Raw genomic sequence first — 58,604 nt, 5'->3', positions numbered from 1 at the left:
AGAGAGAGAGAGTGCAAGTGAGGGAGGGGCAGAGAGAGAGGGAGACACAGAATCTGAAGCAGGCTCCAGGCTCTGAGCTGTCAGCACAGAGCCCGACGCGGGGCTCGAACTCACGGGCCCCGAGATCATGACCTGAGCCGAAGTCAGACGCTCAACCGACTGAGCCATCCAGGCGCCCCTATTTCACTTCATTCTTAAAGGATATTTTTGCTACATGTAGATCTCTAATCTGGCTGTTATTTCCCTTCAGTGCTTTAAAGATTAATCATTCTTTAGTCGTCAGGCTTCCAATGTTTCTGCTGAGAAAGCTAAGAGTCTGAGGACTACATTTTTGAAGACAATGTGTCTCTTTTCTCCAGCTACTTTTATTTATTTATTATTATTATTATTATTATTATTATTATTATTATTATTTTAACATGTATTTATTTTTGAAAGACAGAGAGAGACAGAGCATGAGTGGGGGAGGGGCCAAGAGAGAGACAGGGAGACACAGAACACAAAGCAGGCTCCAGGCTCCAAGCTGTCAGCACGGAGTCCGATGCGGGGCTTGAACACATGAACCGTGAGATCATGACCTGAGCCGAAGCTGGTCGCTTAACCGACTGAGCCATCAAGGTGCCCGTCTCTGGCTACTTGTGAAATCTTCTCCTTGAATTTGGTTTTCAGAGGTTGTACTTGGTTCATGCCAACGTACAGTTTTCTTTTTGATTTATCCTGCTTGGATGTTAGGCGGGCTTCTTTAATCTGTGGCTTCATGTCTTCCATCAGTTTTAGAAAAATCTCAGCCATGAGCTCTTCAAATATACCTCTGCCCATTCTTTCTCCCCTCTCCTTCTGAGGCTCCAACTAAAAGGATGTCACAGCCTTTCACTGAATCCTCCGTATTTTTATCCTCTCTTCTGGTTTCTCCATAGTTTTTTTCTCTCTGTGCTTCAGTCTGGATACTTTTCTCTGACCCATCTCCTTTGTCACTAATTCTCTCTTTAGCCTTTCCAATTTACTGTTAAACTCATTTTTAACCTTTGTTTTTCTATTTGTTTCAGTTCTAGAATGTCTACGTGTTTTCTTTATCCATGAGTATACATAAATACAAAGATATAATTGTTTAGTTTCGGGTTTTCTGCTAAACTGTTCACTCTTACTTTGATCTCATTTAATCTTCCGATTTTTTAAAATATTTATTTATTTTTGAAAGACAGAGAGAGAGACAGAGTGCGAGTGGGCAAGAGGCAGAGAGAGAGGGAGGCACAGAATCCGAAGCAGGCTCCAGGCTCCGAGCCATCAGCACAGAGCCCAATGAGGGGCTTGAATCCATGAACACCAAGATCACGACCTGAGCCGAAGCTGGACGCTTAATGAACTGAGCCACCCAGGCATCCCAATTTTACTTAAATCCTATTTTTTACTTAAAAACTCTAATGTTTTATTTCCTAGTCTAAACATAGAAAATCTGTATCTGATAATTCAATAATCTGAGCTCCTTCTTGGTATGTCTCTATTATTTGTTGCTTATGGTTTTGCTTTCCGTGTCACTTTGTCGTTCATGTGTCTGAGTATCTTTATTACGTGCTGGACATGGTAAGCCCAAAACTGTATAAATAATTCATGGCCCAGGGTGATGTATCTTCCTCCAGAAAGGATCTCTGTTTCCTTCTCCCAGGTACCTGGGACACTAGCACTTCTGGGTCACCTTCACATAAACACAAGTATTATGACGATCTGAAGCCAAGCCAACATCCCTGTCTGGACCCGCCTACTCCCACTTTGTCCTAATCCTGGGGTTGACCCCCAAATGGGGGGAGGTTCATCAGTGCCCCATTTCACCTGGTAGAACTTAGCCTTCATTCCATGGCCGCAAGTCCCAGGAAGTTCTATTGTTCAGCCTTTCAGCTGCTTGGCTGTCCCCTCTGAAATAGGTAAACACAGTGAGGGGAAGTCCAGCCCCAAACATGGGGCTCATCTCCATGGGCCTTCATCCTCCTCTGATCCTGGGAATTCTTCACTAGTCTGTTCTTTCCCTGGTATCTTCAGGCAAATGATTTTCTATTTTTTGAGCTTTTTAATTTATTCCACAGTGAAAGAAACAGTATCCAAAGCATCTAGACTGCCTTTACAGGAAGGCACAAAGTACCTTGTAATCAATCAATACATTTAAGATGGCAGGGATTTCTTTAGGAAAGCTATCGTTAAGTGGATGGTGTTTTAGAATCAGCATCTCAGAGTCACCTCTTGCCACAGGCAGCCTCTAAGATGGCCCCAGATGATACACACATCTTGGTATTCATGCCCTTACATAATTCCTTCCATTCGAGTGTGGGCTGGACCTAGTGACTTGCTTCTAAAGAACAGAATACAGCAAAGGTGATGGGCTATCAGTTATAGGCTTAGGTTACAAAGAGACCGTGGCTTCCCCCTTGCTCACCCTCTCTTGTTCTCTCGCTCACTCTCAGAGAAGCCAGCTGCCGTATTACAAGCCACCCCGTGGAGAGGCCCACATAACAGGTAAGGGAGGGAGGTCTCTGGCCAATAGCCGACAAGGAATTGAGGCTCTCGGACCAACAGTCCACGGGCACTGGATCGTGCCAATAGCCAAATAGTTGATCTTGGAAGTAAATCTCTACCCACACCCCTGTCAAGCCTTGAGGAGGCTGCGGCCCTGGCCACCATCTTGAATGAAGCCCAGTGAGAAATCCCAAGACAGAGGCACTACTGGGTCAGGCCCAGATTTGGACCCACAGAAACTGTGAGATGTAAATGTTTATTATTTTAAGCCACTACGTTTTGGAGGAAATTGTTACATCATGATGATAACCATTGGACATCCAATTCTCTTTCTAACCTACGCCAGTCCTATTTTCTTCCTCATCACTCCACTGGGACCATTTGTCAAGATTACCAACTCTCATGGGGCGCCTGGGTGGCTCAGTCGGTTAAGCGGCCGACTTCGGCTCAGGTCACGATCTCGCGGTCCGTGAGTTCGAGCCCCGCGTCGGGCTCTGTGCTGACCGCTCAGAGCCTGGAGCCTGTTTCGGATTCTGTGTCTCCCTCTCTCTGACCCTCCCCCGTTCATGCTCTGTCTCTCTCTGTCTCAAAAATAAATAAACGTTAAAAAAAATTAAAAAAAAAAAAGATTACCAACTCTCATGACAATACATATTATTGACAAAAATGAGTGCTGTTGGAACATTAAGCACTAAACCAACCAAGTGGCCAGGTAATCTGGCAAGAGCTATTACTATTTAAAATACACATATCCTGGGGAGCCTAGGTGGCTCAGTCAGTTAAGCATCCGACTCTTGATTTCAGCTCAGGCCATGATCTCACGGTTCATAGGTTTGAGTCCCATGTCTGGCTTCTCCAATCCAACCAGTGGAGCCTGCTTGGGATTCTCACTCTCTGCCCCTCCCCCACAATATAAGTAAATAAACGTTTAAAAGAAATAAATTAAATTAAATTAAAAAATAAAATAAAGTACACATATCTGGGGCGCCTGGGTGGCTCAGTTGGCGGAGCATCCAACTTTGATTTCAGCTCAGCTCATGATCCCAGGGTCGTCTCTCTGTCTCACTCTCTCTCTCTCTCCCTCTCTCTCTCAATAAATAAATAAATAAACAAATACACATATCCTTTAACCCTGCAATCCTTTCTGTTCCATAGATTCCATAGAAGTGAGAGTACCAGTCTGTAAGGCCATACATTCAAAATCATTATTGCAGCAATGTTTTCAGTGTCCTTAAACTGGAACCATGTTGAATGTCCATCATTAAGAAAACATCTGAATAACTGATAAATTCAGGCCATGAAACAGCCTACAACCTTTAAAAATAGAACTACAACAAATGACTTTGAGCAATTTCTGCACGGTATTGTTGAATGAAGAAAATAAAATACGGAATACTACTGAGGATGTGATCCCATTTTTGTAAAACAATGCCCTCCCAAATACTGTGTGTGTGTGTGCGTGTGTGTGTGTTCATCAAATGAACTGAACTTGATATGCTTATTTATTCAAACAACTTTATTCTTTTTCACAGTTGTTTCCTTCAAACCCTCTCCTTAGACGAGTTAATTCTTCCCATCCCCTTAGATGAAATCTCAGGCACTTCCCAGAACTTTTAGGTCAATCCCAGATAACAACAGTAAGATATAATCCAGCGTGGGTGCCCTCTGGAAGTAGCAGGTGCCTCATGCTAATGTGTGTCCCACTGGAGAGTTTTGGGGGGTTCCTGGGACATGACCAGTCTGACTGTGTCTTCCCTCCAGACATCCAGTAGTCCACCTCCCAGGTGGTTCTCACAGGCAAGATCCAAAATGACTCAAGGTCAACTCTTTCCCACCTCAGGTCCCTAGGAAAGTCTCCTGTCTCCTTTGCAAGTCCCGATGCATCCTCTTTCTTTCCCTACCCTCTTGCCTTGGACCAGATCTTTCCATGGCTCCTCACACCCTGATTCCAGGGGACACAGGTTCTGTGAAGTCCCATCTGTCACTTGACCAAGGTGAACAAACGGCATGCTCTCCGAAGAAATTTTCCCTCCCTCCGTCTCTCTTTCTCTCTCTCTCTCTCTCTCTCTCTCTCTCTCTCTTTCTCAGCTCTTCGATAATCTCCAGGTGATGTGCTAGGTTCTATAGAAATGGACGAAAATCCGGAGCACACTTAACACCTATTGTCAGCCTTTACGGCCTCGGCCAAAATTGGGATAGCCATGTTTTAGCAACCTGTTATAGACCAATAGGCAGATAGAGCTATGCTGAATGGGATTTTAAAAATGCGTGAAGAAAAATATCGAAGGATGCACTCCAGGTTGTTATCAAGGAGTAAACTCCTTGCTGGGAGGTTACTCATTATCTCTGCACTGGAACAAAGACTACAAGTGATAAAGAGGGAAGAGGAGAGGTCAAGGGTGAGGTGAGGGTGCCAAGCCAAAGGAAAAAAAGAGAGAGAGATTGCACCAAAAGACAGCAAGTGCGTGATCATATTTAGCCATTTTTACAAAAGTACATATACGTGTGGACATATGTTTAAAGACTAATCGTCCAACTCTTGATCTCGGCTCAGGTCATGGTCTCGCAGTTTATGAGACCCAGCCCCACGATGAGCTCCGTGCCGACAGTGCAGAGCCTGCTGGGGATTCTGTGTCTCCCTCTCTCTCTGCCCCTCCCCTGCTCGCACTCCCTCTCTCAAAACAAAGAAACATTCGGGGTGCCCGGGTGGCGCAGTCGGTTAAGCGTCCGACTTCAGCCAGGTCACGATCTCGCGGTCCGTGAGTTCGAGCCCCGCGTCGGGCTCTGGGCTGACAGCTCAGAGCCTGGAGCCTGTTCCCGATTCTGTGTCTCCCTCTCTCTCTGCCCCTCCCCCGTTCATGCTCTGTCTCTCTCTGTCCCAAAAATAAATAAACGTTGGGAAAAAAAATTTTTTTTCAAAATAAAGAAACATTAAAAAATAAATAAATAAATCAGGGGCACCTGGGTGGCTCAGTCAGTTACGTGTCCGACTCTTGATTTCAGCTCAGGTCACAATCTCATGCTTCATGAGTTCGAGCCCTACGACGGGCTCTGTGCTGACAGCATGGAGCTTGCCTTGGATTCTCTCTCTCTCTCTGCCCCTCCTCTCCTCTCTCTCTCAAAATAAATAACTTAAAAAAATCCTATTCAAAGATAGTAAGTTGTAAGTATTTTTTTTGAAAGTGATCAATGACCTCCACTTTACCTAAAATATCTGATGGTCGATCCTGTCTTCTCCTTACTTGACCTCACTGGATCTCGTAGAAGTGTGTGACCCAAACGGTCACCTGCTCTCTTGCAACACTGTCCTCGGTCGGCTTGCATGATCCCATACTCTGCTAGTTTTCCTCACACTTCTCTGGCTGTTGGCAGCCTTCTTCGCCAGATTCTCCTCTAAATAGCAGTGTCCCAAGACACTCTCTGTCTGCCCTTATCTTCTCTGCCTATAGTTATCCTTACTCGTTCCCATCTAGTCCGTGCCTGCAACGCCACCTCATACAGCTGACTGATATCTTCTCCAGTTTATAGTCCTGACCTCCCCCATCAGGTACAGAATCTTATCCCATTTCACCCTTAACGTCAGACAAGCATCTCATCGCTAACATAAGCAAAACAGGATTCTTTTTTTTTTTTTTTAATTTTTTTTTTCAACGTTTATTTATTTTTGGGACAGAGAGAGACAGAGCATGAACGGGGGAGGGGCAGAGAGAGAGGGAGACACAGAATCGGAAACAGGCTCCAGGCTCCGAGCCATCAGCCCAGAGCCTGACGCGGGGCTCGAACTCAGGGACCGCGAGATCGTGACCTGGCCGAAGTCGGACGCTCAACCGACTGCGCCACCCAGGCGCCCCAGGATTCTTTATCTTCCACCCCTAACCCTGCTCCTCCCCCAGCCTTCTCAAGTCTGGAAATGGCAAAACGTTCACAAAACCATATAAGTCAACGTCCTGGGAGTCATCCTTACCTCCTCTTTCCCTCACACGGGGCACGTGATTGATTCATCAGCCACTCCTATGGGCTCCACCTTCACAATGAGTCCCTGATCTAGCCTCAACTGCTGCCACCAGCATCCCTCTCTCAAGCTGCACGATACCCTCCAAGCTGGCATCTGTAGGTCCACTTTTGTCCCCTTTGTTCCAGCTGTTCAGCAGCGGCTGATCACTTTTAAAATCATAAATCAGGGGCGCCTGGGTGGCGCAGTCGGTTAAGCGTCCGACTTCAGCCGGGTCACGATCTCGCGGTCCGTGAGTTCGAGCCCCTGCGGTCCGTGAGTTCGAGCCCCGCGTCGGGCTCTGGGCTGACGGCTCAGAGCCTGGAGCCTGCTTCCGGTTCTGTGTCTCCCTCTCTCTCTGCCCCTCCCCCGTTCATGCTCTGTCTCTCTCTGTCCCAAAAATAAATAAACGTTGAAAAAAAAATTAAAATCATAAATCAGATCAGGCCAATCCCCTGCTCAAAACCCTCCATACTGACTTTTCAACTAGCCCGTTTCCTAGCCACTGTCAACCTTCCCTTCCTCTACCCCTGCTTCTTGGAGAAAGTAATGGGCGAGGCTAGAAATCTACATTTCCCAGATTCCCTTGCAGTTAGGGAGGCCATGTGATTCAGTTCTAACCAATGAGACTTGATAGGGATTCTAAGAAAGCCACTGTTTCCCTGAGAAAAAGGGAGAGTGTAATGCCATACATCTTTTGACCCTGTTTTCCTTTGTTTCTGCCTGGAAAGCGAGTACCCAAAGATAGAGCAGCCATGTCAAAGATGTCAGGACAGGAAGGGAAAAGGGATCTTGCTCCTTGAACCGCGGCATCAGCCTTTGAATGGCCATCCCTAGATTTGTTACATGGGAAAAAATACATAAATCCATGACTTGATCAAATTGCTGTGATAGAGTTTCTATTGCATGTAGCCAGATACAGTTTCTGGCACAAGCTTCTCATCACTTGTTTTTAAAAGAAATTCCCAAGGCCTTACATGATCTCTCCAACGCATACCCTACCATTCTCTATTATTCTTCCTGCACCAGCCTCATAGACCCTCTGGGCTGTTCTTGGTACATGCCAAGTTCATTTCTGCCTCAGCGTCTTTGCCTTTGCTGTTGTGATGGCATGCTCTTCCCTGAGACCTTTCGCATGGTTGGCTTGAGTCCCCCCCCCCCCCCCTTCACTCAGCTTTCTGCTTTAATGTCAGCTCTGGACCAAGATCTTGCCTCGACTACTCCATCCAAAATTGGTTCCTTCACAGTCTTTAACTCTTTAGTGATTTATTTTTATTCAGTTATCACTAACTAAAATTGTCTCTGCCTGAGAGTATGTAATTTATTATCTCGCTTCTTCAATGTCCGTCTATTCCACTGGAATGAAAGCTTCAAGGGGTACAGGCACATCCCCAGTACCTGGAAGAGTGCCTGGTATGAAGTAGGCATTCAAAAGTTATTTGTTTAATCAACGAAACAATCAATTCACGGCATCCTGCAACTGAGATGCAGTCGACCTTACACCACTCAGCAGTTCTTTGTAATAAAAACACTGTGTACTATCCTACTGTAAGTTAAAGAGGCGGTGTTGGGTTTATTTTTGGTATTTTTGTCATGCCAGCCCTTTTTCGGGCTACCAAATTTGGAATCGGCACTCTGGACACATAGACACTTAATTTCATGGCCTCACCTGAAATTCTGGACCGGCTCCGCAATTTAAGGCTCATCTAATGACAGAACTTTGCAGCAGGGCGTCCAGACATCTGCACTGACACTGAACAACGCCCGCCATGGTCCTGCTTTCTCCCACATCACCCAAAGGACGGTGAGTTGGTGAATCCGTTCAGAGACCAGAGACTCGTTTTTTCTCGGACCTTTTCTAGATTGGGCCAGGGCCGTGATCACAATGTGGGCAGTATCATGCCAGAGTGATAAAGGCGTCGGAAGGCCTGGTCCCAACCCCAGCTCACCAGCTACATGGCCAGCCTGAGTTCGCGGGGTCCCAGGGAGGAACACACATCAGGACGTGCAGTCAGTTCCCTCCCTATAAAGAGAGAGGCGGGACGTGCGAGCTCTGCAGTCCTCCCGGCTCAGAAGCGAATCTGGATGCGAGTCTTTCGCTTCCCTTCCACCTCCTGGTAGCCTTGCACGCCCACCTGTGGTCCGAAGACGCAGCCGCCAGGCCGGAGGCGGGAGCCCATCAACTAGCCCCTCGCGCGACCGGCCCCGAGCGCCGCGGCCCCGCCCACTCCCGTCGGCCCCCGCGGGCCGCTCCCGTCGCCGTGGAAACGAAGGCAGCCAAGCGGCGCGGCGGCTTCCGCTCCTCCGCGTCGGGGAGGGCTCCGGCCGACCGCGATGCTGAAGGCCAAGATCCTGTTCGTGGGGCCCTGCGAGGTGAGGCCCGGCCGGCGGGGGCGGCGGGCGGGGCCCGGGCGGGCGCGGGGGCGACCCGGGGCTGTGCCTGGCGCCAGGAGCCCCCCCAGGAGGCGGGAACCTCGTCCCCCCGCGCCCACCCGGTGTGCGCCGCTGGCCTCAGCGGGAAGTTGGCGCCCCCAGACCTTGACCCGGTTTTCGTGAGCCCTGAACGTCGTGAGTGGCGTTTTGGAAGCCGGGTCTAGGTTCCACGACTCTCCTTTGCCCGTGAGGTTGGCCCTAATGAACATGCCTGTGGGACAAGAAAAGCAGACTGTGTTCGCTCTCAGTGTGTGTATGGTGGTGGTAGTGGGAATTAAATCTACGTGTGGACGTCATACACAGGAATAGAGTCCCTTGGACTAAGGCTAAGTGTGGAAAACAACAACAACGTGGAAATAGCCAGTGAATAGTCTCCATCTCCTGCACGCATCGCGATTGGCCTGGAGGGCTTGTGAAAAACAACGTGCCAGTCCTGCCCTAGGGTTTTGATTCAGTGGGTGTGGGAGGGGTCTCAGAATCTGCCTTTTACTGACGCTGTTCGTCCAGGGACCCCGCGTTGAGAGTCACTGTAGTATGTGCATACACGGAGAGATGTGTTACTCATCTTGAGACGGGGAAAGTCGCCTCAAGCACAACACAAAACTGAGGAAGCCTTAAAAGAAATGACAGCGAAGTTAAGCCTGGGGAAAGCATCTGCAAAATACATTACAAAGAAAGAATAGGTAGCAAGCACGAGGGAAGTCTCCAAATCAGTAAAGAGAACTCAACAGAAAACCGAGCAGAGTCTGTGCACATGAGTACAACTGGCCAGTAAGTATAAGAAGCTATTCAGCCTACAGTTAACAAGAACACAAATTAAAACAAGAAGGTGACCCTAATTTGCCCGTCAGAGTGGATGCAAAAAGGTTAGAACACTGGGAACATGAAGCATGAGGATACTTGTAAGGAAATGAGTACTTTAGGATTCGTTGGTGGGGCATTGATAACAGCTTCTTTGGCAGTCCAATGATTAACTTTAAAATGTGCAATAGCTTGCAGGGCACCTGGGTGGATCAATCGGGTAAGCATTGGACTTCTGCTCAGGTCATGATCGCCGGGTCTCGTCAGGCTCTGAGCTGTCAGCTGGAGCCTGGAGCCTGCTTCAGATTCTGTCTCCCTCTCTCTCTGCCTCTCCCCTACTCACACTCTCTCATCCTCTCAAAAATAAACAAAAAAACATGTTTTTTTAATGTGCGTAGCTTGAGGCACCTGGGTGGCTCAATTGGTTAAGCGTCCAACTTAAGCTCAGGTCATGATCTCACGGTCCGTGAGTTCGAGCCCCGCGTCGGGCTATGTGCTGACAGCTCAGAGCCTGGAGCCTGCTTCAGATTCTGTGTCTCCCTCTCATTCTGCCCACACACACACACACTCTCTCTCTCTCTCTCTCTCACTCAAAAAAGAGAGTCCGCCTTCCCTGACCACCCAAAGTCCCTATGATGTTATCTTGTTTGATTTTTTAATTTTTTTTTTTAGTGTTTATTTACTTTTGAGAGAGAGAGACGACCTGAGCAGAGGAGGGGCAGAGAGAGAGAGAGAGAGAGAGAGAGAGAATCCAAAACAGGCTCCAGGCTCTGAGCTGTCAACACAGAGCCCAATGCGGGGCTCAAACTTGGAAACAGTGAGATCATGACCTGAGCTGAAGTCGGACGCTCAACCGACTGAGCCACCCAGATGCCCCGCTTTTTTAATTTTTTTTCAAATTGAGAGAGCGAGCAGGGTGGGGCAGAGAGAGTGAGGGAGTGAGAGAGAATCCTAGGCAGGCCAGGGCTCAAACCCACGAACCTCAAGATCATGCCCTGAACTGAAACCAAGAGTCGGACACCTAATTGAGCCACTCAGGTGCACCATCCTGTTTGATTTTTTTTTTAATTTTTTTTTTCAACGTTTATTTATTTTTGGGACAGAGAGAGACAAAGCATGAACGGGGGAGGGTCAGAGAGAGAGGGAGACACAGAATCGGAAACAGGCTCCAGGCTCTGAGCCATCAGCCCAGAGCCCGACGCGGGGCTCGAACTCACGGACCACGAGATCGTGACCTGGCTGAAGTCGGACGCTCAACCGACTGCGCCACCCAGGCGCCTGATTTTTATTCTAGTACTTAGGACTATTTTATCGTATGTGTTACAACAGCACCTGGCGGGATAGACACTTAAAAATACCTTACATACCAAACAGGCAGCTTCTTCATTTTCCCAGAAGAATCCTTCCTCTCAATCAGTTGGTTTTGGCTAACGTGTATATACACTTTAAGGACATAGACGAAATATATCAATTCACCTTTATAATGTTTTATGTATACATTTAAAGGAACATTAAGATATATATTAATTTGGAAATGCTGTTTTATTCCATACTTGCATTTCATGATAGCTTTTTTTTTTAAGTTTTATTTATTCATTTTGAGAGAGAGAGAGAGAGAGAGCATTCACATGAGCAGGGAAGGGGCAGAGAGAGAGAAAGAATCCCAAGCACAGAGCCCCACTTGGGGCTCGAACTCATGAACCATGAGATAGAGCTGAGCCGAAACCAAGAGTTGGATGCTTAACCAACTGAGACACCCAGGTGCCCCTTGTGCCTCACGACACAGTTTTAAAATTCAAGCCCTTCTCCTGCACCTTGGACACCCAAGTTAATTTTATGAGTCGAGCCACTTTTAAAACACATCACAAAGCCCATCATCTGAGTAGTTTAGGGTATAAGGACTTTTTGAATCTGTATATGACCCTGTTCCTGGAAATGTACTCCAGCCCAAAGAGCCACTCCTACAACATCGGGCCATTTGCTTTATGTGTTCATCCTATAGATAAACGTTCGTGATCCCCCCAAACATAACCACTCAACTGTGTTATTTTTAAGTGACATTTAATTTGTGAGGCCGCATGCTCGGGAAAAATTACTAGCACCGTATTAAGCCCTCATCCCCCCCCTCTTTTTCTGATTCTTTCAAGTGACTTCTACAAGCCCCCCAAACTGGCATTGATTGAAATTGTTCTAGCCAAGCAATTGTTCAAAATAAAACAACCGAGAGAGCAGGGCCTAATTTCAGAGATTTTTACAAGGACTCAAGTGTAAGGGATTCCCTTCTGAGGAATAATTTGGGGGGAAGAAAAACCCCTTGTCTTATATCCGAGCATATACAATATTTGTGAAACGAATGGCACAAATGTACAGAAAATACCTGAAAACGGATCATAGTCATTACCTTTGGGGAGGGAGTGGAGCGGACAGACGGATGGGTGTTTGGGGCGGAGGGCCCCAGAGGGCTGTTTTGTTACTAGCCATGTGTGGGACTTGTATTATCTAGAAGGAGGAACGGAGGAACGGCCCTGTGTGACGGTGTGGCACGGCCAGCCACTGAGGGACCCAGCTCTGCCTTGGAACTTCTCTGTGACCTTGAGGAACTCCCTTCCCCTTTCTGGGCCTCAGGGGAGGTTTCTTGATGCGGAGAGGAGCGTGGCAGCAGACAGACTCACGCTAACAATTCCTTTCTGTTCTCAGACAAGTTAACGGAGAGCCAGCCAGGGAAGTCAGCGTGGGTAAGGTCACCCAGCTGCAGAGACAGCATTAGAACCCCATGCACCCCGGGTCCCAGGGCAGGCCGTGCCCACCACGTACAGTAAGGCAGCGAGCTCCTGCCAAGCGGAGAGAGCCCTCTGCCGTGGCAATCCCGTGGTGGCCACCACGCCCGGTTCCAAGCCGGCTACTGGAGGCTCACTTGTGGTTACTTTCCTGCCCTTCAGCACAGCCCTTTTATCATTTTCACTTCCACAGAGTGGAAAAACCGTTTTGGCCAACTTCCTGACAGAATCTTCTGACATCACCGAATACAATCCGACCCAGGGAGTAAGGTGAGCCCCGACAAATCTGTCTCCCCGAGGGCCCCCTGCTTCTCTGGGTGACGGTGGCATCCCACGAGTATAACGTGCCCGAAGTAGAGGTGCTGCCTCTGTTTTTATTTCTTAGGATCCTGGAATTTGAGAACCCGCACGTCACCAGCGACGACAAAGGCACGGCATGTGAATTTGAGCTGTGGGATTGTGGCGGTGACCCCAAGTACGTACGTTTCCTTTAAAGAGGGTTTGCTTCATCAAATGGCTCACAACCCAGCTGCCCGCCAAGCACCCTGGACCCGGGTCCAGCACACTCCCTAGCATGTATTAGGGGCTTGATCGATTATTTGGTGATGGGCACCGCTCTTGAGAACTTTAAGGATCGGGTTATGACACAATGAGAAGTCATCTGTCAACACGAAGACGTTATTTTTATAAATTGTTTTGATGTTTACTTATTTTTGAGAGAGAGAGAGAGAGAGCATGAGCAGGGGAGGGGCAGAGAGAGAGGGAGACACGGAATCCGAAGCAGGCTCCAGGCTCTGAGCTGTCAGCACAGAGCCCCACGTGGGGCTCAGACTCATGAACCGCGAGATCGTGACCTGATCCAAAGTGGGGCGCTTAACCGACTGAGCCACCCAGGCGCCCCAAGACATTATTTCTAAAGTGCCACAGGTAGAAAACAGAAGCACCTAACATCCGCTCTGAATCCAGTGCTGCCTTGCAGGTTCGAGTCTTGCTGGCCAGCCCTGATGAAGGATTCCCACGGGGTGGTGATCGTCTTCAATGCCGACACCCCAAGCCACCTGAAGGAAATTGACATGTGGTATTCCTGCTTCGTCCAGCAGCAGCTCCTACAGGACACTCAGTGTCTGTTGATCGCACACCACAAACCAGGCTCCGGAAGTGATAAAGGAAACCTGTCTTTGTGTAAGGAGCCTGGAATTCTCTTTCCCGCTCTTGTCTTGAATGTTCTGGTCACTTGTATATTGTTCTGGGTCTTTGAAACCAGCTGCTATGTGCAATTATGGAGCACCTAATGTGTCCTAGGCATTTGTTTTTCCTACCATGTAAATTGGCATCCCCAGCTTAGAAGATCTGTCCGTCATAGCATCCAGGCCAGGAAAGAGACTCTTTAAAAGCAGGCAGACACCAAGAGGGGGGAAACCTGGTTTTAGCCACTCATCAGTACTATTAGGGACATTCTTTCCTGACTGGTCTTTTCTCCAGAAAAACTCCCATTAGCATGTAACACACACCATTACAGAGGTGACAGAGTGCTCTTGGAAAACGCCTCGCAATATTCAGAAATCTTTTCCTTTCTGGTGTAAGAACAAAGAGGACCTGGAAGTGGACGCCAGGTGGCAGTGTGGTGGCATTATTTATTGAGCACCTGTTATATGCCAAGCACTATGGTGAGTGCATCGGTAGAACCTTCATCTGTTAAATCATGGCAGGCAAGACCCACCTTTATTTTTTGACCCTAGAAAGTTAAACAAATTGGCTTCTGTTAAGACTCGGGTCAGCGGGAGCTAGAAATGGCCCCTGATTCAAAGCTCATGCCTAATTACATTGTTTCCTCCTTAAGCACCCCCCTTGAACAAGCTGAAGCTGGTGCACTCGAACCTGGAGGATGACCCTGAAGAGATCAGGGTGGAGTTCATAAAGTATTTAAAGAGCATAGTCAATTCAGTGTCTGAAAGCAGAGACCGGGAGGAGATGTCGATTATCACGTGACCAGCCTTCATCCGGACTCTTCCGCGTTGCAGATGGAGTCAGCTCATTTCCCAGTGCACATCTAGAATCTCGTCCAGCTATTGATGTGTCCTCCCCGTGGCCGTAGAAGAGCTTTTCCTTGTCTGCTCTAAGGTACCAGTCTACCAGGGAGTTGACTCCTACCGTTCGTTCTCCATCCTTCGTTCAGTTGAGAAAATCCTATTGTCGAATTCTGATTCCTTTGCCCCGGATCTCTCCAAGAGCTGGAAAGCTGAGGTGTTTTTCTTTCCTCTTCCTAGACATCAAGAGGAATTATAACTGTCCAAGCCAAACGATACAATAGTAGTTTCATTCGTGTGTGTTGGTTTGAATGGGATTTTCATTCCTTAATTCACTCAACAAATGACGACTTGTCATGTTACACTGTTCTAGCCGCCGACCATGTACAGCATGGACAAAACATAAAAATCTCCACCCTCGTGGAACTGCCATTCTGTTCCTCTAGATAGTGGCGAGGTTGAGTTCAGAAATTAAGTACTGCACCTTAGATATGGGGAAAAGTTACGGATTCTGGATTTTCTGTAATTGGTCTAAAGCCCACGCTCCCATCCTCCTAGATAATGGGGAGACCTGGACCACACTTGAGGCCAGAGAAAGGTACAGTTGATCCTCATTCATGGGTTCTGCATTTGCAGATCGCCTACTGGCTGAAACGTAGTTGTAACCCGCAGACCAACAACTCAACTTTCACCATTATTCAGAGTGGCAAAAAATCTGAACCCCAGACACGCGCATTTCCAGCGGAGGCTGATCAAGGCCACGCTCTGCCTTCTTGTTTCAGCTGTCCTACTAAACGGGTGTCCCTGTCACAGCCTGTTTAGCACCACATTTTCACATTTGTGTGCTTTTCGTGAGTGGTTTCGCTGTTTAAAATGACCCCCGGACGTGGTGCTGAAGCACTGGCTGGTGTTCCTAAGCGCAGAAAGGCTGCGATGTGCCTTACAGACGAAACAAGTACTTTAGATGAGCCTCATTCCAGCATGAGTTATAGCGCTGTCGGCTGTAAGTTCAGTGAATCAACAACACATATTAAATAAGGTGTCTTTAAACAGAAGCGTCCAGGGGCGCCTGGGCGGCGCAGTCAGTTGAGCGCCCGACTCTTGATTTCCGTTCAGGTCACGATTGCGGAGTGGTGGGATCAAGCCCCACATCGGGCTCCAGACTGAGCACAGAGCCTGGTTGAGATTCTCTCTGTCCCTCCGCCCCCTCCCCTGCTCACATGCTCTCACACTCTCTTTCTCTCTGAAATAAAAAATAATAGGGGCGCCTGGGTGGCTCAGTCAGCTAAGCGGCTGACGTCAGCTGAGGTCATGATCTCATCGCTCGTGAGTTCGAGCCCCGCATCGGGCTGTCTGCCGTCAGCGGGGAGCCCGCCTCGGTTCCTGTCTCCCTCTCTACCCCTCCACAGCTTGTGCTTTTCTGTTTCAAAAAATAACATCAAAAAATATTTTGAATAAAAAATAAAAAGAAATGTAAACAGAAGCATCCATAAAACAAGGTTACGTGTTGATGGCTGATGAAAGTGTGGTCAGAGGTGCACAGGAACACAACCCTGTATTTACCCAGAAGCGATGGTTCGGTATTCCCTAATCCAGTGTGCATGGCGAGTTTACAGAATGTAAGGGCCGTGGAGAATGAGAATCAACTGTTTTTTTTAGATCACAAGACATAGAAAAACAATTGATTCTAAGTTTCCAGGTTAGTTCAGACTCTGGGATAAATATTTAATCAATTCAAGGTTCTAGTCCATTTCCTTGCAGTGTCAGGGTGTCCGGACAGTGTTTGTGCTACTATTGGGGCGCGTCCTCTGGTTGCCTTCCTGACCTCTGTCAGCATGTCACTGGCCACCCTACTGGCCGTCTCCTGTCAAGTGCATGACTGGCATGGCCCACGGAACATACCTCTCTGTATCTGACTCGAGCCTCCCTCTGCCGCTTCGTTATAAGGACACTTATAATTGCATGAAGTGCCTACCTAAAGATCCCTCACTTAATCACATCTGCGAAGATGTCATGAAACAGCATGTGTCCCAGGGACTGGGACCCGAGATCTTCGGGGGCCATAATTCAGCCCGCCCCGGATGCTGCCCGCTGCGGCATTAACGGAAGAGGAGCAGGCTTGTGGGGAGTAAGGGGAGATGACAAATGACCGGTCCGAGGTGACCCAGCAAGTTAGGGACAGGGACAGAGCTGGACCCCACCTACGCCCCTGCTCTCTCCCCTGTCCCGTGGTAACGGGACAGATGAGTCCGCCAGCGAACGAGGGAGAGAATGTCACCCCCGAGACAACCTAGTGAAGCCACAAGCACAGCGCTCCAGGGCAAATAACCGTTCTTGAAGCCCAGGCACCCAGAAAGTGGCTTGCAAGTATGTCGCAGAGAGAACGTAGCCTTAGATTTCCTGACACCAGTCAACGATGGGATAGTACTGAAGCTGTAGCTTGCAAAGAAGGCTATGCGTGAGTCACTCCTGTCACACCCTGAGTGTCCACGTCTGGAAATCGCTCAGGGAAGCTGCTGGAGATCAGTATACTTTTTGTGGAACAGCAGAAGACCCTTGTATCCAAAGGGTAGGCGAAATTGTTAGAACAAAGAGTAGAGATTTGCTGGTAACCGAAGACGTACAAGAGTTTAAAAAAAAAAAAAAAGATACCCATTAAAAAAGTATCTGTTTGTACCACTTAAGAAAATTATGCTGAACTATGTCTTCTAGGTCTTGACTTTAGCCTTCCCCACCTGATGGTTGGTACTATCTTGGCCTTGGCTGATACTTTCTCAACAGATGTATTCTTTCCTCAAGCAACAAATGAAGGATCCTGTTTTAAAAACCAAATCCAAAGGAATTAAATTAGCGAGGAGGGAGGAAGCTCCTCTGCTTTTGAAACGGTAACAGATTACATGTTTTTGATGTGACTTCGAAACTGCTTTATCAGTTAAATAATTCTCTACATTTATGATACTGGCCATTCTTCCTACCAAAGTTAAAAGCCAATGGAAATGTTGTGTCTGCCAAGTATTCCCACTTCAAAAGGAAAGTTCTCAGTGCTTTGATGTGAGCAACACCTCATCTGTCTCCCTGCACTCTACGGTTCATTCGTATCTAGGCCTCCTGATAGCTTTAAAAAGTATGCCTCCTTCCTCTAAAGCCTCAGTGCAGATTTACCTCATGCTTAAGCAGGTCTTTGGATGGGAGCATAATTTTAGTTTTCGGACGTTCAAAGTGCTATGTAAAATAAAAATAACTCACCTGTGTTGCATTTTGTCGAACTGGAGTTTTGTGAAGTTTATACAGAACTATCCTTTTTTCCCTCTTTTGTGTGACTTTACGAGGCCTGGAAAACACCCACGTGTGTGTTACCCATATCATGTAATGAAATATTTTGTCCAGAGGAATAAAATTCGGATTTTATCAAAGTATTTAGTGACTTGGTTTCTACTTATAGAAACCTATTTCAAGTACATTTCAAGAATATTTTGCAAATCCAACTACACTTGGAATTTAGCACCCTTTTTGGGAGGTGCAACGGTTAAAAGCAGGAAGTTGTGCTTTGCATTAAAAAAAATAGTGACGGCGCCTGGGTGGCTCAGTCTGTTAAACCTCCAACTCTCGGTTTCGGCTCAGGTAATGACCTAAGGGTTCGTGGGTTAGAACCCTGCATCCAGCTCCAGACTAACAGCTCAGAGCCTGCTTGGGATTCCTCTCTCCCTCTCTCTCTCAAAATAAATATACAAACTTAAAAAAAAAAAGCAGTGACAATGGTTTTAAGGTATCAATCACAAATGAGATGAACAATCTAAATAGAATGGTCCTTTTTGAGAGAGAGAGAGAGAGAGAGAGAGGGAGGGAGAAAGTGAGCGAATGAACGAGCAGGGGAGAGGGGCAGGAGAGAGAATCTTAAGCAGGCCCCCACACGGGACTCGATCTTATGATCCTGGGATCATGACCTGAACTGAAATCAAGAATTGGAGGCTCAACAGACTGAGCCACCCAGGCGCCCCCTAAAAAGAATGGTTCTTACGTATGAGGAAGCTAGCGTAAGACAGTATGGTCAAATATATATGTCGGTCAAGGAGCATGGACCCGGACTTGATTCTATTAGCTGCTGAAGAGCCCTACGCAGAACAGGGACAATTATTTTGGTGGCCGTAGAGAGTAGACTTAGGGGAACATGACTGGGGGCAGGTCGACGAAATGCGGAATGTCTGAAATACGGCATTGAAAACGGGACAGGTTCTGTAACTGTGTAGGAGGTAAATTTTGTGTTTGGGTGGACAAGAAGGAAGAAGGCGACTCAAGCCTCCCTCTGCCACTACGTTCAGCTTGCCGGGTTTTTCGCAGGTGCTCAACGTAGTGACAGTTAATCAATGACTACGGTTCCCATAGGCCTTAGTGCGGCGTCGCCTGCATTTCCCGGAGGGCTGTGCGAGGCTCGCTCCGGCCCTGAGCGTCCGTGGAAAAGGTAAACAGGCGGGGATGTGCTCCCTGCCGTTGCTTCATAACCAAGTTTCCCATTCTCCTTTCCTCCTCTATCCCTCTTCTCTGTCTCTCGCTCCTCTGTCCACGGGCTTCAGGAGCTCAAATACTCGGGGTTTGTCTCCTTTAGCAACAGTTCGGTGCTACCGGTTCGGTGCCGCGCGACCGGAAGCGGAGTGCACCCGGGGCCCTCTGGGAACTGTAGTTCTGTCTTTCCATGGCTTCTCTCCGGCGTAAGGGCTCCGTCTCCTCGGACCCAAGACCAAGGCCTGGGTGGCAGGGACACGTGACCTGTCTGTTTGGAAGCTGTGGGGACTGTTCCTCAGGCCCAGACCGCCGACGGTTGTAGAGCCCACGAGCCCGGCCCGTCTCCGCGGTGAACGGCTCGCCGAAGAGGCCTCTGGGAATTGTAGTTGGGGGGGGGGGGAGTCGGGCCAGTGCGCGAGGTCCGAGCTGCGACCGTTACTCGCCTCCGCGGTCGGAGAGAGCTCGGGGGTCGCAGCCACACCCGCCCTTCCGACAGAGAAGGCTTTGCCTCGGCTTTCGGGAGCCCAGGCAGGAGGGCGGCCGCAAGGCGGGGTGTCGGCCCTGGCTCAGGGGAAGGTAGCTGTCAGACGTGGTGCGGAGGGTCGCGCAGTGGGTCGTAGCGTCGCGCAGTGGGTCGTAGCGATGAGAGCGGCATGAGAGCGTAGCCTCGGGGGAGCAGTTAGTCCAGTCTCTTCTGCTAGAGAAGGAGGGACCGAAGCCCAGAGAGAGTCCACGATTTGCCCCAGAGCGAGGGTCAGGCCCTTGTCTGTGTGCTCACGCTTCCCTTTCTAGCACGAAGCGCCGTACCTGGCACAGAACTGGCGCCCAAACGTCTGTTAAGTGGCATTTCGTTGTAAGAACAGGCAGCTGAAACTCTTTTAACAAATTACAAGATTAAAAAATAATTTTTTTTAAAAAAGAGGGAAGTGGACCTATAGATGAGACTCATCAGCCAAATGCAACCTCTAAACTTTATTCGGATCATGGGTCTAACAACCAATTGTGCAATTTTTAAAAATCCGGGAAATGTGAACATTGATGGGCGATATGAGTCACTGTTTAAAAAGTTCAGCTGTTAGGGTTATGCTTTAAAAAGGAAAAGTGTCTTAGAGACACATACTGCAGATTTTACGAGTTAAACGATGTCTGAGATTCGCTTGAAAGATACCCAGTGTGGCCAGCGAGGGTAGACAAGAATGGCAGAAAATAAAGAGCTATGAAAACTGGGTGAGGGATACTAGAGAGGGTGTCGTACTGTTTTATTCTCTGTAGTGATATTGAAAAGGACCATAATCGAGGGGTTTTATTTAATTCTACTGTGTTTCAGAAAGTTTCTTAAATAAGACGCTCAGGGAGAGTTTGTCTGAAACGAACCCTCCCACGGCACAAGTGAGCCTCCCTGGGGACTTCTCCAGTCAAGAATGACCACAGCAGTGACGGGGGGCTGTGTCCCAGTGCCTCGGGATCCTTCAGAAGCAGGACAGGATTCTGACCTTGAAGGTGGAAGCAGAGGACCACTCGTAGGGGAAAGACTATGCTGCCAGGTAATCAGCCTCCCAGCCAGGAGCTGGCCTGTCCGCACTTCAGAGAGTTCTAGACCCGGGAGGCTTGGGACCCCACCCGATTCTGCGATGGCTCTAGGAGCCCCCGCCGGTGACTGAGGACACAGGGACAGTCTGCAAGTTGCCCATCCTGGAGCTGCTGGTGCTTGAGCAGCTCTTGGCCATTCTGCCCAGAGGCAGTAGGGCTGGGGCGGGGAGGGCACTCCTGGGCGACCAAGAGGAGGTGGGAGTCGTGTGGAGGGTTCCAGTGAGAAAATGACCCAGGCCAGCAGGTAGACGAGAGAACTAACTTCTGAAGATAGGGAGGGGGAGGTCTTCCAAAAGAAAATGAAGGCCACGTCTGTTTTGACCCTAAACCGTGTCTCTGTGTTCCTCTTCTCTCTTCCTGGTACCTTTGAGGATCAAGTTCAATCACTTGATGGAATGAAAAACATAGGATCATTTCCTAGGTTTGTTTGTTTGTTTGTTTTTCCTGACATTCTGATTCTCATTCTTACCAAGATGTGCATCGTTTAAGTCATTATTTAAACCACTGAAATTCGAATCATTCTCTGTGGAGACTAAAAGACATATTCTTCTATCACAACACACAGTCACGTGCATGTTTCACATTTCTGGCTGAGCTGCCCAATCCCAGAGCTCCTTAGCCGCTGTGTTCTTGAAACTTCAAAGGAAGGACTTCACCGTATCCCTTCTGTATACCTTCTTGCTGAAAGGCCAGCAAAGACTTTTTTTAGAAAACTTGTTATCTCTGGAGACAACTAAATGCAAAGTTTGGAAAATTCTCCAGCTCAGCAGACGCCTTGGCTTCACCCTCGTAAGAAACCCTGAGTGAGAACTGCTCAGCTCAACTAGAAGCCACTGGAGAGAAGTTAGGTTGGATTCAGAAAAACTGGAACTTCTGGGGGGCGCCTGGGGGGCTCAGTCAGTTAAGTATCCGACTTTGGCTCAGGTCACGATCTTGCAGTTCATGAGTTTGAGCCCGATGTCGGGCTCCGTGCTGCCAGCTTGGAGCCTGGAGCCTGCTTCAGATTCTGTGTCTCCCTCTCTCTCCCCCTACCCCACTCATGCTCTGTATGTGTGTGTGTCTCTCTCTCAAAAATAAACATTAAAAAAATTAAAAAGAGGGGTGCCTGGCTGGCTCAGTTGGAAAACATGTGACTCTTGATCTCAGCGTTGTAAGTTCAAGCCCCGTGTTGGGCGTGGAGATTACTTAAATAAAATCTTTTTTAAAAAATACACTGGAGGAAAAGGTCTAACAAAACATTCTCTTAAAAAAAAAGAAAAGCAAGTAACTACCTTTATTTCCTTTAGAGCTCCCACTCTTCTTACTGGTCTCCAGGACAGGAGGTTTGCCAGGGGGAGACGGCTCCCCACGCCCAGCAGAGGAATCAGCACACTTGAGCCCCAGTTCGAACGTGGATCTTGGGAGCTCCGTGCCAGTGATAGGAGGCGGCATCCCCTGGGGAGCAGGTCAGAGTCTTTGATGTTTTCCCTGGGCACTCCTGTGTTGAAAAGCAGGACAAAACACACAGCGTCCAGACCTGTGCTGGGAGTTGAGTGTGATCATCCACCTGGCATGAGACCTTAAGTCCAGGACTCAGCGAGGTCCTGAGGTCATTGGAGCACAGCAGAGAATGTCCGGTCATCCCCCAGTGCCCCAACCACAGCAGCGTGGCCTTCCATTTCCTGAAGAGTTACGACGGACACGCTATCGGGCTGTTTTGAATTCTGGTGTGGTAGCATTTTAGCTACACGGCACTCCATGGTATGGCTCATGGAGACCTTTATTGACGGTAATAGCACCTTTCTTCTTTCCATCATGTAGCCTCTACTCAACATTTGAAGGGAACCCAGCAGATCCAGCCACCCTGGGTGTATGGAAGGGAGGCCTGCTCTGGAGAAAGGCAGGCAGTTGGGAATCAAAGAGAACGACCCAACAAAGCATCCATCCCAGCCAGAAGGAGAAGCAGGCAGGGTGGAGGGGCTGGACGCACTCCTGTCCCTTACTTCAGAGAAGAGTCATGACATCACCGTTCATTTGCCCCGAAATCTCAGAACTCAGCACGTTGCTTTGTACCGGGACTGTTAAGTGCTCATTGCAAAGCCAAATACCACCGCTAGGGGGCTACTGCTTTCGATCGGCCGCGCGTCCTGATCTTTGCCTGAGCAGGAGGGACGGAGAGGGGACTTCACAGATTTGGACACGTCCGTGGACGCCCACGTCAGGAGAACATCACACCCCGTCCTGTGGAAGTGTGGTTTGATTGAAAAGCTCCCACACTGAAATAAGTGACACACTGGACAGCTTCTAGAGTCTCCTGTCACCATTGGGATCCGTGGGACACGGTATTAGAGGAGGCCAGACTCCCGCATGACATTCCTCTGGTGCCCACCAGAATGGATGGATGGGGGGTGTTCAGGTATTGAAATGCTTGTGGACTGGCTGGTAAGCAGCTGCTGGTCTGTGTCCCCAAGTGACCTCCCGGCCTCCTTGGCACCCCAGCGACTCCTCCCTGACCCTCGGGACCTTTCTAGGGTCAGGCATCTAATGGTCATCACTCGGTGCTACAAGAGGCCCCTGGGTCTCCAGATGAGATCATGACCTGAGCCGAAGTCAAGATGCTTAACGGAGCCCCCCAGGGTCTCCTTGTAACCTTTTTAAAAAATACACGATTGGGGCCCCAGGGTGGCTCCATCGGTTGAGCATCCAACTTTGGCTCAAGTCATGATCTCACGGTTTATGGGTTCGAGCCCCGCATCGGGCTCTGTGCTGACAGCTAGGAGCCTGGAGCCTGCTTTGGATTCTGGGTCTCCCTCTCTCTTTCTCTGCCCCTCCCCCACTCATGCTCTGTCTCTCTCACTGTCAAAAATAAATAAATGTTAAAAAAATTTTTTTAATTAAAATATAAAAAAATATATGATCATTAACTAACTGGAACGTAAATAAAAATTTGGAAGAAAAAAATGGATGATCAGTAATTTTCTATAACTTTATTTATCATTGCTGTATCATATGTCATCATTTATTCAATCCATCCCCCATGGCAGGTGTGTGTTTTACTTCCACGGCCTTTCTCTGCAGAGCAAACAGGTAATATTTGGATTTTCCACAGATAATTACAGACGGTGGCCCGAGGAGTAAGGACGAGGCGTTCAGCTCATGTCGGGAACTTGTTGAAAGCAGAACCCACAGGTGACTTCACAGGTACCAGAGCTGGGAGACACCTCGGAATGTTCCAGTACCTTAGACCAGCATTAGGGAACCTTCAGATGGGAGACCAAGCAGCTGCCCCGCCCAAAAAAAGAATTTCAAGCAGGAGAGAGAAGCAGCAACCATGACAATGACAAAAGTGACCCACACTGCAGGCCAGGTGAGTGCCTTGTTCCGAGTCAGAAATGTTGTGCAGAGACCCCATACATGGAACATGCGTGGCCACAGTTTCTGGGCAGACCCAGCCCTCATTCGGCATCAGCCCGCACGGGAGAGGACCCTGGACCACTCCAAGTCGGCCACTCCTTCAGGAGGCCCCGTCCCCAAACACGGGCTTCGGTGTGGCCCTGCAGCCGGCCGGGTTAGTGCTCCCCGGGCGTGGAAGGGCACAGGGAGCTGGCCTGGGCAGCGGCTTGTCACCCAGCCGCTCCGCTGTCACCTCGGCCACCCAGTCTCCACTTCAGCCCCCTCTTGGGCCACTTTTCTCTTTTCTGTCCTTCTGCCTTTTCAAAAAAGTGATAATACACTTACTCTCTTCCCAACAAAAGTAATACATGTCTGTAACAGAACTTTTTATTTTTATTTTTTTAATCTTTATTTATTTTTGAGAGAGAGAGAGCAAGCGTAGGGGAGGGGCAGAGAGAGAGGGAGACACAGAATCTGAAACAGGCTTCAGGCTCTGAGCTGTCAGCACAGAGCCCGACGCGGCGCTTGAGCCGTGAGATCATGACCTGAGCTGAAGTTGGACACTTAACCGACAGCCACCCAGGCGCCCCTGTGACAGAAAATGTTAAATACATCTGAACAAAATGAAGAAAAGAAGAAAATTAGTCATCTGTAACATTGACTGTCCTTGCAGCATTTGTTTCTAAGCCTCCATACACATTTTGTCCAGTATTCAGATTTCTCTAAAAAAAAGGGCAAAAAACAGGCGGGGAACCTCCTGGGGGCCCCAGCTACCTGCCTCCGGGACTTCACCTTACCTGCCTTTCAGGGTGGGAACCAAGACAGGACGAAGGCAATACCTCTCTCGGCCACAGGAGGGGGGTGTTTGCTCATGCACATCCTGTGCTTTCTGCTCGGGTCCAGAGCTGGCAGCTGCCGGCTCCCGTCGAAGGCACCGCAGTCAGTTCTCGATTGATGGCTCCTACTGCTCACGGCATCTCTTGGAAACCTTCTTGGTCCACGAGGGGCAGAAGGACAGAAGTCACTGTTTCGCCACATCTGCCTGAATCCTCGGAATCCTCGGACAGCTCTCTCCTCGCTGTCGCAGCCTGGGGCTGCCCAGGAAAGGGGTGAACCACCAGCCTCCTGGGGTCATCTCCACGCTTACCCCCCTTCACGGTTTCCCATCGTCCTCGGTCCTCCCGCGCTGTTGGCTCGCACACACTACGCTGGCGGCCTTCGCGCCCCTCTGCCTCTGCTCCATCGCACGGCACACCTTCCCGCGTGTTCCTCTCTGCACCCCAGGCTGATGCTTCCTCTTTCGGGTCTTGGCCGGCCCGTTGCTTCTTCCCAGAAGTCACTCTCGGCCCTGCGAGTCTGGGCTACGCGATTCTCCTCTGTGCTTCCGCGTGCTTCCCTTCCAAAACCCATAGCGTGCTGGATCGTCCACCGCCCCCTAGAACCAACGGAAGCAACGTGAGGGCCGGGGCCATGTCCGTCTTGCTCGCTGGCATCCCCGGCGCCTGGGGCTCCGTGGGGCTCCGTACGAGTTCGCTGGATGGATGAAGGAGTGAGCGAGTGTGCCTTTCCCCGTTCCCTGAAGTAGAGTCTGCAGACGCCAGTCCTCGTCCCTCCTTCCGTCCCCCTCCCCCCAGGTCACCAGGTACCGCTCCGGTCCCCTGTGTCTGTGGAAACGCAGCCCGAGGAAGATGCAGTGCTGAAGGGCAGCTGACTGCCCGTGGCGGCGGGGAGACAGAGGCGCGAGGAGCGGGACACCCCTGGTGTCAGACCCGGCTCTGCCACTTCCCGGCTGTGCCCGTGCCTCATTTTCCTTATTTACAAGGTGGTGCTGACGGTACCGGGCTTGCAGGGCTGCTCCGAGAAGTCGAATGCTAGCCTGGCCGGCGGCCGGCAGTCACGAAGTCAGACCCGTGCCTCCGTCTCCCGAGGCACCCCCCCCCCCCGCCCGCTATGTCCGAGGCACTACCCTTTTCCCGATTCCCTTCTCCTTTCCCCACGGTCACCCACACCGCTTGTCACTGACACCTCCCCGTCCCGTGTCCTTTATCCCCAGCACGGGTAATAGCACCAGGCGCAGCACAGACAGGATGCAGAAAGGGTGCCTGTGGTGTGGCTGGACGGGTGGAGGGACGAGTGAACCAGTCACAGCAGCGCCTCTGGGATGCATTCACCGGTGGTGGTACATGTGATGATGGTCACCAGTGGACGAGTGGCCGCCTGCCTGCCGGATGACACCAGGGACAGGTGGGGCTTATGTGAAGGCAGGCTGCCAGCCACACCCTCATGAGTCCACGGGAAGAACAGAAAAGGTGGCACCACCCTTGACTGAATGGCCAGGAAGGAGGAGGGGCGATGAGGAAACATCGCAGCCATGTGGAAAGGAGAAACACGGAGCCCCAGAGCCCTGGTTCTTCTCTTCTGCTCAGCGTTGTGGACCCCAAGGACGACACATGCGCGACTGACCCTGAGCAAACAGTCCTACAGGTGTCTGCATTCCTTACAGAGAGATGGTCTGTGGGCCCACCGCTGGGGCTAAAAGTTCAAGTTCCAGGGGCGCCTGGGTGGCTCAGTCGGTTGAGCGTCCGACTTCGCTCAGGTCACGATCTCACGGTCCGTGAGTTCGAGCCCCCGCGGTCCGTGAGTTCGAGCCCCGCGTCGGGCTCTGGGGCTGACAGCTCAGAGCCTGGAGCCTGCTTCCGATTCTGTGTCTCCCTCTCTCTCTGGCCCTCCCCCCATTCATGCTCTGTCTCTCTCTGTCTCAAAAATAAATAAATGTTAAAAAAAAAAATTAAAAAAAAAAAAATAAAAAATAAAAGTTCAAGTTCCAGCCAAATCCTTCTCTAGGTTGGTTCCTTCCTTCCTTCCTTCCTTCCTTCCTTCCTTTCTTTCTTCCTTTCTTTCTTTCTCTTTCTTTCTTTCTTTCTTTCTTTCTTTCTTTCTTTCTTTCTTTTTAATGTTTATTTATTTTGGAGAAAGCACAAGTGGGGAAGAGGCAGAGAGAGAGGGAGGGAGACACAGAGTCTGACGCAGGCTCCAGGCTCAGAGCTGCCAGCACAGAGCCCGACTCGGGGCTCGAACTCACGGACCTCGAGATCATGACATGAGCCGAAGTTGGACGCTTAACCAACTGAACCCCCCCAGGCGCCCCTCTAGATTCCTTTCATGGTGCTTTTCTCTGATATGAACAATTTTCTGTGTGGCAGCCCCCTGTGGGCCCCCGTGAGCTCCCTCATTCATTCCGAGGAGCGCCAGCCAGGATCTTAGGGGGATGAAGAAAGGCTGACTTCTCCTCAGATGATCATGGCCCTCGATTCACTGCATTTGAAAGATTTTGCTCCTGAAGGGCTCATCTGCTGTAGGGCGAGGTCTGTGCTTTCTCAGAGCATCGCTCCTCTGCTCGCAGAGGCCAGTTTCTCCCGCGTGACACTCGGGAGGTTGGCCTGACGTGGCTTGGGCTCTATGTGTCCTGCGCGCCCCTCCCCTGTGACTTTCTCGTCTCTGAGAGCTGCTCGCCTCTGAGAGCTGCTCGCCTCCTCCTGAGGGTTTTCCTCCGTGGCTGCCATTCACAGAGACTCTCTGTGGGATGGATTAGGAAATGAATGGAAATTTTCTCTTATTCATAATAATAGTCAGAGATTTCCTCTGTACGAATTCTTTGACATCCTGCCAGAATCCTGCCCAGATGCGCGGCCACGCGTATCCTCCCAGCAGAGCGAGGTTTGGGCTTCGTGGTTTCCCAAAGCAATGCCTTTATCAGCGTAAAGCCTCTCGGGAGCAGCAGCACCCCCTTCGAGGGTGGCCCCGTGGTTCTGCTGTGGCAGGAAGGCTGAGTGTTGAAGTCGACAGGATGTCCTCAGTCCTGGCCTCATACTGTGATGACACCATAGGAAATGAAACTGTCACAAGTCCCCATTTCCATGGGGCGGGCACCCGGGTGGCTCAGTCGGTTAAGCGTCTGACTCTTGGTTTCAGCTCAGGTCATGAGCTCACGGTTGTGTGAGAGCCCCGTGTTGAGTCCGTGCTGACAGCAGGGAGCTGCTTGGGCTTCTCTCCCCCCTCTCTCTGCCCCTCCCCCGCTTGTGCTCGCTCTCTCTCTCTCTCTCTCTCTCTCAAAATAAATAAACTTTAAAAAAAAAACAACAAAACACCAAGGTCCCCATTTCCAAGAAACAAAGCTCTGTGACTGCACCAACCTCCCGGCCTCTGGCTGTCTCCTCTGGTGATGGCTGAGCGAGAGAAGGCGCTGCGGCTTGAAGCCTTTCTTTCGCAAGGGGGTGATGGGCCAGCTGCATTCTGAGCGCCCGTGGTCACGGCCCATGTCACGGGTCCCCCCGGAGTGCAGGCCTCCCCAGTGCTCTGAATTTGCCCACCCTCCTGTCCTGGCCCAAAGCCCACCTCTTCCCTGAAGCCCTCCCGGGACTCTGCAGGCCTGCAGTTAGACTCCCCGCTCCGTGCTTCCATAAGAATTCACGGCCCACAAAATGCCCTAGCCAGCACTCATGCAGTGTTCTAGGCCTTCGTGACCTTTCTAGGCCTTCTCCTTCTCAAACAGACTTAAAGGAAGCTCTGTGAGGAAGAACCGCGTCTCGTCCTTGGTATTCTCCGTGGCTCCTCTGAGCACCGCAGGACTTGGGGTGGAGACTGGCTGTGGCTGTGGACGCTACGGTCCAAGAGGACGGGCTCGCCGCTCAGCGAGGTCGTGGGTGGAGGCACACCTGTGACTGAAGACGTGGCCTGCCTTCTCTGGGACGGTGGCCGGCTCGTGCAGAGGTGACCTTGTCCTTGCTGCCACCCCTTCCCCCCGCCCCCCCAGCCCCAGGCAGCCTTGCCACATTCGCCCCGATACCCAGAAGCTGGCCGTTGCTTCATCCCCGTTGCCTCTGCCGCTGCCTGGGCGTGCCGTTGGGAGGGGGAGGCAGGGAACAAGCAAGAAACGGGTATGGTCGTGAAGCCGCCCGCGCAGTGTCCTGGTTAAGTACGGCAGGCGTAGGGACCAGCTCTCAATATGAACTTGTAGCTCTTTGAGGGCAAGGCCTATGTCTGAAGCAGCTCTGTGTTCACAGTGCCTGGCTTAGCACCTGGCACATAGTAAGGCTTCACCTGGCGTGGAGCGGGCAGGTGCTCCCGTAGTGACCGGCAGCCAGGGAGTTCGTGAAGGTAACAGAACGGATGTTAGTGACCGTCCTGAAGTACCCCCTCCTCCGAGCCCCCCAACCCTCAACGAGTGCCTCCTCCCCTTGGCATATGGCGAAGGCCTGGGTCCCAAGCACAGAACGCACCCAGCGCCCCTTTTCTTTCGTTAGCTGCAGAGTCCCTGCCTCCCCCGTGGACAAGGGACAAACCCTGTGTGCACATGCAGGGTTTCGTATAGCCTCGGAGCTCTCTTCTGCTTTCGTTTAAAGCTAGTAAGTTAGAAATGTTGTTGGCCAGATCATAAGAGCTAGTCCCAGATGCTGGCCATGCTCATGGAACCCGCATCTCCTGGGAGCCCGGGCTGCTTCTAAACTGCTGGACCCCGAAGCCGGTGGAGATGTGAGCATGCCACTGAGGGTTAAGGAGAGAAAGAAAAAGAAAGGGAGGGCCCTTGCCGGCCACCCCTCTATCTGTTGCCAGGGGCCTTTGCGCTCACGCGATTGTCCCGGGGCGGGAGCACAGCCGCCGCCAGGGGTCTCCAGGCTTGGAAGCTTGGAGCTGGAATGTCATTTCCAGATTTCCAGTGGGTCTCTGGAGTACTCTCTCAAATTGCTCCCCTGATGACCATCCCAGCGCTCGACCGGATAGAAATTCATGCAGGCAGGTAGAAGGGATAGAAATGGCTAATCAAGTGAAGGCATTGGGGGTGCAGGACGCTGGAGGGGCAGGTGACTCTAAGCTCAGTGCCCCCGGGGAACTGGCGAAGCTGCTCCAGAGGCTTCTAGAAAATGCTCGAGAAACCAGGTCTAGAAAGAAAGCCATAAAGGGCTTCATGATACGTAAAGGCCCCCGGTTTCCCTGCTGCCCCCCACCCCGTGGAGGACACCAATGGAGCCCCGCTTCCAGAAAGGCCAAGCCAGGCTCTTGGTCGCTTGCTCAGCAGCCGGTTCTCCTCACTGGGCCTCGGAGACACTGGGCGCGAGCGTGAGGCTCTCAGGGTAACAGCGGCCACCCTGCATCTAGTGCCCGCACTGCCAAGGGCTTCAGGCACAATGTCTCTCATGACCCCCCAACAGCCCTGGGAAATAGGATGTTCCTGTCCTGGCGCTAGAATGAAGAAAGGAACTTAGGTTAAATAATTCACCCAACAGCACGCAGCTGCTAAGTGGAGGGGCAGAGGCTCAAATCCGGGTCTGCCCCTCAGTGCCTGAAGGTTCTATGTGGCCCGTTGTGGGATTGTTCCTTGTGTCACTGGAATCGCCAGCCCGCTTTCTGCCCCTGTTGTGTGGCCGCATCGAAGTGGCCCTCCGTCCACAATCCCTTCTGCAGCCTGTCAGAGCCAGAAAATGGCCTCTAAGAGACCAAGTCTAGTAGGTACTGAACCTCCCGATGCCGGTGACGGCCACATTCGCGAGAGACCTCCCACTTCCTGCCGGCAGTCACTGGAATTTCTGCTTTGGGGGATTTGGGGAGACACTCAAGTCACGCAGACACAAGAATCTATGATTCTGCTCTCGATGCTGCGAGTCAGGGAAGCAGGCCGAGCCTCTAGAGCAGGAACGAGTTAGGTCTGCGCAGCCGTGTCTGGGCCTCAGCTGGAGCGGCCCAGGTGGCTGCATTTGGCTAAGGTGGCCGGACTGTGGCCCGAGTTCGGGGACCTTGGTTCTGTCTGCCAGCCGGATTCCTCCTCTTCGTGTGGCATCCACCGGAGTGGGGCCAAAATGTCCAAAATGGCCTTTTCACTCTTGTGTCCGGGGCTTCCGTGTTCTCCCTTGTGGCCTCTCTCTTCACAGAGTGACTGAATCTTCACACAGCGTTGCTCCGGGCTCCACAAACCCACGATCCACGCTCTTTGGTGCCACTGAACCGGCCTTGCCCCGCGTCCCTTCTGCAGGGGCGCTGCTGCCTCGGGGCTGTGTTGTATCACATGACCCTGCCTCCTCGCCCCTCCCCCCTACAGGTCATCGGACCAGGACCCAGTAGAGGCTGGCCAATGACATTCGAAGTCCCCTGGCTGGCTCAAAAATTCGAGGAATGCCAGTTAGACCAATCAGGTTCCCCTTTGGGGACATTGGCACCAAAAAATCAGACAGTATCGTCACAGTGCGTGACAGGATGTCGTGAGGACCAGTGGGGCCTGGATGGACCAATGTGCTGGCCAGGATTAAACTGAAGAAGAAACTCGGGACATAGAAGAGAAACAGGCTGCCACAAGAGAACGTACTGAGCGTGGAGGGAACCACGAGCCTGATACTGGTGAGGGGAGAAAGGAGGGACTCGCCAGAGCAGAGCCGAGACCTGTGAGAGGCCGAGGAGGAAGCCAGCCCCAGGGCACCCCAGTGCCTTCTGGTCCCCAGGCCCTGCCTGGCCGTGTGTGTTATGGCAGCAAGCCCGTTACTTACTCCCTTGGCTGTCAGGTGGCTTTGAGGTGGGCATGTGACTTAGTTCTGCGAATAAAAATTATGAGGAAATGGCTTGAGGACCTTCTGGGAAGAAATTTGCTTTTTGATTAAAGGGAGGATGGTGAAGAGGCCTGTCCCTCCTTCCTGCCTTGAACATGGATGTTGGAGGACATGATACTTAGGACTGTAGCCGCCATCTTGAGACCCCGAGGCAACCAGACCAAAGGAAAAAGCCAACATACCAAGGTTGGCCTAGCAGACAGAAAAAAGAGCCTGGGTCCTTGATGATATCGTTGAGCCACTATACCTATCCTGGAACCACCGACTTCCAGTCTTACTGATATATTAATTAAGTGTCCTTATTTTCTAAGAAGATTTCTGCTATTTGGAACTAAGGCATTCTTAACCAGTATAGCAGTCTTCTGAACCCGCCCGTCATCAACTCCTTTGAGCACCATGGTTCTTGGTTTAGATCCAAATGGAAACCCACCCCAAACTTAGCCAGTGGAAAACGTACTTACATGGTAGGAAATACAGGTCAAGATTTCTCACAGCCTATAGAGCAATTCTAGCACTTAGTCCCAAATCCCAGGGCCTGTTGGACACAAATGAGGAAAGATAGACTCAGGAAAGATCTAGATACATGGCGATGAGTCTTCTTCTAAAATGGGGCTCAGTGATGAATTTGGAGATGAACAAGTTCAGTGGAGGGAGAGAGGGAGAGCCTAAGCATGGGCCAGAAAGCCATGGAAAGCACATGGAGGGAGCAGCGAGCTTGAACGGGCAAATGGCAGTGGGTCAGATCACTTCTGCAGGAGGCCAGGGTGCACAGCAGGATTTTCTAAGTGCCAAGTACTAGCTGGGAGGGGCTTATGGCAACTGGAACTAAACTGGGGGGAAACTAGGCATTTTAGCGAACCCTCCTGCCAGCCCTACTGGCATTTTAGATCCTCTGAGGAACAAGATGGCCTGAATTGTGGCCCTTCCCTGTGTGCGGGCGCTGCCCCCCTGCCCCCCACGCTCTTCACTCTGTCTCTTCACCTGTCCCTTTTTCTCCACCATTTCTTCCTGTCTTCTCGGCAAAGCTAGGAGCCAGAAATGCACAAGGCCTGAATCTCTTCTGCTCAGTTGCAGAGTAAAGATAGTGAGAGGCAAGGATGTCTTTAGGAAACATTGGAGCTTCATCTGGGGATCATGTGAGTTAGCTTGAGAGGAGGGAAGCAGTGGGCTGCTAAGAACTAGATGAAACTTTCTTCTGCCCCAACTCTGATCGAGCCGTGGGGCTGGGGCCGGGGTGTGCTTCTTCAACACACCACAAGAAAATGTATGGTCCTTCCTTCCCTTATGAAAGGGAAGCTGAATTCAAGAAGAAGTTGAACTCAAGAACTCTAGGCCTTCCTCTTTCGATTTCCAGTTTCAGATACACAAGAAAGATAAAGGGGCGTCCTCCTCAGACGTTCAGAACTTGAAGAAGTCATCCGTTTGGCATCTCCAGATCATCAGTAGTAGAGGTGTGGCCTATGGAAGGTCATCGAATAAATGGGGCCCAAACACGATGTGTCGCGATGACATTCGAATTTGTGACCGGCAGATTGTGCCGCTAAGCCTCGTTGTGCCACTAAGCCTGTGTACCGCAGGGATCCTCCCCACCGGGGGCCAAAACCAGGCCAACCCTGGTGTTTGTCTGCTGTGTTACTTCATTCATTTAGCAGAAGTGTACTGAATGCCTAGTAGAATTATAAGCCAAGCATATAAAAGCAATGGTACTATTAGGAAAATATGTTACTAAAGACAAAAACAATTCCTGACATAATCAGAGAAAAGAATGGAAGCTCAGGGGTGGATGAAACAAAAAGTTTAACCCCCTCCTTTGATGTGATTGATGCTTCAATGTGATATACTTAGTAAATGCTGACTTCCCCGCCCCACCCCCAGTTGCCCCATACATTGCAAGGGTTTCTCTGAAATCCAGTAAGGAAAAGAACTGAAGGCTTTTCTTCCCTCTTGGTAATCAAGGTTTTTTCTCCAGTATGAATTAGCCTGATTACGGATTAATCACCCTCCCACAGTCTGTACAGCACAAGAGTGTCTTTCCCGTGAATTCTCCAGTGACAAGAAAAGGCTGCATGATCCCTAAATGACTTTCCACATTGATTATACTCACAGGCTTTTCTCCCAAGGATGAATGATCTCGTGTTCAATACGCTCCGTGCTTCCCCTAGATAGTTCTCCATATTCATCACACGTGACCAACTCATGTCCCCACTAAGCTAGCTGACGTCGTCTAAGGACGAGCTCGGGTTGAAGGCTCTCCCTCACCCATTATGCTCGCAGAGCACCTCCCTGCTCTGAGATCCCAGATGTCTAATTAGCTCTGAGCTTCTCAAAGCATTTTCACAGCCATTACGCACATGTGGTTTTTCTCCAGTGTGAATTCTCTGACGTTGAATGAGCTCTGCTTCCCTGAAAGCCCTCACATTTATTGCGTCTGTAGAGTTCCTGTTGTTTGTGAACGAGCTGATTCCGTGTGGTACTAGAATACTGGCAGACGCCTCCCCAGATCAGGATTCTCTGCAAGAGAAATGTTCCAGCATTCAGTAGGATGGGAGCCCCCCACCCCCACCCCCCGTCGTGAAAGTTGCCTGTATTCATAATGAGGTGTTCTCTCCAATACGGATACTGTAATACTGAATAAATTCTGACCTCTGATCTAAGATCTGGTCACATTTATTTTGGGGTTTTCTCACTTCTAAAAGATACAGGTGGGGGGCACCTGGGTGGCTCAGTCGGTTAAGTGTGCAACTTCAGCTCAGGTCATGATCTCACGGTCCGTGAGTTCAAGCCCCGCATTGGGCTCTGTGCTGACAGCTCAGAGCCTGGAGGCTGCTTCGGATTCTGTGTCTCCCTCTCTCTCTCAAAAATAAATAAATATTTTTAAAAAATTTTTTTAAAGATACAGGTGGAATTGCAAATTATCCCCATATTCATCTCAGTCGTGGGATGGGGTCCCTGATGGTTTTCTGGAAAGTCTCCATATTCACAGACCTCTCCATGCTCAGGGACCAGGTCGTCCTCCCACGGGCACCTTCTCGCTGCATTCACTTGCGAGTCTACTGCTGCAGAAAGTTCCTGCTTCAGGGCCAAGCTTGCTCGTGGTCACAGCAAATGTAAATACCAACCTTTCTCTCTTAAAGAACCAGAACATGTCTTAGACCGAGAATGAAAGATTTGGGGAGAAAATCGAAGGGCAAAAGTGGCCTTTGGGTGAATTTATAAAATGATGCATGTGACAGGTGACTGGTTACTTATATTCTCCTTCTCTTTTTTAATGAACCCTATTTTGGTCACACTTGAGAATGTACCCATTAAAAATACCTGCTAGGGGTGCTTGGGTGACTCAGTCGGTTAAGCATCCAACTCTTGGTTTTGGCTCAAGTCATGATCTCACGGTTTGTCAGTTTGAGCCTGAGTTGGGCTCTGTTGCTGACAGCTGGAGCCTACTTGGAATTCTCTCTCTCTCTCTCTCTCTCTCTCTCTCTCTCTCTCTCTCAGCCCCTCCCCACACCCACGTGTGCGTGCTCTCTCTCTCAGATTAAACTTAAGAAAAAAAACCTCTAGTGACTCAGAGGGAGCACATGGGGACATGTAAGGAGGCTGTTTGTACTGTTCCGGATGCTGTTCAAATGGATGTGTTCACTGTGTGAAGATCCACAAGGAGTAAGCTTAGGATTCACGCATTTTCTATGAGGAAAGTTGAAAGTAACTTTACCGCACCCCTGTGCAGCCGGCAAATGAGATGTAGGCGGAACTAGGCTTCCATGAAAACTCATTAAAGGATTGGGGCAGGTGGGCTGGAGCAGAAACCTTTTGCCTTTTCCCTGCCTGCCTCGCCCCCCCTTCTTCTCAAGGGTCCTGGAGGTGCCACCTTCAGGCACAGGAGCCATCCTGGGAGCGGGGAGGAGGGTCACGTACTGAAGATGGCACCCCAGCCTCAGGAAGGTGCCCGGTCCCTGTGGCCTTGAACTTCTCACCCCTGGAATTCTCACTTATTTCAGTCTAGTGGGTGAGAGGTGATTGACATTTAGGTTAGGCATCTTTCCCTGTGTTCACTGCCTCTTGCATTTGGTTCTGTTCATCTTTGTCTTTGTCCCTTTGCAGAAGTTCTGCGTTCATCGAAGGCATTCTCCCTTGGCGTGTCAGTCGTGTTGTAGCACCCTTCCAGACTGGTCATTTGTGTCTTGAGTTTGTGTTAATACCCCGTGAAGATTACTACATTTTGACTTTATAGCTTCTGAATTTTGCACATTAAAACACCCACCCCACTCCAGAGTTGTTAAAATGTTAATCCTTCTTGCCAGTGCTTTCAGAGTTTTATGGTTTTATGATAAAATCTTGGCTCCATGTGAAATTTCCTGTGAAGTAAGGACCTATCGAGATAAAGGTCTGGCTCTCCCCTCCCCCATCACCTCTCAGCACAAAACTACCTTGTCTCGGCTATTTTGAAATGCTACTTTTGTTAAGGGTTCAATTCCCGTTTGAATGTGGGTCTTTTTCTTGAATCTCTATTTCATGTGTGCACCTTCTCCGGTATGTAATTATTTTAGCTATTTTTCATTTTTCTTTTTTTCTTTTTAAAAAAAATTTTAATGTTTATTTTTGAGAGAGAGAGACAGCGCATCATGAGTAGAGGAAGAACAGAAAGAGTCCGAGGAAGCTTCCAGGCTCCGGGCTGCAGAGCCTGCCTGACTCGGAGCTCGAACTCACGAACTGTTCAGACATTTAACGAACTGAGCCACTCAGGAGCCCCAGCAATTTTTCTTTATAAGTTGTTTTCCTATCTGCTAAAGCTACTGCCTCATCGCTCTTTTTCAAAACTCTCATATAACCACTAAGGTGGATAAGTGGGAGTCGGTGACAGTCACTCAGATTACCATGATGCCAGGGACTGTGCAGGGCCTCCTGAATACAGATCATATTCTAACAATAACCTCATTTTAGACAGCCCCCCTTTTCCTCTGCGATGTATTCCTGGAACCATTTGGTAGCAAAAGTCGAATTTCCTCTTAATAATTACTCGTGTCCAGAAACTCAACATCAAGTTACAGTTCTGATAAATATGTCATAAAAGCAGAACCAAAACTTAGGGTGGTCTTTAGGAATATAAAAGGGCAACATTATGCTTCAGGTCCTATGGCGTGGACATATGGGGACTCAAGACGATAATGTCACAGGTCTCCGCATGCTGTGAAGTCAACACAAAGCCCAGACCGTTCTGCCATCCTGTGCCATCCGAAAATAGCCCTCTCCGTGTCAAGAGGACAAATACAACATGAACAGGTGTGCTTCCCTTTTTGGAATTTAGGAGATTCGTGAGGAAGTCATGTGTAAGATCCAAGTTTCTTTTAAAATAAACTTTCCAGGGGCGCCTGGGTGGCTCAGTCCATTGAGTTGAGCGTCCAACTTTGGCTCAGGTCATGGTCTCGCGGTTCATGAGTTGAAGCCCCACGTTAGCCGCGGAGCCTGCTTAGATCCTCTGTGCCCCTCTCTCTCTGCCCCTCTCCTGCTCACACACTCTCTCTCAAAAAATAAACGTTAAAAAAAAAAAAAACTTTCCAGAGAAAATGAAAATGATTCCATTTCTTCTGGTAACTTTCCCAGAAACAAACAGAAGCATTCAGAAGAATTCCATTGTTCTTAACAGCTGCATAGGATTTTTTGGCTTTTCCTAAAAAATGGCTAGTCTAATATTTAAAGGCTGAGGTAGGACAGTGGTTTTGAGTCCATGGAATTATTAAGAGAAATAGTCTCTCGAATCATGCCTTTCATCTTTGCTGCATAAATGCTTTCTATTGGGGTAGTGAACAAAATGAAATGTTTGGAAAAATATGGGCCCAGAAAAGATTAATTCCTCTAATAAGCCAGAATTTGGAAGAGGAAAACATGATATGATGTAAGTGTAAAAAAAAAAAAGGAAACAAAAAACAAAACAAGACAAAGACAAAGGAAACAAATTGTATTAGCTGTACACAGTGACTTCCTTCCGAAGAGTACAGTTTGCGATGGGGGGTGAAGTGCAGATGGCTTTGCACAGGAGGAGCCCAACAGACCCCGCCCCAGCCAGGCAATGAAGGTCAACATCAAGTGATCAGGCTTGCTGATAGTATGTACCCTCCGGACGTGATGACAATGGCCCTTTACCTCCATCACGGTCTTTGTCCCCCAAACCCATAACTCCAATCTAATCAAGAGAAAACACCAGAAAAATCCCAGTGAGGACACTGTACCAAATACCTGATTCCTCAAAACTGCCAAGGTCATCAACACCAAGGAAAGTCAGAAAAGCTGTCACATCCAAGAGAAACCTGAGAAATAACAATGAAATGTAATGTTGTATCCTGGGTGGGATCTTAGCAAAGAAGTAAAAGATATTAAGAGGAATCGAATGGATGTTTTAGAACTGAAAAATACAATAACCAAAATTAAAAACTCACTAAACAGTCTCAATAACAAGATTGAGGGACACAAGAATCAGTAAATGAAGATTGATTGATAGAAAGTACTCAAACTGAACAATAGAGAAAATGGACTGAAGAAAACAAACAAAAAACCACAGACTCTTTGGGACCTGTGGGACAATAAGAAAAGATCTACCATTCATGTCATTGGAGTCCCAGAAGAAGAGAGAGGGGGCAGAAAAAATATTAGAAGAAATAATGGTTGTTATTTCCCCAAATTTGGCAAAAGAGAGAAACCTACAAATTTAAGAAATGAAAAGAGGACACAATCAAACTTTTGAAAACTCAAGACAAAAAATCTTGAAAGCAGCTATGATGTTTCTTGAAAGAAACAGTCTGTTACCTAACAGTATGACTCAAATGACAGCAGATTCCCCCCAAAAGCCGTGGAAGCCAGAAAGAAGTAACACAACATTTTCAAGTCCAAACGAAAAAGACCTGTCAACCCAGGATTCAATATCCAGCAAAAATATCCTTTAGGAATGAAGAGAAAAGACACTTACACTTGCCGGTGAAGGAGAACTAAGAAACCTACCCTAAAAGAATGAATAGAAGAAGTTCTTCAAACTGAAAGGACATGATAGAAGAAGAAATGTGGAACATCAGGAATTAAGAAAGAACAATGATAATGGTAAAATGATGGGCAAACATAATAGATTATCCTTCTCTTGACTTTTTGAAATTCTGCTTAATAGACAAGGCAACAAGCATAATAACATCATCATCTGATGCGGTTCTCATTGTATGCGAAAGAAATATGTAAGGCAATTATAAATGGGGGTGGGGGGTAAAGAGACCTAAATGGAGATAATATGGTTAAGTGTTTTCACACCAGTAGGCTGTTGTAGTAAGTTATGTATGTATAACACCCAGGGAAACCACTGCAAAAACTACCATAGAAAGAGATTGTTGCTTCAGTCCCAGCCTGTTGATAGTAATGTTCTTGGTTAGGAATGCCAGAGCCCCGTAGACATCCCCTTTCCACCACCACCAGAGCCGGTGTTGTGGCTGGACCAGCCCTGTTGTTCTTACTGTGATTTGGGGATGTACTTCAGCAAAACCATTAGGGAACTCTGAAGAACAAGGTTTATTACAAGTCCTGGAGGGAACCTGGCACAGCCAAGGGCCACACATGAGGTCATGGGTTGAGAGGGAGGGAGAGAGAGGACCTGGGGCTCTGCCTTCATTAGGGTCTGAGGGTGGGGTACCTAGGGTTTCACAGGTAGACTCTTTATTGGCAAATTTATGGCATAAGAGCAGGAATTGGGGCACAGGAAAGGAGAAATGAGATCACTCAAGTGGCCGGTTATCTATGTTACTCAGCGCTTTCTAAAAGGGAAACTTCATGGGTGGGGGTGGCCTCATCCCTTCCTGGTTGTTTTGCTGGTAACTGTGCAATCCACCTGGCAGTATGTTAATTTGAGCTGGATGTCTTTGCAATGGGTGCCCCGGCAATCGAAAGTTTAATGTCAAGCACTTACACTACAGAAATACACTCCAAATCAGTATAGATAAATCAGAAAGGAATTCTAAGAAATGTTCAGGAAACCCAGAGAAAAGCATGAAAAGGGAAACAGAGGAATGAAAACCAGAAAAGAAATAATAAAATGGCAAACTTAAACCCTAACATACCAAAATTACATTAAATGTAAATGGTATGGATGCACTAGTTAAAAACAAAGAGTGATGGGCACCTGGGTGGCTGTCAGTTAAGGGTCTGACTCTTGGCTTCTGCTTAGGTCATGATCTCATGGTTAATGGGTTTGAGCCCCACATCGGGCTCTGAGCTGAGGGCTGGGAGCCTGCTTGGGATTCTGTTTCTCCTTCTCTCTGCCCTTCACCTGCATGTGATCTCTCTCTCTCTCATTCTCTCTCTCTCTCTCTCAAAATAAATAAATAAACTTAAAAAAATTAAAATAAAAACCGAGTGGGGCCAAGGCCAATGAGAGGCCTCCTTGGGAAGGCTGCTGGAGCTACCAGGAGAGAGGCACGTTCTGTGCTCTGGAATTGCTAAACCAGGAGAATCAAAGGGTCGAGCTCCAGGGCACCTGGGTGGCTTAGTCAGTTAAGCGTCTGACTTCTGCTTAGGTCAAGATCTCACCGTCTGTGAGTTTGAGCCCCGCATCAGGCTCTGTGCTGACAGCTCGGAGCCTGGAGCCTGTTTCAGATTCTGTGTCTCCATCTCTCTCTGTCTCTCCCCCACTCACGCTCTGTGTCTCTCTCTCCCTCAAAAATAAATAAACATATAAAATTTTTTTAAAGGGGTGGAGCTCCAGGTGGCCTTTTGGTCACTTAAAAACAACACAATCCAACTATGTACTGTAGATAAGAAACTCACTTCAAATATAAAGATATATGTAGATTGAAAGTAAAAGGATAAAGATACACTATGCAAACACCAGTCAGTAGAAAGCAGTAGTGGCTATGTTAATGACAGATGAAGTAAACTTCAGAGCAATGAAAATTGCGAAGGATAGAGAAGGACATCACATACAGGTAAAAGGATCTATTCACCAAGAAGGCATAGCGGTCCTAAATGAATGTGGACCAAACAACAGAATTCCAATATACATGAAGCAAAGTTGATAGAACTAAAAAGAGAAATAGGCCAATCCGGAATTATAGTTGAGGATTTTTAACACCACTGTCTCAACAGTAGACAGAATTACTAGTGAGAAAACCGGCAAGGATATAGAACAACACTGTCATTCAGAAGGACCTAATTGATATTTATAGAACCACTCCACCCAAGAACAGCGGAATACTCATTCTTTTCAAGTGCACCTGGGGCATTCACCAAGATAGACTATGTCCTGGGTCATAAAACAAATTTCAGCAAATTCAAAAGAATTGAAATCATACAGAGTGTGACCTTTGATCGCAATAGAATCAAACTAGAAATCAGTAACAGAAAGATAGCAGGAAATTCTCCAACACATGGACACACACAATAATCCACGTGTCAAAGAGGAACTCTCAAAGGAATAAATCACATTGCACTGAAAATGGAACGTATCAAGATTTATGGGACATGGCCAAGGCAGTCGGAGAGGGACTTCTCTTCCAGAGAAGAGACCAGTGGTGAGGGTGATGTCCCACACCCAACATTCAACCCCAGTCTGCCAGTAGAAGTGGCTAGACATATAACCAGAGATACAGCAGGTCAGGACATACAACAAGATGGCACCAAGTCAATGGCCTCATGACGATACACACTGAGGAGGCCCAGCAGCACCATGATAACAGTGCTGGTAGGGGAGCAGCAAAAAGCCTGTGTCGGGTCTCGCCTGTCCCTCTTCCGGTACATCGTAGAGGAATCAGTCCCCTTTCTTCCAGACCCAACGCCTGCAGCAAAGCAATCTTCCCCCAATTCTGTTGTCCAGAAACCCTAACATAGAATATACTTATCCTCTCCAGAGCCACCCCACCCCTTAGGTCTGCCCCTCATCTTCGAAAGAAGAGAAGATCTGCAAACCTTCTACTAAGTAGATGACCTACTTAGTTCTACCCCTTGAGAAATTCCCAATTAATTCTTATCACCTCACCAGTGCCCAGAGGTCAGGAACTGGGCACCCGTGACCAGCATAGCACAGAGCAGACCAGGGTATGGATGGGAGAGGAGGGCATCCGCGTGGACGATCTTCCAGCCATTGTCACCCTGGTCAAAACCATCACCAGAACCTCCAGAGGTTACCTCCTCATCTAAGTTGTACCCAGTGAGGTCATTCCAAAGCACATGTGAGAATGACAGCCACAAGTGCCACAAATGCCACCTGTGAGAACATGGGCACCCTGGAGTCGATGACGGACAGGCAGTAGATTTCCAGTGCTTGGGGGAAGAAGCCACCACCATCAACACCACGACCCTGCCACCCCCAACCTTCCACTGAAGTCTCAGACCAGCACACTCTGTAAGTGCGGATGAGGCCATCATCCAGCCAGGGTGTGGGACCTGAAACCCAACCCTGAGACATTGGCAAAATAATTCCATCTCCATGGATTCAATGTGAAAATCCAAAGGGATCTAGAGTCCTATCTTAGGGCCATGTGGCAGGAAGCCGCTGTCCTCCTTGTAGCCCACAAAGCCACCGATTGGCAAGTCGTCCACCACAAATTCAAAGCATTGCAGCCTTGGTGGCCTGGCATAACTGCGTCACGTACAAAGAGCCAGCTAGGAGTCAGACAAGGCCTCCCTGGGCATAGGATGAGAGCAGAGTTTCTCAACCTTGGCACTACTGACATTTGGACCAGATCATTCTTTGTTCTGGACGGGGCTGTCTTGACATTGGTGGGATATTTAGCAGCGTCCCTGGCCTCTTCCCACTAGATGCCAGTAGCACTCCTCCAGTTGTGACCATCAAAAAAAGTCTCTAGGGACACCTGGGTGGCTCAGTCGGTTAAGCATCCAACTTTGGCTCAGGTCATGATCTCTCCATTCATGAGTTCAAGCCCCACGTCGGATTCTGTACTGATGGCTCAGAGCCCAGAGCCTGTTTCAGATTCTGTGTCTCCCTCTCTCTCTGCCCCTCCCCTGCTCACACTCTGTTTTTGTCTCTCTCTCTCTCTCAAAAATAAATCAACATTAAAAAAAATTCTTTTAAGAGATAGGATTTAATCAAGAAAAAGCATGACAAGGGAAGGTTAGGCAGAGAGTAAAAAGCCAGTTAAGAAAGAGCCGAGAGGTAGGGATGGAAGGCAACAGAATTACGTGGGTGTGATGGTTGGGACCTTATTGCCAAAAGAGAAGCTTGGAGCCAGGAGCCCTGGGCTCTAATATCAGCTTTGCAATTTTCTGTCCACGTGGTCCTGAAACAGGCACTTCTGAGCAGCTATGTTTCTTTGTCAACGCCAATAATAACGCCTGCCCTGCCTGCCACACAGGGTCGTAGTTAGAAATCACGTCAAATAATTTCCATGAAGATGCTCTGAAAACAAAACCAAAAAGAAAAAAAATGTTGGCCATTCCCACAGACTCCAAAGAATAATAATAGGAGTAATAGGATAATAAGGGGACATGTAAACAACTCTACCTGTATAAATTCAACAACTTGGATGAAATGGACCAATTCCTTGAAAGCTACAAACTACCAAAATTGCTCAGTTATAAAATAGATGATTTTAGAAGTCTTATAACAATTTACAAAGCTGAATTCTTGGGGTGCCTGCATGGCTCAGTTGGCTAAGTGTCCAACTCCTGATTTCAGCTCAGATCATGATTTCACTGTTGTGGGATCGAGCCCCGAATCGGGCTCTGTGCTGACAGCTCGGAGCCTGGAGCCTGCTTCGGATTCTGTGTCTCCCTCTCTCTCTGTCCCTCTCCCACTCCCACTCGGTCTCTCTCTCTCTCTCTCTCTCTCTCTGTCTCTCAAAAAATAAACATTAAAAAATGCTTTTTTAATTTAAAAAGCAAACAAACTTAATTCTTAGTTTTAAGAAAAACAACCCCCTGTCTCAGTGGTCTCACAGCTAGTCCATGATGCACTGGCAGAACCCACGGGACCCCACATAAAGTTACACTTCAGGTTAAAATTTATTACAGCAAAGGATACAATGCAGGAACAGCAGGAAAAAGATATTTATAAGCAAAGCCTAGAGAGGTCAAATGCGTGCTTTCTTATCTCTCTGTGGGGACAGTAGCACAGGCACACCTTCTCCATGTGCAAACAGCAGGAACATATGTGAGATGTCCTGGCCCAGGGAATACAACCCGAGTCTTGGGGTCCAAAGTTCTTTTTAGTAAACTTTTTTTTAACGTTTATTTATTTTTGAGAGAGAGACAGAGACAGAGGACAAGCGGGGGAGGGGCAGAGAGAGAGGGAGACACAGAATCCGAAACAGGCTCCAGGCTCCGAGCTGTCAGCACAGAGCCCTACGCGGGGCTCGAACTCACGAACTGTGAGATCATGACTTGGGCCAAAGTCAGACACTTAACCGACTGAGCCACCCAGGCGCCCCAATCCTTGCATTTATTTTAAACATGCTGACAGCCTTTCTCTTCACCCTCTGCTTTGGGCATATGGAATAACATCTCACCGGCAGCTGTGCGAATGTTCCAGGAGTTTTGTTCTGAGTCTGCCCAAGGGTCATCACCATGGTTACACAGGTAAGTGAGAAATGAGTGACACAGAGCTGCTGTGTTCACTTTTACCTCACATTCTCAAAATTGAGAAAATTGAGTTTTGAGGAACCTTGGTCTAGACAAAAAGTTCTTAGACCTGACACCGAAAGCAGGATCCACCAAAGAAAATAATTGATAGCTTTAAATTGTATCAAAATTAAAATTTTTGCTCCACAAAAGACCCTCTTAAGATGTTGAAAAGACTAGTTGCAGACTGGGACAAAACATTTGTAAGGCGCATATCTGGCCAAGGACTGGTATCTAGAAAATACTAAGAATTCAGCAATAAACAAACAAGCAAATAAAGCGCCCCAGATAATCCCGTTCAAAAATGGGCAAAATACATGAACAGGTGTTGCACCAGAGGTTATCAAGTGTTCAACATCCTTAGCCATTAGGGAAATGCAAACAATGCGCTTAACCATTTATGGCCCGGCTAACGCGAAAAATACTGGTAATAGCAAGTACTGGCGAGAATGCAGAGAAATCAGATCTCCTCTGTGTTTCCAAAGGGATATTCGCTCTTGCCAGATGCCTGGGGCGCCATCAAAACCAACACCGCTTGCAGCCAAATTCCTACCTGCGCACCACCCCTGAAGTGTGAATTCAGTGTTCTCTTCCTCAGGAAACCTGGGCTCGGTTTCCTGCCTTCCAGGAACCTTCCCCTGTGCCAAAAGAACGTGGGTTTAAGTCTGGTGTCACCTTACCCTGAGCATGCGTGTTGGGTCCCTTGGACTTAACGCTTTTCTGATCTTCTCAAGCTCGAGGCCTGTGAGCAGATCTATGGCTCCATTTTGCGGCAGCTCCCTGTGGAGTCGGCCAGTGCCTTCAGGGCAAAAGCAGTTCTGAGAGTTTATTCATACGCCAAAAACAAAGGCAGCTTCAACTAAACAGCTTCCGCGCAACCGAGGAAACCATCAACAAGATGAAAAGGCAATGTATGGAGGGAGAGAGATTGGAAATCATATTTCTGGTAAGGGGTTAACCTCCAAAATATGTAGGGAACTCCTAAAAGTCAACAGCAAAGAAACAACCCAGCGAAAAGTGGCAAAACGATCATTTGCAGCCACGTGGATGGAACTGGCAGGCATTATGTGACATGAGCCAGTCAGAGACAATTACCATATGACTTCACTCAATATATGTGGAATTTAAGAGACAAAACAGATGAAGGGAAGCAAAGGGAAAGGAAACCAAAGGAATACAAAAACAGGGAGGGGACAAAACGTAAGAGACTCATAAATTTGGAGAACAAACCGAGGGTCGCTGGGTGGGGTGTGGGAGGAGGGATGGGCTGAATGGGGAAGGGGCACTAAGGAAGATGCTCGTTGGGAGGAGCACTGGGTGGTATACACAGGGGATGAACCACTTGGAAGCTACTCCTGAAGTCATTGTTGCACTATATGCTAACTTACTTAGATGTAAATTAAAAAATTAATTAATTAGTTAATTGATTAGTTAATTAAATTTTTAAAAGGCAAAGGGACCCGAATGGCCCTTTTTCCAACAGGACAGACATTGAAAAGGCACTCGGGGCACCTCAGTCGGTTAAGCGTCCGACTTCGGCTCAGGTCATGACCTCACGGTTCTCAAGTTCAAGCACCGCATCGGGCTCTGTGCTGACGGCTCGGAGCCTGGAGCCTGCTTCGGATTCTGTGTCTCCCGCTCTCTGCCCCTCCCCCGCTCACACTCTGTCTCTCAAAAATAAGCGTTAAAAAATTAAAAAAATTTTAAAACGGCGCTCCACATTACTAATCATTAGGGAAATGCAAACCCCAACCATGTGAGACATCGCCTCACACCTGTTTGGATGGTTATTATCAAACAAGACAAGAGATAACAAGCATCAGCGAGGGTGGGGGGAAAGGAACCCTAGGCTCGCCTCCTTCTCCCCCTGCAGTCCAAAGGGGCAACTGCTTTCTTGCCCCTCTTGACGCTGATGCCTCTCGGATGCTCACGTCCGCACAGGGCAGGCTCCCGACTCTGAAGCCCGTCTGCCCCCAACTGTCCCTAAGTCAACCCTTCCCAGGACCGATGCAAGTCTCTTCGTTCCCTGCCGCCATCCTCCCCGGCGCGGCCAGAGTGATGTGGCTAAGATGGCAATCTGATGGTGCTCTTCTCCTGCCCACAGCTTTCGGTGGCTCCCCACGGCCTACGGGGTGAAGTCCTAGCTTCTTTAACTTACCACACAAGCCCCGCATCATCCGGACCCTGTTGCCTCTTTAGCCTCATCCCTGCCATCCCCCTATTTATGTAACGAGTCCTTGGTTTCATTTCTTTAGAAACCCTTTATGATTTCTTGAGCACCTATGTTTTTTCCCAGGCAATATGCATTATTTCATTTGATCCTCAAAATAATATGAGGTGGTTATTATTTCCCATTTGATAGATGAAAAAACTGAGGCTAAGAGATGTCGAGAAACTTGCTCGAGGTCATTTAGTTCTTAAGTACGGGATCGATCCAGGAGCACGGCTCCCAGGTCCCGTTCTTTATTTTTTTTTTAAGTTTTATTTATTTATTTTGAGAGAGAGAGAGAGAGAGAGCACACTCATGAGCAAGGGACGGGCAGAGAGAGAGGGAGAGAGGATCCCAAGCAGGCTCTTCACTATCAGTGCAGAGCCTGATGCGGGGCTCGAACTCACAAACTGTGAGATCATGACCTGAGCCGAAATCGTTCAGAGCCTGGAGGCTGCCTTGGATTCTGTGTTTCTCTCTCCCTCTCTCTCTCTCTCTCTCTCTGCCCCTCCCCTGCTTGTACGTGTGCTCTCTCTCGCTCTCTCTCAAAAATAAGTAAATAAACTTAAAAAAAAAAAAAAAAGACTAGGACGCTTAACGGACTGAGCCATCCAGGCTCCCCCAAGGCCCCATTCTTAGCCTTTGCAGTAACCTGTGCTTTGCTCCTTCTCCACGCCTGGCCAGCTGTGTTCAGCTTTCAAAGCTCAGCTCTGCGATCACCCCTTCAAAACTTTTCCTTAACTTCAGTCTCGTGTTCAAGGCCCCTCCCCTCTGTGCCCCCGTCACGGGCATCACTGAATGGGAACACTCTGCCCATCATATTGTCATAATTGCTTTTCTGAACCATTTTCTCTCACCCGGCGGGTTTTCATCGAGATGAGTCTGGGCTTTTCTTCACTGCTCTAGTTTCCGCACCTAACGTAGTGTGGAAACTGCACTATGGGAGACAGTCTCCCCACGGGGGTCGGCAGGGCTGGTACGGCCAGCTGGGGAGGCTTCTCTGGATGTCGAAAGCTGAGGGGAAGTGAGGTGACCCCCGGCTGGGCGGAGCAGGGAGGAAAGTGTGTCAGGGGCTCACAGGTCTCCAGTCCTGCTCCTCCCTGAGCCCGAGAACTACCATCGCACACGCTTCTGAAGCCCAGGTCTGTGCCCCTCTCTCCAGCCCCTCCAGCCTCACCAAGAGAGGGAGGTCCCACAAATCCCTGCAGCAGAACCTGAGTAGGGTTTGGGGATGGTAAGGGGCCAGCAGAGCGCTGTTCGGAGCCTCAGCGATCACAGGAGACAGACAGAGACATTTGCCTTAGTGCCTCTTGGAGTTCAGCGCCAGTATCTGAAAAACTGTCGGCATTCCACACTCAGAGTGAATGGCAGAAGCAGAGAGGCCAGGAACACACATGGCTTGCGTGGGAATCAGATCCAGAAAACTCTGGAATGGAGGAACCGAACCAAGGGAGAGGGGTCTTGTGCCTCACCAATACCTTGCAAAGAAGGTTTCCGTAGAATTATATAAAGAAGTTCGTCCTTCTCGTGCAAAATGAGGTTTGCATGTTGTCTGCCGTAACAAAATACCACAGGCTGGGTAGCTTAAAAACCAGAAATTTATTTTTTCACAGTTCTGGAGGCTGGAAGTCCAAGGTCAAGTCAACACGGTTGGCTCCTGGACATCTTCTCCCTGTGTCCTCACCGGCGCTTTCCTCTGTGAATCTGTGTCCCAATTTCTTCTTATAAGGGCACCGGTCATACTGGATTATGGGCTACCTTAATGACCTCATTTTAACTCAGTTATCTCTTTAAAGACCCTATCTCCAAACACAGCCATCATGACAAACTGGAGATTAGGATTTCAACACACAAAGTGGGACAGGGGCAGCATTCAGCCCCATGACACATGTAAGTTTCAGACACTATAGCACTGAACAAAAACCCTCTGGGTACATAAAACATTTATCTAAGTTACAAATTTCTTCAGGCTTTTTCTACCACTTTCATCCCCTCTCGGCTGTTAAACCAATAAAAGTCCGAACGTTTTAAAAATAGCTGAACGATTTTGACATTCAGGAAGGTTCGGTGCCTGCTCTGGCTCTTAGATTTGCCCAGCTTGATACGACCTCGTGTTTCAGAGGAAGCAGCCTCTATTCAGCGCTGGGTCACAGCTGGCCTTCTGGAACATCCTTCCTCGCATCTGAACGCGTCCAAGTGGTGGGAGGGGATGTTTTTTAGACTGGAACATTTTAAGGAACCCAAGTCACGCAAATGTTCTTCCTCTTGAATGACTGAGCTACCTGCCTTTTTACCAGAAACAGATGATTTTGCCCCAGAATTCCTTTCTTTAAAAAGTTGCCCTCCCCCCTCCCCCATGTATATCACAAGAGAGAGTAGTTAGTGCGTTGAAAAACTGCTGCAGACTGAGAGCCAGGAGACACAGGGATTTTGAGAAAATCACTTCACCTCCTTAATCCCGTTCTTTTTTTCCACATGAAACATGAGGGAGTGACTTAGACACCCTCTCATCCTTCCTGCTATAAAATTCTAAAAGTTCGACATGAAACAAACATGCAACTTTCATCACACTGCTGTCCCCCTAATTTATGCTTAAAACAACAGTTTATTCCATTAAACCTAGACCTGACGCATAATTAGCCCCTTGTTATCCATCTCAGATATTCCATAGCAGCGCAAATATGGAGCCGCGGGGGGGTGAGCAGTCTGGAGGGCTCAGCCGTGAACGTGGCTGTAGTGATATTAACCGGCCGCCACAGTTCTGCTACCTGAACCCCTATCTCATTCAAACAGGTTCTTCTGATTGGCCCTCATGTTCCCTCCATGTCTCATGGCATCCCACCCCATGACTTAGAAAGGTCCTTGCTTTCCTGTATTTATAATTTCAAGGATCTAATGAAAGCCGTGAACCCCTTCTTCCCCCAAACGTAAATGTGTATGTGTGTATATTTTACAGTGTTATGGGGGTCAAGAACTTTTTCAAGCCCATCCATAGACACTGTCACGCTACCACCCCCACCCCCAGGTCTAGGACCCTGACGTCTGCTAGACTGGCAGGGAGTGAAGTGGATGGTGTGTTCAGTGACTAACTTTGTTCTACTCTTAGGAAAATAGAGCTCAGTTAAAAACCTATTTTAACCGGTAGAAGCATGGCTATTTTCTGTCAAGCAATTTATGGGATTTTGAAAATTTTTTCGTTTTTAAACAGTAATACTTGTGTTTTTAAAGATGCCTTGTACTTTCGGGGCACCTGGATGGCTCAGTTGGTTGAGTGTCTGATGCGACTTCAGCTCAGGTCATGATCTCACGATTTGTGAGTTCGAGACCCGCATCGGGCTCTGTGCTGACAGCTCAGAGCCTGGAGCCTGCTTCGGATTCTGTATCTCCTTCTCTCTCTGCCCCTCTCCTGCTCACACTCTGTGTGTGTGTGTGTGTCTCTCTCTCTCAAAAATAAATAAACATTAAAAAAAAAAAAAAGCCCTAGGAACATCTTTTGTTCTAATGTTAGGTATCATTGACCCTGGTTCCTGAGGCAGAGCTCCTAAATCCCTGGGAACATTCTGGGTGTTGGGAGTATCTTTTGTTCTAATGAGACAATGCCTGGTGGGCTCCTGGTTGGGGGCTGGTCACCAGAAAGACCAAGCCATGAGTAGAAGCTTAGAATTCTCAGTCCCACCCCCCACTCTCCAGACGGGAGAAAACTACGGGGGTAGTTTTTACCTTCTGGTAACTTCTGGCAATAGTAGGCTAGGTGATTTAGCCCATCTCTCCTGCTGAGGAGACCAAAAGCCAGTTAGAATATAAAAAACATCCACTTGAAGGCATCAGAGAGCTAACAAAAGAGTGAAGAATTACCAACCCAAATCCAGGAAAGGACAAAGACTCTGTAATGTGAGCCTGGCCTGGGGGGCTGCCTGTCCCCTGGGGACGTCCCCCAATTCCAGAGCTGTTGTTGGCCGGGGAAGTCAATCAGCTTTTTTTTTTCTTTTTTTAACATTATATCGAAGTAAATCGTACACCTGAAATGTGCACAAACCATAACTTTACAGCTCAATGAATTTTTGTAATTGAAGTATAATTAACATACAAGGTTACATTAGTTTCAGGTTTACAATATAGGGATTCAACAATTCTATACATTATTCAGTGATCACGGTAAGAGTGGTCACCATCTGTCACCACACAATGTTATTACCATCTTAATTTTTTATTTTTTTAATGTTTATTTATTTTTGAGAGAGAGACAGAGCGTGAGCAGGGGAGGGACTGAGAGAGAGAGGGAAGCACAGAATCCGAAACAGGCTCCAGGCTCTGAGCTGTCAGCACAGAGCCCAACGCGGGGCTCGAACCCACGAACCGCAAGATCATGACCTGAGCTGAAGTCGGACGCCCAACCGACTGAGCCGCCCAGGCGCCCCCAACATTATTATCATCTTATTGGCCACATTCCCTAGGCTGTACTTTTCATCTCGTGACTTACTTATTTTGTAACTAGAGACGTGTGCTTCTTAATCTCCTTTGTTTCATCCCATCCTCCCGCCCACCTTCCCTCTGCCAGATTGTTCTTAGTATTTAAGAGTCGTTTTGTTTGCTTATTTGTTTGCCTCTTTTTTGGTTTTTTTTGTTTCTTAAATTCCACATAGGCGTGAAATCATACAGTATTTGTCTTTTTCTGTCTGGCTTATTTCACTTAGCATAATACCCTCTAGGTCCATCCATGTTGTTGCAAATGGCAAGATCTCGTTCTTTTTTTTTTTTTATTAATTTTCCATTGTATGTAAATACCACTTCTTTTTTAAAGAATATTTTTTTAATGTTTATTTATTTTTGAGACAGAGAGAGACAGAGCAAGAACGGGGAAGGGTCAGAGAGAGGGAGACACAGAATCCGAAGCAGGCTCCAGGCTCCGAGCTGTCGGCACAGAGCCCGACGCGGGGCTCGAACTCACGGACCGTGAGACCATGGCCTGAGCCGAAGTCGGACACTTAACCGACTGAGCCACCCAGGCGCCCCAAATACCACTTCTTCTTTATCCATTCATCTATCGATGGACACTTGGGCTGCTTCCATATCTTGGCTATTGTAAATACCACTGCAATAAATATAGGGATACAGCTGTCTTTGCGAACTAGCGTCTTCATTGTCTTTGGGTAAATACTCAGTAGTGGAGTTATTGGATCATATGGTGTTTCTGTGTTTCATTTTTTTAGGACCCCCCGTACTGTTTTCCACAGTGGCTGTGCCAATTTACATTGCCACCAACAGTGCACGAAGGTTCCTTTTTCCCACATCGTCACCAACACTTGCGATTCTTGTATTTTCCTATTCCAGCCATTCTGACAGGCGTAAAGCGTGATTTCATGGTTTTGATTTGCTTTTCCCTGACAATTAGTCACGTTGAGCATCTTTTCGTGTGTCTGTTGACCATCTGCACGTCGTCTTTAGAGAAATGTCTATTTAGGTCCTCTGCCCATTTTCATTGGGTTACTTTATTGATGTTGAGTTGTATGAGTTCTTTGCACGTTTGGGATATTAACCCCTTATTGGACACATCATTTGCAAATATCTTTTCCCACTCAGCGGGTTACCTTGCCCTTCTGTTGATGATTTCCTTTGCTGTGTAACAGATCTTTGTTTTGGCGTGGCCTCAATAGTTTACTTTTGCTTTTGTTTCCCTTGCCTGAGGAGACATTTCTAGAAAAATGTTTCTACACTGATGTCAAGGAAATTACTGCGTATGTTTTCTTCTGGGAATTTTATGGTTTCAGGTCTCACACTTAGGTCTTTAATCCATTTTGAATTTATTTTTTTTTAATTTTTTTAACGTTTTTATTTATTTTTGGGACAGAGAGAGACAGAGCACGAACGGGGGAGGGGCAGAGAGAGAAGGAGACACAGAATCGGAAGCAGGCTCCAGGCTCTGAGCCATCAGCCCAGAGCCCGACGCGGGGCTCGAACTCACGGACCGTGAGATCGTGACCTGAGCCGAAGTCGGACGCTTAACCGACTGAGCCACCCAGGCGCCCCATTGAATTTATTTTTTGTATAGTGTAAGAAAGTGGCCTAGTTTCATCTTTTGGATGTAGCTGTCCAGTTTTCCCAACACTATTTGTTGAAGAGGCTTTTTCCCACTGGATTTTCTTGCTTCCTGTATCAAAAATTAATTGGCCAAATAAGTGTGGGTTTTATTTCCGGGCTCTTTGTTCTGTTCCATTGATCTATGTGTCTATTTATGTGCCAGTACCATACTGTTTTGGTTACTGCAGCTTTGTAGTATGTCTTGAAATCTGGGATTGTGATACCTCCAGCTTTGTTCTTTCTCAAGATTGTCTTGACTATTCGGGGTCTTTCGTGGTTCCATCCAAATGCCAGTATTATTGGTTCTAGTTCTGTGGGAAAATGCTGTTTGTATTGAAAAAAAATTTTTTTTAATGTTTATTTTTGAGAGAGAGAGAGACACACAGAGCGTGAGTGGGGGAGAGAGAGAGGGAGAGAGAGACAGGGAGACACAGACTCTGAAGCCGGCTCCAGGCTCTGAGCTGTCAGCACAGAGTCCGACACTGGGCTCCAACTCACGAACCGTGAGATCCTGACCTGAGCCGAAGTCGGACGTTTAACCGACTGCGCCACCCAGGGGTCCCAATGCTGTTTGTATTTCGATAGGGATTGCATTACATCTGTAGATTGCTTTGGATAATACGGACATTTTAACAATGTTGGTTCTTCCAATCCATGACCGTGGAATATCTTTCCATTTGTTTGTGTCTCTTCAATTTCTTTCATCCATGTTTGCTGGGTTTTTTAAAAATGTTTATTTATTTTTGAGAAAGAGAGAGACAGAGCGTGAGTCAGGGAGAAGCAGAGAGAGAGGGAGACCCAGAATCCCAAGCAGGCTCCAGGCTCCGGGCTGTCAGCACAGAGCCCGACGCGGGGCTCGAACTCACGGACTGTGAGATCAGGACCTGAGCCAAAGTCGGACGTTTAACCCACTGAGCCACCCAGGTGCCGCTGGATGAACAATTCTTAAAAAGTAATTAAAGAAGACAAACTTTATTTACCACTTGAAGAAGTGGACACTCCCCTTTCAGAAAGCTGCAAAATGGAGCAGCAGGCAGGAAGCTTTGATAAGATAAAGACTAAAGAACAAGGAAGAGAAAGATAGAAAATATCTGATTGGCTGGGCCCATGCAGTCAGCCTGGTTTGGGTTGAGAAGGCCCAGAGTTGGCCTGGCGTTAGGGGGTTGGCTGATGGCCTAGACTGTTTTGGGCAAGCAGAACATTCACGGGGACATCAAAGCTATGTAAATTTCGGTTTGCTGATGCAGCACCTTGGGCAGGAAGGGCCCCATCTTGGGCCTAGAAAGTTGTTTCAACACCATCTTATTACCAACAGACTCTAAAGAGAGTTGGTAGTTGTGACTTCTGATCAATTTACAGAATTAAATGGTCAATGATTTAATCTATCTTAATCTACCAACTTTTGGGGCGCCTGGGTGGCTCAGTCGGTTAAGCGTCCGAGTTTGGCTCAGGTCATGATCTCACAGTTTGTGAGTTCGAGCCCCGTGTTGGGCTCTGTGCTGACAGCTCAGAGCCTGGAGCCTGCTTCCGATTCTGTGTCTCCCTCTCTCTCTCTGCCCCTCCCCCACTCATGTTCTGTCTCTGTCTTAAAAATAAATAAAACAGTTTTAAAATCTACCAACATTTTTTTTTAAGTTTATTTATTTATTTTGAGAGAGAGAAAGAGAGAGCTAGCAGGGGAGGGGCAGAGAGAGAGGCAGAGAGAAAGAATCCCAAGCAGGCTCTGCACCAGCAGCACAGAGCTTGACTCCAACTCGGGGCTTGAACTCACGAACTGTGAGATCATGGCCTGGGCCAAAAACAAGTGTCCGATGCTTAACTGATGAGCCACCGGATGCCTCAGCAGCGAATGTGAATTACAACAAAAATGCAAAACCTTCCTCCCTATATGGCAGAATCTTTACCCAGTAAACCCATGACATTCTGGGAAAAGGGCCCCTGGCCCCGGTCCAAGCAACTCCACTCATCGTTGGTGACATATATAGCCACATTCTGGAAGGTCAGTGGGGTCCTGAAAGAATTCCTAGAGTCTGTAGCCCAGTCGCTCAGGGTCGGACAAGGACGGCGTACGAGGTTGGGGTAAAAGATGCTCTCGATCCTTTTTCGGCAGCTTGAATTCATTGCTGAACAAAATGAATGAAAATTCACTGACCCAGAAAATTCTCTTGCCTCCTTCTGAATTTTCCTTCTTCTTCTCTTTCCCAAAACCTAAAACCAAAGGGGTAAATGGCAAAGGTGATGTTATTTCCAGAATAGACAAGCAGGAACATCATACCTAAATAGTTTAACTTAAGGTACATCTGTTGTCTGAAAAAAATGCCTCTTGGGGTGCCTGGGTGGCTCAGTCGGTTGAGTGTCTGATTTCGGCTCAGGTCATGGTCTCGAAGTTCGTGAGTTCCGGTCAGGTCTGTGTGGACAGCTCAGAGCCTGAGCCTGCTTTGGATTCTGTGTCTCCCTCGCTCTCTGCTCCTCCCCCACTCCCATTCTGTCTCTCCCTCTCAGAAATAAACATTTAAAAAAGGTTATTTTTCCATATGCTTACTCTGCCTCTCCCCGCCCATGCCTCCTTCTTCAAAAAATCTTTTCCTGTCCTTATCACACTAGTGAAATTACTCCCCGTCAGTTCACCACATATGACCAACTATTGTCAAATCTGATGGCCTAGTTTTGGTCCTCATCCTACTTCATGTCTGTGCACTTAAAAAAAATGTTTTTAATGCTTATTTATTTTTTTGAGAGAGAGTGCGCAAGCAGGGAGGGAGAGAGAGGGGGAGATACAGAATCGGAAGCAGGCTCCAGGCTCTGAGCTGTCAGCACAGGGCCCGACACAGGGCTCGAACCCATGAACTGCGAGCTCATGACTTGAGTCAATGTCGGACGCTTAACCGACTGAGCCACCCAGGCGCCCCGTGTCTCTGCAACCTTTAAAATAATTGTCCACTGGCATCTACTGAAATCTCTCTTGGCTCTCAAGACACCAACTTTCCTGGACTTTTTTTTTGGCAGCTCCTATGTCTACTTCTTATCTCCTTGCCTCTCTTCTCTTCTGACTACTTGGGAAGGTTCTCCAGCCCCTGGAGTTCTGGCTTCTATTTGTACAATCTCTGTTTACCTGTTTTTCCTTCTACATATTTAAAGAATGGTTCAATCTTACACCAAGCTAGAAATCTAGAAGCACTCCCTCGTCTTCCACATCCATTTGGTCACCAAGTTCTGTTCATTTTCTCAGAGAAACATTTCCTCCTACTATTTTCCTGTTACTTTCATTGCCAGGGCCTTAGCCTGTCTTCATTGATTCTAGCCTGACCTAACACTATCTCTTTCAAACCAGTCTCCCTGCCCCTCAGGACAGCCTCCCCACTACAGTTGTAAGATTTGCCATTTCTCATATATACGGCAGATCCTGTCCTTCTTGGAAAGCCATTTTCTCTGCCTAAAAAAATGAAGTGTAACTATCACCGCACGGCACACAAGTTCTCTGTGATTTATTCTGCAGCCGCCTCTCCGGTAGTCCTCCCACAACACTTTCCCTCCCACACCTGGCCTTCTCCTCGAGACTACCTCGAGTGCTCCCTGTTCCTAGAATACCTTTTCTCACCTTCTCCACCTGGCATTCCTATCCTTCAAGACCCTGGTTCAAATGTCAACTCACATTTCTTCCCTGAAGACTTTCCTACCACCACAGGCCAGGTGGGTTATCATCCATTTGAATGGTAATGATAGCTTAACCTTTATAAATTGCTTGTTCTGTGTGCCAAGTTCTTTATTTTCATCATCTCACATTTCCTTCTCATTACAGATTCCCTAGGAAGGCATTAGGATTTTTATCCTGATTTTTCAGCTGAAGAAACTGAAGCTTAGCTAGATTACAGCAAATTGACTACGGTCACAAGTCTATAGACAGTTGAGACTCAGTTGGCCTCTTCCACTGCCCACTGGTTCTCGAAGTCCAGTGTGCATCAAAATTGCCCATAGGATGGGCACCTGGGTGGCTCAGTCGGTTGAACGGCTGAACATTCAGCTCTTGATTTTGGCTCAGGTCATGATCCCAGGGTCATGGGATGGAGGGCTGCTTTGGGCTTGCGCGGAGCATGGAGCCTGCTTGAGATTCTCTCTCCCTCTGCCCCTCTCCCTGGCTTGCCCACACTCTCTCTAAAAGAAAAAAAAATTTTTTTACCCATAGGGCTGGTAGAAACACCAACTGCTGCCCCCCCACCCCCCAGCAGACTTTGTGATTCAGTGTGTGTGAAATCCAATAGCCTGCATTTAAAAAAAATTTTTTTTAACTTTATTTATTAATGAGAGACAGAGAGACACACAGCGTGAGCAGGGGAGGGGGTAGAGAGAGGGGGAGACACAGAATCTGAAATAGGCTCCAGGCTCTGAGCTGTCAGCACAGAGCCCGAAGCGGGGCTCGAATTCACAAACTGTGAGATCATGACCTGAGCGGAAGCCGGTCGCCTAACCAACTGAGCCACCCAGGCGCCCCTATCTGCATTTTTTTTTTTTTTTTTTTTTTAGCGTTTATTTTTGAGAGAGAAAGCAAACAAATGGAAGCGGGCAGAGAGAGAGAGGATCTAAAGCCGGCTCTGTGCTGAGAGCAGAAAGCCGGAAGCAGAGCTTGAAACCACTAACTGTGAGAGCACGACCTCACTGCTGAAGCAGGAGGTTTAAGCCATTGAGCGCCCCCAGGCGCCCCAATTATCTGCATTTCTAAAGAATTCCCAGGTGATGCCCATGCTGATGGTCCAGAGACTGCACTTTGACAAAGTTTCACACTTTTGCTCCTGAAAGCGTCTTAGAAAATCTACAGCATCAGCCTCCTGTGGGAGCTTCTTAGAAATGCAACACCTTGGGCTTCATCCTGGCCCTACTGAATCAGACTGCATTTTTAACAAGATTCCAGGCGATTCGTGTGCACTTCGGGTTTGTGTGTGCACGTCGTGTGTATCCATCACACACTTTTGAACCGAGACAGACTCTAAAGGAGACAACACGTAAATTTTAGTTTACAGAGAAAAATCTCTGGGGCAACAGTTAACAGGGAGCACTTCGGTCACCCCGGGGTCACAGAGCCAGGGGAAGAGCTTCCAAAGTCCCAGGCCTTGGCGCCCACCACCCCGCCTGCAAATCGCGCCACGCTCCGCCTCTGTCTCGGAGCCGAGCCCGTTAATTGGCCATCGGCGTCCCGCCCCGCCCCCCCGCCGGGCTCGGCTCGGCCCCGCCTCCCCGAGGAGGCGGCTACTGCGCAGACGTTCTCCCTGCGGCTCCGCGGGTCCTCCGGGACCACCGAGCCCTCTTCCTAGAGTAGCCCCGGAGAAGGCATCCGCTCCTCCCTTCCTCGGGAGCCAATTTAACCGCCACCCGGAAGTGCAAATGTCTCCGTAGTTCTCAGCGCCAGTGGTTACTCTTTCATTCACCCCACGAACGATGCTTGGGTGCCTGGCCTTTGACAGAGAAATGAACGAGACCCAGTCCCTGTCCACATCAAGGACTGAAGGGCTGGGTGGTAAACGCTATACCTCCGAGGAACTGGAGGCGCGGGGACCGGATAGAAGAAAGCTGTCCGGGAGGCGTGACGGCCCTGGGGCTGGCAGTCGCCTGCCCTGTTGGCACTCCGGTGTTTGGTGAACGGAGAGCATTCCGGGTGGAAGAAAGGTGGCTGCCAGGAAAACGTCTCGGCGTGCAGGACGGGTGGGTGCCAGGAGATAAAGCTGGAAAGGTAAGCAGGGGCGACCCTGACGGGCTTCACGTGCGTGATAAGACATTTGCACAATGTTCTCCGTAGCCCAGACGGCGTTTTACTCAGCCCTGATTTACACTTTAAAGTACAACTGGCAGCCAGGCTGGGTTGGAGGAGGAAAAAATCTGAAGTATGTATGAAGTATGGTGACAGAATGGAGGCGGAGGTGGGCTGATAATTCATTTATTCATTAGCAGTCTTGTCTCTTCCATGGAGATGGAACTCGTGTGAGAGAAGAACTGTGTCTGTTTAGTTCATTTCTCTTGCCCAGCACTCAGAAGAGTGCCTGGCACATGTAGGCCTCAAACTACTGTTTGTTGGATGGATGGATGGATGGATGGATGGATGGACGGATGAGCTTGCGGTGGATAGGACTTTCTGAT

At 48.6% G+C, this 58,604-nt stretch overlaps 1 protein-coding gene, 1 long non-coding RNA gene and 1 pseudogene across 2 annotated transcripts; 2 read left to right on the top strand and 1 right to left on the bottom strand.

Moving 5' to 3' along the window:
• The first annotated feature begins 8,806 nt into the window (after nucleotides 1-8,806).
• IFT22 (intraflagellar transport 22) lies at nucleotides 8,807-14,810 on the top strand. The gene is made up of 5 exons (XM_047089527.1): nucleotides 8,807-8,869; nucleotides 12,701-12,777; nucleotides 12,893-12,982; nucleotides 13,487-13,689; nucleotides 14,348-14,810. The coding sequence occupies exons 1-5, from the start codon at nucleotides 8,831-8,833 to the stop codon at nucleotides 14,494-14,496; spliced, it is 558 nt and encodes a 185-aa protein (XP_046945483.1). The 5' UTR covers nucleotides 8,807-8,830; the 3' UTR covers nucleotides 14,497-14,810.
• A 4,458-nt stretch (nucleotides 14,811-19,268) lies between these two features.
• Nucleotides 19,269-23,305, top strand: LOC124519207 (uncharacterized). The gene is made up of 4 exons (XR_006964051.1): nucleotides 19,269-19,610; nucleotides 20,362-20,578; nucleotides 21,911-22,069; nucleotides 22,425-23,305. It is a non-coding gene; the product is annotated as an uncharacterized LOC124519207 (long non-coding RNA).
• Nucleotides 23,306-29,459: 6,154 nt separating this feature from the next.
• On the bottom strand, nucleotides 29,460-46,405 carry LOC124519364 (transmembrane 9 superfamily member 1-like; annotated as a pseudogene).
• Between the last annotated feature and the right edge of the window lie 12,199 nt (nucleotides 46,406-58,604).

This window comes from Lynx rufus, unplaced genomic scaffold (genome assembly GCF_022079265.1).
Source record: "Lynx rufus isolate CCGP_SWC_20201006 ecotype Redwood Valley unplaced genomic scaffold, mLynRuf1.p SCAF_27, whole genome shotgun sequence".
Classification (NCBI taxonomy): domain Eukaryota; kingdom Metazoa; phylum Chordata; class Mammalia; order Carnivora; family Felidae; genus Lynx; species Lynx rufus.
This window is presented reverse-complemented; position numbering and strand designations above follow the sequence as displayed.

Coding starts and splice junctions, on each gene's coding strand:
- IFT22 (XM_047089527.1), top strand. CDS start 8,831: ATGCTGAAGGCCAAGATCCTGTTCGTGGGGCCCTGCGAG. Junction 12,778..12,892: donor AATCCGACCCAGGGAGTAAG/GTGAGCCCCGAC, acceptor TTTATTTCTTAG/GATCCTGGAATTTGAGAACC. Junction 12,983..13,486: donor GATTGTGGCGGTGACCCCAA/GTACGTACGTTT, acceptor GCTGCCTTGCAG/GTTCGAGTCTTGCTGGCCAG.